General features: G+C 35.5%; 15 non-coding genes across 15 annotated transcripts; 2 read left to right on the forward strand and 13 right to left on the reverse strand.

Annotated features, from left to right (window-relative positions):
• Window positions 1-16,456: 16,456 nt before the first annotated feature.
• On the forward strand, window positions 16,457-16,529 carry TRNAR-ACG (transfer RNA arginine (anticodon ACG)). Its single transcript has one exon. It is a non-coding gene; the product is annotated as a tRNA-Arg (tRNA).
• A 2,283-nt stretch (window positions 16,530-18,812) lies between these two features.
• Window positions 18,813-18,885, reverse strand: TRNAR-ACG (transfer RNA arginine (anticodon ACG)). Its single transcript has one exon. It is a non-coding gene; the product is annotated as a tRNA-Arg (tRNA).
• Window positions 18,886-19,326: 441 nt separating this feature from the next.
• On the reverse strand, window positions 19,327-19,399 carry TRNAR-ACG (transfer RNA arginine (anticodon ACG)). Its single transcript has one exon. It is a non-coding gene; the product is annotated as a tRNA-Arg (tRNA).
• A 224-nt stretch (window positions 19,400-19,623) lies between these two features.
• On the reverse strand, window positions 19,624-19,696 carry TRNAR-ACG (transfer RNA arginine (anticodon ACG)). The gene has a single exon. It is a non-coding gene; the product is annotated as a tRNA-Arg (tRNA).
• Window positions 19,697-20,001: 305 nt separating this feature from the next.
• Window positions 20,002-20,074, reverse strand: TRNAR-ACG (transfer RNA arginine (anticodon ACG)). The gene has a single exon. It is a non-coding gene; the product is annotated as a tRNA-Arg (tRNA).
• A 449-nt stretch (window positions 20,075-20,523) lies between these two features.
• TRNAR-ACG (transfer RNA arginine (anticodon ACG)) lies at window positions 20,524-20,596 on the reverse strand. Its single transcript has one exon. It is a non-coding gene; the product is annotated as a tRNA-Arg (tRNA).
• A 1,959-nt stretch (window positions 20,597-22,555) lies between these two features.
• On the reverse strand, window positions 22,556-22,628 carry TRNAR-ACG (transfer RNA arginine (anticodon ACG)). The gene has a single exon. It is a non-coding gene; the product is annotated as a tRNA-Arg (tRNA).
• A 465-nt stretch (window positions 22,629-23,093) lies between these two features.
• On the reverse strand, window positions 23,094-23,166 carry TRNAR-ACG (transfer RNA arginine (anticodon ACG)). Its single transcript has one exon. It is a non-coding gene; the product is annotated as a tRNA-Arg (tRNA).
• Window positions 23,167-23,587: 421 nt separating this feature from the next.
• On the reverse strand, window positions 23,588-23,660 carry TRNAR-ACG (transfer RNA arginine (anticodon ACG)). Its single transcript has one exon. It is a non-coding gene; the product is annotated as a tRNA-Arg (tRNA).
• A 1,059-nt stretch (window positions 23,661-24,719) lies between these two features.
• Window positions 24,720-24,792, reverse strand: TRNAR-ACG (transfer RNA arginine (anticodon ACG)). Its single transcript has one exon. It is a non-coding gene; the product is annotated as a tRNA-Arg (tRNA).
• A 210-nt stretch (window positions 24,793-25,002) lies between these two features.
• TRNAR-ACG (transfer RNA arginine (anticodon ACG)) lies at window positions 25,003-25,075 on the reverse strand. Its single transcript has one exon. It is a non-coding gene; the product is annotated as a tRNA-Arg (tRNA).
• Window positions 25,076-25,283: 208 nt separating this feature from the next.
• On the reverse strand, window positions 25,284-25,356 carry TRNAR-ACG (transfer RNA arginine (anticodon ACG)). Its single transcript has one exon. It is a non-coding gene; the product is annotated as a tRNA-Arg (tRNA).
• Window positions 25,357-25,544: 188 nt separating this feature from the next.
• TRNAR-ACG (transfer RNA arginine (anticodon ACG)) lies at window positions 25,545-25,617 on the reverse strand. Its single transcript has one exon. It is a non-coding gene; the product is annotated as a tRNA-Arg (tRNA).
• A 1,066-nt stretch (window positions 25,618-26,683) lies between these two features.
• On the reverse strand, window positions 26,684-26,756 carry TRNAR-ACG (transfer RNA arginine (anticodon ACG)). Its single transcript has one exon. It is a non-coding gene; the product is annotated as a tRNA-Arg (tRNA).
• Window positions 26,757-26,949: 193 nt separating this feature from the next.
• TRNAR-ACG (transfer RNA arginine (anticodon ACG)) lies at window positions 26,950-27,022 on the forward strand. The gene has a single exon. It is a non-coding gene; the product is annotated as a tRNA-Arg (tRNA).
• Window positions 27,023-72,089: the final 45,067 nt, after the last annotated feature.

The raw sequence follows: 72,089 nt of genomic DNA on the forward strand, positions 1-72,089 counted from the left end.
ATTTTGTCATTCGGATATTTCGGAACTTTTCTGCGAAATGAACTTGTCTTTCAGGGCAGCATACGTGTTACCTAATTTCTCTATAATTCATCTCTGCCCGTTTAGAAGGTCATTATACCTTCTTTCACCATTTCGTTGAGAATATCTATCAGTCTCCTTCTTTCGGACCTTTTCTGCAAAATTAACTTATCTTTCATATTTGGAATATATCAGACTAAAGACCTCCAAAAATGCTGCCGTCTTCATGAGATATCTGTAGGATTTCTTTAGGGTACACTTTGCATCTTGAAAAGCTACAGAGGATTATTTGAAATTAAGGGTCTTAAGGGTAGAGTTAGGAAGAAATTAAAATAAAAACGAAACAAGGGATATCTTTTGAAGCCTCTGAACTATCACATGTCATTGGTACCATCTGTTGTTGGTACCTGTTGTTGGGGTAGGATATAGTAAGGTTTGAATGGGCTCACGGGAATTTACATAATTCCTTGAATTTCTACTGAGTCAACAGAATCGAAGGCTTTGGAACGGCCTAAAAATATTGGTCTCAAAATTTCATGACAATTCTGAAACCTCTATTGATGCAGTATTTTTTACCAGGCTTACAATTTTGCTATCCTTCGTATTATCCTTAAATCTCCTTCCCCACCCTTCCCCTTCATCACATTTCTTTTTATGTTTGTTTGTTTTTTTTTTTTCGAAATCATCACGTAAACCTCTTCATTTTTTACATCTCCACAAATGAAATTTAGCACAACGCAAGTAGCGGGTGGAGTCTGCTAATATATTTTTCTCTCCCCCTCCAAAAAAAAAAACAACAAGTATGTGTCGAAAGTTAGACAAGTGTCTGCTGAAATGCCTTTTCATAATTCACAATTATGCCCATAATATTTGAGTCGTTGTGCAAATTGACAAGCAGGCAGGCAGGCTGGCAGTCATTCAGGTCGTCACATTCAACCTCTTGTCGACCGCATACATGTCATTTGAACATTTCCTTAATAAAAACACGTTTTACCCCCAAGTTATAGCCGTGATGTCTTCAAATGTCCTTAAAGAGAAACACACGCACACACAAGCTCTCAATTTCTTCCACATCTCACTTTTTGGAAATGGGTACTTATTTTGGGTGTGAGGCTTTCTTTCTGGGCAGTTAATCAAGAATGAGGGGCGGTTTTTTGTTCTATTGTCAATCATTGGCGTGGATAGGACTTCTGAACATGGACTGTATTTCTTTTAATTTTTTTAAAGTCCTAAAATGTTTTCTTTCCTTTAATTCCAGAAGATAATTGTGGATTCACTGGCCAAAAATCCGTTAGTGGCCCTAGCTCTCTTCCTGGAAATATTACTTCCTTGTGTATTACCGGTACATCACCCTACAAGATTTTTTTTCTCTGAGTTGGGAAACTGAAATACTGAGTCGCAAAGAGAAAATAACGGAGAGAAAGAAAGGGAAAATGAGCGAAAAAACCCAGCGGATTTTTTTGCACATACATCTTCCATCTGAGACCACAGACAATGTAGATGCGACCCATCTAAAGCCTGTATACAATTTCTACTTACATTTACACAGCGATGGCCTAGGCCGTCAAACGAGTCCGAAATCTACCGACAATGTAAGCGAATGTTGGATGGGTCCGAAATCTATCAACATTGTAAGCGAAGGTTGGATGGGTCCGAAATCTATCAACATTGTAAGCGAAGGTTGGATGGGTCCGATTCCATCAACATTTTAGATTGTGGAACTTAAATTTCAGCTGTTTTTTTTTTTATTAAAATATTCGCATTATAGAACAGTGTTTTCAACAATAAAATATTCTTATTATAATTAGAAATAATGCATAAAAAAGAAATTTATAAAACTTATACAAAAGACGTGGGAAGAAACAAAAAATTAATTTTTTTCCAGTTTTTTTTTATTGTAGGACATTGTTCGGCCCTTAGGGAATTTGAAACAATTTCTAATTTTTTTGACGTAATCCTGTTCATTGAATCCTTCACATATGACAGCTTCTGAAATAAGGATAGAAAATATAGAACATTTTTATACCCTCCACCTTGGAAAGGAGGGTATATTAACTTTGTCATTCCGTTTGTAACATCCTTAAATATTCGTCTTAGACCCCATAAAGTATATATATTCATAATCAGCATAAAATTCTAAGTCGATTTAACGATGTCCGTCTGTCTGTCTGTCTGTCCGTCTGTTGAAATCACGATACAGCCCACATTATTTGACGTAGAGCGCCAAAATTTAGCAGAGCTATTTACATTGTGTCTAGGATGGTTGGTATTGAAAATGAGATATATCGGTGCACGTTCTGGTATAGTCCCCATATAACGGTACCTCCCGATATTCGGTATTTTGTTGATTTATGCCACATTTGTCCACGGATTTGTCTAAAAATTGGTATTTGTGGGCCATAATGGGTTCCAGCTCCGGTGGCGAAACATTGCATGTATGGGTCCATGATTTGGTATAGCCCCCATATAACAGTAGCTCCCGATATTCGGTATTTTGATGGTTTTTGCCACATTTTTTCATTGATTTGTCTAAAAATTGGTATTTGTGAGTCATAATGGGTCCTAGTTCGTGTGGCGAAACATTGTAATTATAGGTCCACGTTTTGGTGTAGCCCTCATATAACGGTACCTCCCGATATTGGGCATTTTAATGGTTTTTGCCACATTTCTTCTAATGTTTCTTTAACCCTAAGGTGGAGGGTATTAAAAGTTTGGCCCGGCCGAATTTTGGAATGCATGGAATCTGCTAATTTAGTACAATATCATTCCACTTTCTTTAATCGTCTTAAATTTCTCCTACTGAATCCTGACATTTTTTTAACTTATTTAACACACAACACTTAATATATTCTTATTTTATTAATTTATTTTATTAACTTTTTTCAATATTCACAACTTGCACTTTCAAAAACACTTCACAGAATAAAATTTTGCTTTAAAAAAGAAAGAAGCATCAAAACTGAATAACGCTACAACACCGGCTGCAACAACACACACAAAAAACTTTACAAAACAATACAAAGGCATCCGATTCCGGACTGCTGGGAATAATAAGCAAATGATTTAAGCTAAACAACTTTAAAAAGGTTTCTATAGATCGAAAAAAGTTAGAATGTTAACCTCCAATTTCAGACGCATACGATGTGGGCTAGCGATGCAATAAATGCATTTTATTTTGAAGAAGGACCGAGATTAGGAAATGATTTCTGTAGATCGAATAAAATCTTAAAATGCAATGACAAGTTCTGAGCGAACATTCCATCTGGAGCAGTGATTTAAAGAAGGTATTGTATTCGGAAGATGGGACGACAATAGAAAAATGTTTCTGTGTTCTTCCCTCTTTTAAAATATGTTTTCTAACCGGAGAAGAAATTTTTCTCATCTGTCTTCTCTATGCTAAGACTTCTACAGATATTTGCCAATTATTTTAGAAAAATTCTTTAACAAAAACACCTTCTTCAGATTTTTTACTCAGCCTCGGAAAACCAAATTAGGAGCTCTATTAAAATATGTTTTTTTAGCCGGGGAAGAAATTTTTCTTACCCGTCTTCTTTCTGCTAAGACTTCTACAGTTATTTGCCAATTATTTTAGAAAAATTCATTAACAAAAACACCTTCTTCAGATTCTCTACTCAGCCTCCGAAAACCAAATTAGGAGCTCTATTAAAATATGTTTTTTTAGCCGGGGAAGAAATTTTTTTCACCCGTCTTCTCTCTTCTAAGACTTCTATATTTATTAGCCAATTAAATTTAGAAAAATTCTTTAACAAAAACACCTTCTTCAGATTTTTTACTCAGCCTTCGAAAACCAAATCAGGAGCTTCTACACCGTCCTCTGTTTTTGTAGCCCCAAGCCATTTGATTTGCCCATAAAGCGAAGAGCTGATGACGCAGGCGATGACTATGACAAATCTACACAAGAAATTTGGTGGCAAAACAGGAGCAAAAGGAAAAAACTGGTTGTGATGGTGGTGGTAAAATAGGCTAGACATTTGCTGATGCTTATGAAAAACAACACCGCCAACAAGAACAAAACATCAAATCAAGCATCAAAGGCGAGAAACCAAAACCCCAACAAACATCCAGCAAATACGCATTGAGCTTATCCTCGGCTATGCTAACTTGGTGGTGGTGGCGGTGTGACATGTCATCCCCTGTGTGTGTGTCATGGTCCTTAGCCGGAGATATGCGCGTAACAATTACTGACAAATGTGACACGCCAAGACATAAGAATCTTATGTGGCTGAACTGTCAACAAGGCACAAAAAGGATTTTGTTTTCGTTGTTGTTGTTTTTTGCTTGTTCTGCTCAAGAGGTATGAGAATTCATATTCAGATTTGTTTTCGTAGATATCCTTTTTTTTTGGTATCTTGCTCTCTTTCTCGCTCCCCCTCGATTGAGGATGAGTGGGGCCTTATCGTTATGTTTAACAACATTGAAATGACAACATGCTGATTTAGCATTAAATGTTAATAGGGTTAGTCGCTGGCGCAAAGGTTTGGCATTCCTTGGCCCGGCAAAGGCAATAAAAATGTGAATTTGATTTATGAACTTGGCAGACAAATGGAAATTATGCCTAAGTAATTGGGGTTTTTTTGTTTGAGAGGGGCCAACATTTGATAAATGGAATAGTTTGAAGTAGGTCTTTAAGGATAAAGGACCTACAATGGGGACTTAGACTGGAGGAATAGACTGGAGATTTCGTTAAAGAAGAACTTCTTCCCAAGATCTTGGTAACATATTTTTGTAGAAATCTCCAATGCCGCAGACAAAGCGAAATTGTCTTATTCAGGTTTCCTAATCCCTGGAATCCTATTCGAAATCAGTTTTACAGAAAATAAAACAAATTACTTCTTCATGAAAATAAATCCTCCTTAAGGCCTCATTAGCTATGGTATTCTATTCGAATCAAATTCTACAAATAAAATAAAATATTAAGGGCCTACAATGGAGTGTTTAACAGGAGGGAGTTTTTTTTTAAAGATTTCGGTAAAGAGGGAGAGCTTCCAAAGATCGAAAATATTATTGTTGGAGTCTCTTATGTCGCAGACGAAGACGAAATTGTCTTCTTCAGGTTTCCTAATCCATGGAATTCTATTCGAAATAATTTTTAACGGCAAAAATTTACTCCTTCATGATGATAAGTCCTTCTTGAGGTCTCATTAGCTATGGTATCCTATTCGAATCAGTTTCCACAACTAAAATAAAGAATTAGGGGCCTACAATGGGGTATTAAACAGGAGGGAGATCTTTTATAAGATTTCGGTAAAGAAGGAGTTCTTTAGTTCTTTAGTTTAGTTCTTTAGAAGATATGAAAAGATTATTGTAGGAGTTTCCTGTGGCGCACACGAAGGTTTCCTAATCCTTGGAGTTCTAACCGAAATCAATTTTACAGCAAAAATGTGCTTCTTTATGAAGATAAATCCTCATTGAGGCCTCATTAGCTATGGCATTTTATTCGAACCAATTTCTACAACTAAAATTAAAAATGAAGGGCCTACAATGGAGTATTAATCAGGTAGGAGATCTTTTATAAGATTTCGGTAAAGAGGGAGAATTTCCAAAGATCTTTGGAAAATATTATAATGGGAGTCTCTTGTGTCGCAGACGAAATTATCTTCTTCAGGTTCCCTAATCCCTGTAATTCTATTCGAAATCATTTTTACCGAAGAAAAATTTACTTCTTCATGAAGATAAGTCCTTCTTTGGACCTCATTAGCTATGGCATTCTATTCGAATCATCATGTTTCCTAATCCTTGGTATTCTATTCGAAATCATTTTTACAGCAAAAATTTACTTCTTCATGAAGATAAGTCATTAGCTATGGCATTCTATTCGAATCAATTTCTACACGAGGAAAATCTTCTATAAGATTTGTGAAAAGAAGAAGTTCTTTCCGAGATCTTTTTAAAATATTATTGTAGGAGTTTCCTGTGGCGCAGGTCAGGTTTCTTCAGATTTCATAGTCCTTGGAATTCTATTCGATATCATTTTAAACCGGAAAAATTTTCTTCACGACAATAAATCATTATTGAGGCATCCTAATCTCCGGTGTTCTATTCGAATTAATTTTTATACCCTCCATATAGTAGTATGGAGGTTATATTATGTTCGTTATTCCGGTTGTACCTAATCGAAATAATACTTTTAGACCTAACTTGTTCAGCGTAAAATTCTAGGACGATCTAGCCCTATCCGTCCGTCCATATGTTGTAATCAACCTATAGTCAAAACGAAATAACATAGGAAGCCCAAATTTTTCACAGATCAGTCTTTTGTCATCTCTGGATTTCTATTCGAAATAATTTTTACAATAACAAAGGTTCGTAATTCCTAAGTAATGACTCGCAAAATGTGCCGACAAATAGTTGACCATAAATGTTTCCAGGTTTTAATATTATTCTGAAGGAGAAATAACTAGCTTTCAGTTTGAGAAAAATCTTTTTAAAGCCCAAGCGATCTTCCGCTTGAATAATTAATACTATCTGCCATGGAAATAAATTTTCTTTCTTCAAGTTTCCTAATCTTTGGAATTCTATTCGAAATAATTTATAAAAAAAAATAGTTCCTTATAAAGATACATATAAATACTCTGCTCCATGGAAATAACTTATTCTACTTCGGGTTTCCTAATCCCAGGAATTCTATTCGAAATAATTTATAAAAGAAACTAGTTATTTATTTTGATATACGATTCAAAAAGTAGACAGGGTTGAGGCGTATTGTTGAGGTCCTTTGTGGAGATTCTTTTTATACAGATCTGTTGATGATCTCTTATAGATAGAACATCTTCTATAAAATTTCTGGAGGTAGGAGACTAACTTAAGTCATGCTGAACATAAGTCTGGCGTCTTCTAAATGCTGTTGTCATTCTGCAGAAGTTTTTGTTATAGGAAAACTTCTGGAAGTCTTCTATTGGCAGATGAGTAAAGACAATTCCTGTCCGGGAAGAAATCTTATTAGAAATGATTTTTTACCTCTTGTCCTCCCTCTCCCTTTCCTCAATCCTCTCTCAGTTTCCATAATAACTCATCTCCATCAGCTTATGACATATGTCAGCATTAAAAGCTCCTCCGCTCAGTTCAGTAGTTCATTTCGCTGAGTGACAGAGCAAATAAAATCCGACAATCTATATGCCATGGCAATTCTTAACATATTTACTTATCATTTCACAGGGGAATGGCAATAATAAAAAAAGAGTTAAGCAAGGCAAGTCCGGGCCATCGTAAAAAATTGGTGGACCAGCATATACTCGTATATTGTGCTTTGTGTCATATAAATTGTTATGCGGCGAAAATCCAAAGTGAAAACTCATATAAACATCGTCGTCGTCATCATCATCATCATCGTCATGAGAAATGATGGCAATAATCCGGCTGACACCAACAGAGATCTCACCCAGCATCATGGCATCATCAAATGAAACAAAATAGTGGCGAAAAATGGAAAAAAAAAAACAAACAAACGAATTACAACAGATATCCTGATATTATCCTTCGGTGTGTTGCAATATAAATGTGATGTCGTCCGGCAAAATTGAAAAGTTTATACGACATGGCAGCAGCAGCGAGGTAGATGCATGGTGGTGGCCAACAAGGATAAGCATGCCATGAAATTAAGTGCCATAGTGATTGTTGGGTTTGTTGTTGTTGTTGTTGGCATGTTGCTTTAAAATGACAGCAATTCTCGGCACGGATCATACAACGACCATAAATCGGAAATGATTTGCCGGTAAAAAATAAAAATAGAACAAAATGTGATAGCCAAAGATTCTTGCTCCAAGAAAGCAGAATAAGGAATAAGCTTTATTGCAATGCAGGACATGGACATGGTCAGGGGATAGAATTTGAGATTTTCTCTAAAAATATTAAATCAGCTATTCTCTAAAGCTCAAGCATGGCCAAATAAAAAGATATCCATCAAATTAAATTTTACTCTTTTTCAGGTTTCCTAATTTTTGGAATTCTATTCGAAATAGAGGCAGATAGTAGAGAGAAAACTAAATGTATAGACATTAAAAAATACAAAAGTAGACAAAAGTAAAAATAAGTTACAGTGTTCAATTGCCATTTTTCAGGTCTAGAGGCCGAGAGAAGAAGAAAACAAAATATGTCAGGTATCCTAATCCTTGGAATTCTATTCGAAATAAAGTTTACGATAAGATCCAGAGAACAATAAGTATCATGAAAGAAGCAAAAAGAAGTTACAGTATTCAATTGCCATTTTTTAGGTCTAGAGGCAGAGAGAAGAAGAAAACTAAATATGTCAGGTATCCTAACCCTTGGAATTCTATTCGAAATAATGTTTACGACAAGATCCAGAGAGAAAAATAAGTATCACGAAAGAAGCAAAACTAAGTTACAGTATTCAATTGCCATTTTCCAGGTCTAGAGGCAGAGAGAAGAAGAAAACAAAATATGTCAGGTATCCTAATCCTTGGAATTCTATTCGAAATAATGTTTACGAAAAGTTCCAGAGAGAACAATAAGTATCACAATCGATGAACACAAAAGAAGATAAAGATAATACTAAGTTTCAGTATTCAAGTGCAGCTTTTCAGGTTTCCTAATCTTTGGAATTCTATTCGAAATAATCTTTAAGTCAAAAGCCTGGAGGCAGAGAGAAGAATGAGTATCCTAAATGTATGATATAATATTTTTGAAACAATTTAATTATATTTGTTATCTTTTGTTGCAATTTTCTTTGTGGGCATAAAGACAACATGCTGACACATTTGAAAGGCTCTAGCTCTAGCCACCTGCAGCTATGCCATTAATTGGCCTTAAATTAATGAAATTATTTCATTATGTTACAATCACTACCATCCTGTCATCTCCCAGCTTCCAAGCCAAAGATACAGTTTCGCCTAGTCTTGTCTACTTGACGACAATCTCGGGTTGTATATTGTCAGCCTTGCTAGCATTTACATAACCAACCGAAAATACATCCTTAAGGTTAGGACGACTACTACAACACACATCCTTAAGGTGGTAGTCCTTTCTTCGTTATCCTTTGTCGCTCTGCAAATCATTGTCTTTCACATTTTTCGATCAGGCAGCCAGCCATTGAAATTTGTTGGCCATAGTCAAAGTTTTACCTCCATGAAATTTTCTAAACTCGCATTTTAACGAAGTGCTAGTTTTCCCCGGCCCGATTGTGAGTGCAAGAGCTCAAGTGGGTATGTGTGTAAGTGTGGGGTGAAGTTTTCTCAGAGTTTACTATTCTCTCAAATTATGGCAAAGCAAAATGAATTAACAAGCAGCGTTTATCCGCATCATCACCTGAAGACAATATATTTGGAATTTCTACTACGGAGGTGAGTATGATAATTTTCAGGGGTTCCTATTTCATGGGAATCTATTCGAACCATTTTATATTTATAAAATATTCCTAGTACAGATAAATGAAAGTATGTAAGGTCAAAGGTGGGCAAAAATCCAAATGGGCTTCGAACTCTCTGTATGTCAACCAACTCTGTATGTCGACCAAATTATATGCAACATGAAGATCAAATGGCCTTCTTCAGGCTAACTTATCTTTGAGTGGCGATTTTTGCTCGTATCGGCCAAAGACTGCTTGAAAAATTGCTGGAAAAGGATTTTGGCGCCCAAGTATAAAAACTCTACTTTGAAGGTTTATTTCCGCAAAAAGGCAAAAGACTTCTGGCTAAGGGACTACTTCAAAACTCTGACTATATAAAAGGCCTCAACTTGTCCAATAATTCTTTTATTCAAATTTCTGAGATTTTCCAGACTAATTCAATGTTTATCAAATTCCCATCGAAAATCCAAAAACGCACCAAAACACTTGCAGCAGCAACAACAATACAAATATCGCTAGTAGTTCTAAAACTTTATATTTACGAGTTGATTGGTAAATGCCAGGCAGCAATTAACACCACTTTTTGTGGTGGGCACAAAAAAATCGACTAGGTCCCCCATCAACCTCTTGACCTCTTTGTAAATTACTTGACTTTTAATTAATTATTCCGGTGCATTCAGCCATGCATTGCCGCAGCATCTATAACCACGAAAAGCGAACTCTTAACAGAGCAACGAATCGGATTCTTAACGCCCCGCTACCGAGTAGTTTTGACAGCGGTAATGATGGTGTCACAGCGTTCAAGTGTTAGAAATAGGGAGAGAAAGAAAAGGAGTAAAACAACCAACCAAAAAACTAGCTGCAAGGCAATCGGAGGAGAAAAAAATAAATGTTAAAAGTAAAGGCAATTCTGGATGACAAGGACCCTTTGAGGCAATTGTAATAAGGTGGAAATGAGGCAGGGTTTGGGATGCTTTGGGAATGGGCTGAAAGTTGTGTAGCTGTGCCATACTGATTTCGATGTTATTGTAGGCTGGAGATCTAAGAAGACACAGTGGATAAATTGGGGAATAAAAAGGAAAATAAAAATTGGAAAAATTAGGGAGCGGCATATAAATATTCCTGTGAAAAACCCGCTATAGTAAGAGAAGGATACTTTAAAAAATTCTCGAAAATCTACGCTAAGCTTTTTCAAAAAAAAAAAAAAAAAAAAAAAAATCAAGAATTGAAATTAAAGTAGAAATGTTTGAAAAATCTCCCATGGGAAGCGTATTGATTCAGAAGAATGCAGAGGTTGAAGATGTTTCTATTTCCTGAAAAAGCAAAGCCGTAAATTCTTAAAAAAAAATCATGCCACGCTGGGCATTTTTAAAAAATCTTTAAATAAATGTACTCTGAATAGAAAGGTTTAAAAAATCTTACCTAGAAAGCGTATTGATTCAGAAGAATGCAGAGGTTGAAGACGTTTCTATTTCCTGCAAATGAAAAGCCGTCAATTCTTGTTATTTTCAAAAAATCATTAAACAATTGTGCTTCGAATAGAAAGGTTTAAAAAATCTCGAATAGAAAACGTATTGATTCAGAAGAATGCAGAGGTTGAATATGTTCCTATTTTTTGAAATATCAAAACCATAAGTTCTTAAAAAAATCATCGCTGTAGTTGGATGTAGAAGGTATTAAGAAATTCTTGAAGGTATTCGGACCTTAGCGTGTAAAGGAAAATTCTTGAAATTTCACGATGTGGCTTGGGAGAAAAGGTTTCAATAATTCTTTAAAATATCCAAGCTTTACCCGAGGTTAGGAGGTTACAAATATTCCTAGAAAAATCCACGCTGTGCCTCAAATCAAAAGGTCTAAAGGTCTAAAAAATCTTCCATAGGAAGCGTAATGATCCTTAAGAATGCGGTGGTTGAAGACGTTCCTATCGCCTTAATGTCGAAGCAACTCAACAAAGTCCAATGTAACTATTCGGTTACCGAACAAGAAGGCTAAGCAGGAATGCTTTTTATGGAGAAGTAAAAAAGGGCCTTGGAGTCTTTTAAAATCCAAGCCATAGATTGAGAAGTCAGTTTTTAAAATTTTTCGAAAATTCACCTCATAGTCTGGCAAGGAAAATTCTTGAAAAATCCACGATTTGGCTTGGGAAGAAAGATTTAAAGAATACCTTTAAAAGATCCAAGCTGTAGCTGAGTTAATGAAGCTACAAATATTCTTAAACGAATGGAAAGATTTAAAAAATCATCCATAGCAAGCGAATTGATACAGGAGAATGCAGTGTTTGAAGACGTTCCTATCGCCTTTATGTCGAAGAAACTCAACAAAGTCCAATGTAACTATTCGGTTACCGAACAAGGAAGTTTGGAAGCAATACTTAAGAAAAAGAAAATGCCTTGGGATTTTTAAAAAAAAATCCATTCCTTAGTTTAACAAGACAGTTTTAAAAAATTCCGAAAAATCACCCCTTAGCCTGGGAAGAGAAAATCTGTAGAATGGCAATGATGTGGCTTGGGAATAAATGTTTCAAAAATTCCTTAAAACATCCAAGCTGTAACTCAGATAAGGAAGCTACAAATATTTTTAAATAAATCCACGCTGTACCTCGGATAGAAAGGTTTAAAAAAAAAGTTTCCAGCTGAATGCGGTGTTTGAAGATGTTCCTATCGCCTTTATGTCAAAGAAACTCAACAAAGACCAATGTAACTATTCGGTTACCGAACAAGAAAGCTTGGATACAATGCTTAATTTTAAGAAGCCAAAGAAGGCCTTTGGATTTTTAAAAATCCACGCCATAACTTAGGAAGACAATATCTAAAAAATTTCGAAATATTCATGTCCAACCCACTGTCTACGCTTCAAATTTCAAAGATTTCCTCTTTACTTTTTCCGTCTAAACTTATAATTACCAGCCAACACCAACTATTTCCCGACATTTCCCTAAAATAGAAATGCCATTGACTTTGCCTCGTCTATTTTTTTCTTTTTGGCAAATTCCTCTTTGATGATGCTTCAAAGTTTGCCATTTTTCCTCGCCCTCTCTCTCTCTCTCTAGGCTTTGCTTAATGTAAACTCTATTACTTAATTATAGATTTTAATGGACTTAGAACTCAGAGAGAGAAAGGGAGACGAAGAGATGAAATATCAAACATAATTAACACTTTTTTTGTGTTGGGCGCCATTTGGAGTCAATAGCATTAGCAGGAATCATCAGTTGGCAAAGTCGTCAGGACTTCACTGCACTGGTGGCATAACCCATTTTCTCATTCGAATGACACTTTTCATTACCATTTATTGTTGTTGTCAGTCCATCTTCTTACCATAGTTTGGCAAGAATCAGTTGCCCATGTTTCCAAGAAGATTCATGGTCCTGTCATGCAATGTCTCAAAAAAGGCTTGATGTTCGTCCATCCTGTCTGCCTATCTGCCGATGTGCGTAACAACAACAACTCGCATAATTGCTACAATGTTTGTTGGCGTAATAAAACACCAACCTTAGGCACTCCCCCAGCCAAGTCTTGGGGTAATGTTCTTCTCTACTGCTCCTCCTAAAAGTATGCAACATCAGCAAGTCACAACTTTATTACTTACTAATTATGCCTGTAATTGAATGTGAAAATGGCCCAAGACGAAGTCTTGTCTCGCTGCCAAAAACGTAAAAGAGATTTGAGAAAAGTGTTCTGCTTCTTTGCCTTTTTCTTCGGGTAATTAAATTGAGCGCGCATCTTTTCGTCGCCAGTAATTTGATTGACATTCAATATTAATTGGCGTTAATAGAATTACGTTTTGAGTGAATTTTAAATAAGAGAAATTGATTTTTTGTCCGAATGGATTGATTTGACAGGAAATGAGTGGCAAGTTGATTTTTTTGGTCTGGTCACTTAGTGTCGAAGTAGAAAAATTGAGAGGCCAATCGGGTAAATTTGAGTGGCACAAGTGTAACAGGTGAATTAAAAAAAAAACATTTGACAAAAAGACCTCAACAGATCTTCAGAATGCATGTTGCCCTATGGAGGTCTTCATTAGTCTTCTGTCTTTAGAAAACTTCGTATTTCCTCTTAACAAATATAAACAGGTATAATATTAAGAAAACCCAGAAGAATGCCGAGCTTGAAAAATTTCCTATGCCTTCATGTCAAAGGAACTCAACCGAGTCCAATGCAACTATTCAGTTACCGAACAAGACAGCATCAATGCTAATTATCAAACAGTTCAGGGGCTATGTCAAGGAACGTTAGCTAACTATAAAAACGGGTCAGGTGTCATCATTGCAATGTCAAAAAATCAGGAATGGGATGGGTATAGATGCAGACAAATGTGGAGGGTGAGAAAGATCCTATTTTCTATATTTTGAACTCAATAAAGATGAACGTAAAAATTCGGCAACCGAAAAGGAAGCTTAGCAGTCATTCTAATTATAAATCATGTCAGAGGCGAGTAACATCACTCTACCAGGACTTCCAATAACAACACGCAGCGTTTATTCGTATCATCACCTGAGGACAATACATTTGGAATTTCCATTTTGGGAGGTATCGTACTTACCTCCACAATGAAATAAAGTTTCAGGGTTCCTATTCCATGGGATTCTATTCGAATTACTTTATTTTTATAAAATATTCTTAATGCAGATAAATGATGCGAAAAATATGGGGGGCAGAGAAGGAAGCCAAAAGAAAAAAAAAACCAAGTGGGCTTCGAACCATTTAAAGAACTCTGTATAACGACTAAAATACAGGGTGAGATAAAAAAAATTATTTAATTTTTAAATTTTTTTTTTAAATTTTATTGAATGAAAGCAGATGTCGGAAATAGCATCAAATTTTAGAATAAGTTTAGATTTGTTTGAATTGGTCACCTTCGGCATGAATTATGGCCTTCAAAGGGCCAATGAAACCGTCACACGCTGCCCGAATGTTGCTCTGCGGTATATTTGCCCTCCCGGCGAAGCGTTTGCTCGAGGTGATCGACACTTTGGTATTTTTTAGCGACAACCTTGCTTTCCAAAGTACTCAAACGGATTGGTATCCGGAGATTTTGGTGGCGAGGTTTTACTGAAGCGAGGAACCACATTTTGTAACAATTCTTGAGTGCGATGGTGCTTAGTCCAAGGTTTCTGGTTGGGAGAAATATTTAGATATATCAAGTTGTAAAGAATTGTCGAATTGTTTCGCAAGTTATGACAGATGTTTGTATTGGAAATTGTGACCCTTTGTGGGTGAGGTACCAGAAGGGGTGGACAGATGTATATCATCTTCACAACTGATCTTGTGTTAGCTATTTGGATATGTGAAATTTGAAGACAGTTGGATGCTGATTCCGCTTTCTTCTTAAGCGTTTTATTTTTTGAAATATTGAACCCTATGTGGGGGAGGTACCAGAAGAAATGGTTCGATCTTTACCATCTTTATAACAGACCTTGTGTTGATGGAAATATTGAGATTTGCCAAGTCTGAATGGAATCGGATTTTAATTTCGTGTTTAAATCAGGGGAGGTACCGGAAGGAGTTGGCCGATATACCTCATCTTCGCACCAGACTTTGGGTAAATATAAATGTTGTAGTTTGTGTAATTTGAAGAGAACCGGATGCTTATTTAGGATTTTATGATCGTTTTGATCGTTTTTGATTTAAAATGTTAACCCTTAGTAGGAGAGGTACCAGAAAGAAAGGCCCGATCTCTACCATCATTACAGCAGGTTTTGTGTAGATCAAAATATTGAGATGTGCCAAGTCCGAATGGAATCGAATGTTAATTTCGTGTTTTATGAGCTTCATGAATATTCAAAATTTTGACCCTTTGTGGGAGAGGTACCAGAAGGAGTGGACCGATATATTCCATTTTCACATCAGACCATGGATTAATAAAAATATTGTGATGTGTGTAATTTGAAGACAATCAGACACTTACATCACATTTTATAAGAGTTATAATTATTCAAAATTTGTGGGGGAGTTACTTGACGGAGTGAATCGATATTGTCCATTTTCGCACCTGGCCTAGCACTGATGCAAATATTAGGATTTGCAAAGTTGGAGCAAAATCGGATTATCCTTTCTCTCCCTCAGTGCAGTAAATTATTTTCTTTGAAAATTTTGACATTTTGTGGGGGAGGTACCAGAAGGAGAGGACTGATGTTGCCCATCTCCGAAATCGATCTAAGTTTGACAATAATATTACGATGTACCAAGGTTGAATTAAAACGGAAACTCGCTTCGAGAGTTATCGTGCGTATCAGCCAGACGGGCGGACATCGCTAAATCGTCTTCAAATGTCCTGAAACGGTTTTGGTCCAAAGAGATCTGGGGTCTAAAATCATTCTTTCGACTAGACACGGTTTGGTCGTATCAAATGATACCCTCTGTAGACATATGGCTGAGAGTAAAAAAAATCCAAATTTTTATTGTCACTTAACATTGAGTTGAGTGACGTCGACATGGACATCCCTAAAATACAATTTTTTTTTTACCGAAGCACATGTATGATACACATCCACACCTCCATACATACATACCTAATTACCATAGAACTTCAATTTTTAGCCATTAAAAAATTAGTTCCATAAATACAATTTTTTTTTTCAGTCAAGAAAATTTGAATTTATTTTGATTTTCGTATCTATTTTTTACCCTTTCACAAAGTCCCCCTTTCCCTCCAACAGTAATCGAACAACAACAACAACGACAACACACAACCCATCACACTTCTTAGGTCAGCCAGTGTTGTCGTTTTGTTGTTGTGTGGCTAAAAATAGAAATAGTTGCGCTCTTTTGAATGGGGAGACGAGCAAGCAAACGACCGACCATGTGCTCGGTCGCCGCCTCGTCATTGACGATTAGAATGTTTGTGAGCGGCTGCTTGACGACGAACGAAACATTTAAACAAACACCAGCCACGCATTTGTTTTTGTGTAGGGTTGGGGATTTGTTCTATTCGTATGGTTTGAGGTTTGTTGGAGCGATGGGCGAATAGATAAGTGTTTGGGGGAGAGTGAGAGAGGTGCTCTCCAAACGTTAATAGAATAGAACAAACACGTTGTCGCTGGCCGGCCATGTGGTCAGATGATCAAGTCACACAGGTATTGGCTGCAGTGTTGTTGAAGGTATGAGTCGTTTGTCGCATGGTCCTGTGGCGCAATGGATAACGCGTCTGACTACGGATCAGAAGATTCCAGGTTCGACTCCTGGCAGGATCGAATTAATTTTTTTTAAATTTTTGTTTTTTTTTTCATTTTTCTTTTTTAATTTTTATTCTAGGCCGAATATTTTAAATGTGTTTTAAACAGAATATATTTCTCGAGTCATGTTTTTTTTAGTATTTTTTATTGCCGATTTTTCAGTTGTTTTCAACAATGAATTTTAAAAGTATTTATTTTCAGTACAAGATTTTTTTAAAGAATATTTTTGGGTAATTATACCCTCCACCATACTATGGAGGGTATATCAATTTTGTCATTCTGTTTGTAACTCCACGAAATACTCATGTCAGACCCAACAAAGTATATATTCTTGATCAGCGTTAAATTCTAAGTCGATTTTGCCATGTCCGTCTGTCTGTCTGTTGTAATCACGCTATCTTTCGAACAAATTAAGATAGAAGGCTAAAATCTTGCACACATGTATATTTTGCCAGTAGGCAGGTTAAGTTCGTAAATGGGCCATGTAGGTCCAAGTTATCATATAGCCCCCATATAACGGTACCTCCCGATATTCGGTATTTTGATGATTTTAGCGAAATTATTCACCGGAATTGTTTCGAATTTGGCATTTAAAGGTCATAATGGATATTACAGCCTAAGACAACAAATTATCTGTGCAGGCCTACGTCTTCGTATAGCCCCCATATAAAGGTACCTCCCGATATTCGGAATTTTGATGATTTTAGCGACATTATTTACCGGGATTGTTTCAAATTTCGCATCTGAAGTTCGTAATGGATACTACAGCCCATTCCAAAAAATTTTCTATGCAGGTCCAGGTCTTCGTATAGCCCCCATATAACAGTACCTACTTATATTCGGTATTTATCCACGTTGTCATATAGGCATTCGGTATTTTTTAACGGATTTTATTTTGGTGGAGGGTATTAAAAGTTCTGCCCGGCCGAACTTACAGCGTTTTACTCGATTTTTTAATATTTTTATTGTCGATTTTTCAGTTGTTTTCAACGATGAATTTTAAAAGTATTTTCAGTACAAGATTTTTAAAGAATATTTTTGGGTAATTTTTTTTTAGTCTTTTCAGGCTGGATTTTTAAAGGAAAGAATTTTTAAGGCCGGTCTTATCCATAGGCTTGGTTTTGTAAAAAATAAGTTTTCATGGCTGGCATGGCATAGACGCAGATCTGGCCCTTTAATGAAAGTCTGTTAACTGGATTTTCAAGAATTTCTCAAGGCTGGGATTAGTTTTTAAAGGTTTGTCAGACTTGATTTTCTCAAAAAAAAAAAAAAAAAAAAAAAAAAAAATTAAGGCCGGGCATAGACATAAATCTGAATTTTGAATGAAAGCTTTTTAAGCTGGATTTTCCATTGTTTTTTTTTTTAACTGGTCATTTCTAAAGAATTTACTTTTAATATCTCGGTTTTCAAGGGATACATTTTCAAGGTTGGATTTTTCAAATAACATTTTTTCAAGAACAAGATTTCTTGTTTTTTTTTTTAAGAATTATAATCCTGAAATTTTGAGTGATTTTTCTCCGAACCTCTTTTTTAAAGAATTATTTTTAAGGGCAAATTTTCAAAAAAGAAAAAAAAAAAAAAAAAAACAAATAAATAAAAAAATCGAAATTAAAAGTGGATTTTTGAGAAAACATAAATATAATCCGGAACATTTAAGTAATTTTTCCTCAAACATGTTTTTTAAAGAAATATTTCTAAATGCGCATTTTTCAAAAAAAAAAAAAAAAAAAATAATAATAATAATAATAATAATAAAATAAATAAATAAAATAAAAAATAGATAAAAGTAAATTTTTTAAAGACTTCTTTTAACATAAATTTTTCCAAATCGGATTATTTAAAGAATTTTTTTAAAACGTGGATTTTAAAAGGAATTTTTCAAACAGAGGTTCGTGGAAGATTTATTTCACATAGGCTCCTAAATATAATCTTCAAACTCAGAATCTACATTTTTAATTCTTTTTCTAATGTGTAAAGTTTTAAAGAAGTGGTTTAAATATTGCTTCGTGAAAGAATTTTTCCAAACCAGATTCCTGAAATTTTTCTTTCCTTTGAAATTGTTCAAAGATGGAAGTTTGACGGATTTTTTTTTCCAAACGTGGGTTTTGAAAAAAAAAAAAAAAAAAAAAAATGAATTTTTCAAAGAATTTTTTTAAAGGAACTTTTCGAAATAATTTCCTTCAAATGTGGATACTTTAGAGTCATTGGAAACGGAATGTTACGTATTCGTGCTTTTGGCTTTGAAATTTTAATATTTCTCTTGGCAACAAAAAACAATGTTAGACTTTTGAATGTCAGTTACGATCCTGCCAGGAGTCGAACCTGGAATCTTCTGATCCGTAGTCAGACGCGTTATCCATTGCGCCACAGGACCGAGGTGTGAGTATTTTCGATCACTTTCAAAATATGTTTAAGATCGGTCGATCTCCACAAGATTTTACAATTTATTGTGGAGATCGTTCTGAGTATTCTTAGAGGTTGCCTATTTACGTGGCCCGGAATTACAATAACCGAATTACATCGAATCGAAATACACCGATTTCTAACCGAAAGAGAATATAGCCCCTTTGTACTTGAAGGAATCTCAACAGAGAACATCTTCTATTGCAATGTCTTCCCTATCTCTCTATACAAAGTTCTGCAAAAATGATGTTTTTTCTCGTCGTCGCGTTGATTGTGAAAAGTGACACAACAGCTCCCTTATATTTCCATAACTTCTAATTACATGATATCGTCTTGAGTTAGGTAATTCCGTAATTTTTTCTTTTTATTTCATTTTACCTTCTAAAGTAGAAACTATGAAAATATAAATTTTCGATCCTGCCAGGAGTCGAACCTGGAATCTTCTGATCCGTAGTCAGACGCGTTATCCATTGCGCCACAGGACCACACAATAAATCTTGCAATATAATTTGGTTTCCGCTATCTGAAAGTTTTAAAATATAAAAAAATATAGTGGGAATTTGAAGAATAATTTCTAATCTTGGGACTACAAATCTTCACAGCTTTTGGGAAATCCCTTTTGAAAAATTAAATTAAAAACTTGATATCTTGTAAACTCTCATAGTGGACCTATATTTCATATAATTTTTTGTGGGCAAAATATTTTCCTCGATCCTGCCAGGAGTCGAACCTGGAATCTTCTGATCCGTAGTCAGACGCGTTATCCATTGCGCCACAGGACCGTATAAGAAGTTGGTGAACATAATTTGGTCCATTCAAATTTTTTATATGGCACCTTCGACCTAGAAATTCCAAAATCTGGATAGAGTCATGGACAAGGGTCTGGAAAGTCCACAACTATAGACATAGGTTGACTCCAGACTTCTCAACTTAATATTTTGAAATGAATACGTTCGATTGATCTTCTATTGGATACAGGATGAGCCCATCATCACAGAGGTGATATTTTAGAATATTTCCCATGGGAAATTTTTTTCTTTTTATTTCATTTTACTTCTGGGAAATGGAAACTAAAAAAGATAATTCTCGATCCTGCCAGGAGTCGAACCTGGAATCTTCTGATCCGTAGTCAGACGCGTTATCCATTGCGCCACAGGACCACCTGGGATTTGGGGGAGAGAAAGTTTTCAAAAAATCCAATCATAATTTTAAATTGAGTTTAGAAAAATCTGGATAAAAAAAAGAGAAAGGGTCTGACATGTTTACAATTATGTATGCAGATGTTTTCGGATTTTTTCACCATTGTAGAATCATTTTTCAAACCATTTGCACTCAGTATAACAGCTATTAATGGTAAACCTTACAAAAAATGTTGCTGTCATAATTTTAGTCTTGATACTGGATATACCTACAATCACTGAAGACTGAATAACACTGCAATAATCATTTATTGGATACAAGTAGTCAGCGTTTATCAAAAAATGACGACTTAGGGATAGACCATATCCCTGCCTGGCTGAACTTCTTCATATTTAGAGGTCACTTCTTCGAATTTTTTTCTTTTTATTTCATTTTACTTTAAGTAGTAGCTTTAAAAAAGAATTTATTTCGATCCTGCCAGGAGTCGAACCTGGAATCTTCTGATCCGTAGTCAGACGCGTTATCCATTGCGCCACAGGACCATATATTTGTCTCCGATGAGGTCAGTGAGATTTTGGGGCCCAATAGAATAAAAATCTCCAAATGTCTTGTCGGATTTAAAGCTACTAAAAAAGAAGACATCCACAAATACTGGAGAATGTTGAAATCTACTTCGTCATAAAGTATTATAAATTTTCTGCTCCTGAGGGGTAAGTTAATGTCTCTGAAAATAAAACTTATGTTTTACATAAGTTATCCAATTTCTAAATTTCTATATCGGAGCAAAGTAGTAGTGGGCTTTTCTATTCAAAGTCCATCGGAATAGTTTTTTAGATAAGTTATCCATTGCCTTACCAGACCATATTTATGGCCGAAGAGAAAATATAAAGATATTAATGTTTCTGATAAAAAATTATGTATTTAAAGCCTTGAAAACAAAATCCAAAATATGAAGATATTTAAGTTTCTAATAAAATATATTAAAGTTTTAAATACAAAGAGTCTTAGACACAAAGAGAAAATATGAAGATATTAAAAAAATTTGGTAAAAGTAGAATCATTTCGAAAACGACAGAATTCATAAATTTAAGTCAGTGGAATGTCAGTTTCTTTTAAGAAATATTTATAATTAATTGGTTTTTAAGTTAAGAAATCACTTGCCAAGAGTTTTGCCTTTTCTGACTCATATCAATATACCCATCAGAACATATTAACGGAACCTTTATTAAATAAAATTGGAAATACCACCGTTCCAGTTTCTAGAAAGAAAACATAGTGTTAAATTCTAGGAAATATTTATATTGAAATGAATTTTCGGTCTAAGAAATCAACCGGCATTTCTAATAACATCGTCCTTCACTTTTAAACGTCAGTTATTTTAAATATATATTTGTATCGAGGCTAGGAAATACAATATTTGGCTTTTTTCAGACACTTTACAATCATATCATCAGCCTATTTTTTAAAAATATATATAATTATCTCTCGCACCAAACATTTCCCTGCAAAAACATACTGTTCGACTTTCTGAATATCAGTTACTTTTAAGAAATATTTAAAACTAAATTGATTTTCAAGTTAAGAAATTTCCTCCCAACAGTTCTACTTCTTTAGACTCATATCAATAGTCCCATCAGATCATATTGACTGATTCTGTATTAAAAAAAGGATTGGAAATACCACCTTTCTCAGTTTCCCAGCAAAAAAACCTAATGTTCAATTCAACTAGGAAATATTTATATTGAAATCAATTTTATGTCCCAGAATTCGCACAGCAATAACATGGTCTTAGACTTTTTCATGTCAGTTATTTTTAATAAATATTTTTATCTATTGACTTTCGGGCAAAGAAATACCAAACTTGTCTTTTTCAGATGCATTATAATCATATCATTAGTCTATTTTTTTAAAAAATAAAATATATTGATAATTTTCTCCCCCACCAAAAAATTTCCAGCAAAAATATAGTGTTCGATTTTTGAATGTTAGTTTCTTTTAAGAGATATTTAAATAGAAATTGATATTCTAGCAAAGAAATAGCCTTTCAAAATTTCTGCCTTTTCAGACCCATAACAATTGCCCAACAGAAAATATTGACGGACCCTTCAAAATGGAAATACCATAGTGTTCAACTTTTGAATGTCAGTTATATTCATGAAAGTATTTATATTGAAATGGCTTAGACTTTTTAATGGCAGTTATTTTTAATAACAGAAATCAGCCTACAAAGCATGACTTTTTATTAATCAATCATATTGCTTAAAAAAATATTGATACATCTCCCCCACCTAACATTTTCCAAACAATTTTCAAATTAGGTAGTTCAGTTTTTTCTTTTTATTTCATTTTACCTTTACCTAAAAATTCCGACACAAAAAATCACTAAATTATATAAAATTACAATTCAAATTTCCAGAAAGTAAAATTGTGAACTCCATTTTTTAACATACATTCCCTTTTTTAAAGCAAAAACATAGTGTTAGACTTTTGAATGTCAGTTACGATCCTGCCAGGAGTCGAACCTGGAATCTTCTGATCCGTAGTCAGACGCGTTATCCATTGCGCCACAGGACCGGTGTGTGTGTGCTAACCACAACTACCAAAAAATTATTTCAAACACATAATTTATTCATAAAAAAAACCAAATTTTGAATAGAATATCCAATAAATCATTGATAGTTGTAGTGTGTGTGTTTGCTTTTGATACATTCAAATTAGACAATATTTATTTAGGCTAAACAATTGACAGGTGAATGATGCTCTGTTTGATGCCACTTGAGATAAACTTTATTAAAGTATTACAAACTTGTTTGTCTTTTGTTAAAAAAAAAAAAATAAATAAATAAATATCAAGTGGTCTATAAATAAAATAGACATGAGTGTGTGAGTTGTCCCGAAAAAAAAATAATAGAAGAATATGAAGCAATCAAGTCTCTTAATTTTTTTTAAATAAAAATTGAGGTTATTATATTTTTTTCGAAGAAACTCCAAAATAACCCTTAATGAAACATCATCAAGAGGTAACAGCCAAGAAAAAATCGATCCTGCCAGGAGTCGAACCTGGAATCTTCTGATCCGTAGTCAGACGCGTTATCCATTGCGCCACAGGACCATATACCAAAAATATATATCTTTATGAAAATAAAAAAAATATATATTTATTCTGCTTCAAATTCGGAACCTTTAGGAGACCTCAACACAGATATAAAAACGTTCTGCTTGAAAGAGGGGATGTATTATGTTTATAATCAACGATTAGTCCAATAAAACTATTCCGAAAATTGTATGAAAATTCCATCAAATATAGCCTTTCCCAAAAAGGTGCATACTTTTGAATATCTGGAACAATTCCATATCTTGAGCATTTTCGGCAGCTACGATCAATTCCGTAAAATATGTTATAGTTGAGATTTGCAAATAGTTGAGATTTGCATATTGAAATCGGAATATCTTTAATAAATAATTTAAAGCCTTCTTAGATCTTTTCTGAATGAATGTATCACTTATCTTGCCGTGCAAAAAATAATTATCATCGATCCTGCCAGGAGTCGAACCTGGAATCTTCTGATCCGTAGTCAGACGCGTTATCCATTGCGCCACAGGACCATATATAAAAAATAAAAATTATATATTAAAAATAATAATCATTAAAATGGGCTATAAATAAAAAAAGATCAGAGCAGAGCAGATTTTTATCAAAAAGTAAGAATGAATTTCAAAGTAAAGATATTGACAATGATGCTGTGACAAGTCGAGATAAATCAGAAGATTCTAAAGAATCTTAAGTGGTAAAATCCAAACCCCAAACTTAAGATTTATTTGAGATTTTTGAAATAGTAGCCGACTACTCGATCGAAAACTTCACGTATGCCATCTGATCAGCATTCTAGTGCGATGCTAAATAAGAAAACAAATCGAAAATTACCTTCAACTAATAAATTGGGGAAAAATTCTGGATCCTGCCAGTAGTCTAACCTAGAATCTTCTGATCCATAGTCAGATGGGTTAACCATTGCGCCACAGGACCATACATCGAAAAATTATAACATATATTTTTATTTATTTTTTTTTTCATAAAAAATAATCCTCAATAAAAAATTGGACCATAATCTGAATACTTTGTATATTCTCAGCAAGTCTCAGTATCCTTGGACACTTTGAGGACTTGGTCTTTCAGGATTTTCTCGAAATACATATGAGAAATTGCATTAAAACAAACTTTCCATTATCCATACCATTTTGATCTATAATCAGATGAGTTATCCATTGCGCTACAGGACATATGTTACGCATACTTTGATATCTAAATTTGGAATGCAGTCAAATTTGACAAGGTATATTACAGAAAAATTTCAAGGCTGGATAGACCTACTTAAAATAAGGCTACATTCCAAGGGTTATTTTTTCAAGATTTCAATACACTTTTCTAATATTTTCTGATCTTTAGGCAGATGCGCTATCCATTGTGTAACAAGACAATATATTAAGATTGCATGACTATATAGCAATATACTAGGTCGTATTATATAAATATTATAAAAATAACATGGTTCTCTTGTATATTAACTGTGATAGGAATCTTGAATGGATTCGGGATCTCCAAATGGGCACAACGAGATTTTAGAAAACAAAATTGCTACTAATTGAAACTAAAAAATAAATGTTCGATCCTGCCAGGAGTCGAACCTGGAATCTTCTGATCCGTAGTCAGACGCGTTATCCATTGCGCCACAGGACCACATATAAATACGTAGCTTACAAAACTTTTTATCTTTCTGGAAGTCTGGAAAAATATAATAGAAATTTGAAGCCAAATCTCCAAATCAGGGGCTAAATATTGTAACATCTTTTAGATCCACGTTTGAGACTTAAAGGCCTGATATCTTGTAAATCTTCACAATTGCCGCTATGATATTTCATATAATTTTTGAGGGTAAAAATATTTCCTCGATCCTGCCAGGAGTCGAACCTGGAATCTTCTGATCCGTAGTCAGACGCGTTATCCATTGCGCCACAGGACCACATAAAACCATCTCACGTTATATAAAATTGAAAATATTGCCATAAAACTTTAACAAATATATTCGAAAGTTATATATCCCATTCTGGGCTTGTAGTTACATATCATTCCAACTAACTGAAGATCCATTTAATACATTACAGAATCTTGGTATATATAAGACCTCTTACATATCTCTACATCCATTGCGATATAAAAAGTTATTTCTCCGATCCTGCCAGGAGTCGAACCTGGAATCTTCTGATCCGTAGTCAGACGCGTTATCCATTGCGCCACAGGACCATGTACCAAGTCTCGCTTATATATGAAATTGGAATCTGCGTTTGAGACCCTGAAAATTGAAAATTAGAACTTCAATAAATTCTGGACTGGGATCTAATATCAAAATTAAAAATCATGCCATCCATTAGTACTAAGAGGATTCTATCTCATCATACATGGATATTTATTACTGATTCAAAATATTTACTCGATCCTGCCAGGAGTCGAACCTGGAATCTTCTGATCCGTAGTCAGACGCGTTATCCATTGCGCCACAGGACCCATAGATTTAACCGGCTGAGATAAGTTTTAAAAATAGCCGATAACTTTTTTTAAAATGTTGGAAAATATTGGAAAGTTCTATGTTTGGAAAAAATATATTACATTTAGGTATATAAGTAAGACTTGAAAAGACTTTTTTTAAATCATGGTGTTTGAAAAAATATTTTTAAAACATATTTCCAAATTTAGGGTACTTCGAAAAAAAAAATATTTTTAAAAAATCCACGTTCTTAGATGGACTTCGAAAAAAATATATTTAAAAAAAAACCACGTTCTTAGATGGACTTCGAAAAAAATATTTTTAAAACATATTTCCAAATTTAGGGTACTTCGAAAAAAAATATTTTTAAAAAATCCACGTCTATAGATGGACTTCGAAAAAAATATTTTTAAAAAATCCACGTTCTTAGATGGACTTCGAAAAAAATACTTTTAAAAAATCCACGTTCTTAGATGACTTCGAAAAAAATACTTTTAAAAATTCCACGATCTTAGATGACTTCGAAAAAAATACTTTTAAAAAATCCACGTTTTTAGATGTGCTTCAAAAAAAATATTTTTAAAAAATCCACGTTTTTAGATGTACTTCGAAAAAAAACTATTTTTAAAAAATCCATGTTTATATGTGGGTTGAAAAAAATATTTAAAAAAAATCCACGTTTTTAGATGTACTTCGAAGAACATATTTTTAAAAAATCCACGTTCATAGATGAACTTCGAAAAAAATATTTTTAAAACATCCGCGTTTATATGTGGGTTGAAAAAAATATTTCTAAAAAATCCACGATTATATATTGGAGGCTTAATTTTTTTTTTTGGAAAATTCCCTTTTATATATGGACCTTGAAAGAATATTAAAAAAATCGATTATTAAAAATGTAAAAATCGATTTATAAAAATCCACATTTTAGATGGACTTTGGAAAATTTTGAAAAGAAAATCATATCTTTGATAGGGAAAAATATTTTTTAAAAATCTCGCTTTCAGAGATAGAGGGGGGGGGGGGGGATCCTCCGGGTTATGCCCTTTACTCCCCATACAAAAACTGTGAGAAACCACCTAAAAGCGATCCTGCCAGGAGTCGAACCTGGAATCTTCTGATCCGTAGTCAGACGCGTTATCCATTGCGCCACAGGACCATTAATTACCGATTTCGGGTTGTAATTTTTTGGCAACAATTTACAACTTCTTGGCACTGGGCATGTTGTAATTGATTTTCGCAATTACTTGGCACTTGGTCAAAATTGTCACTGTTCGATATGGTCGAATGAAGTTTTCAAATTAGATTACAATTTAAATTTTGAAATGATAGAAAAAAGTTGGGAGACATATGGTCCTGTGGCGCAATGGATAACGCGTCTGACTACGGATCAGAAGATTCCAGGTTCGACTCCTGGCAGGATCGAGATATGATTTTTATAGAGACAATTTTTTTTCAAATTGATTTTTTTATTTCGAGTAAAATGGACGTTTCTTGCCTTCTCTTGAAACAGGAGCAGAATATTGAGCATTTTTATTTTTTTTTTACAAAAAGATGTAAAATATTGCAACCCACCATTGCTGTTTTTTTATTTATTTTTTTTTTTTCATTGCCATTTACCCTTCCTTGCCACCAACCACCATGCCACTCTTCATCAATTGTCGAAATGTGAAAATTCATGCTCCATGAATTTGATATTAGCCCTTTGCCGCTGTGGCATAAAAAATCATAAAGCCAGCCGCCCATCCATCCATCCCTGCCACAGAGGGTTTTCAACGCAACGCGTCTATTAAATGGTAGCCAGGATGAATGGACCGCTGGTTAGCTGGCTGAATGGTTGGATGGATGAATGAATTTTTTAATGGTCAGTTGGTTTGATGGCCCAATGCATATATTCATGGGCTCCTTTAGAGAAGGACAGAAAGAAAAAAATATAAATGAAAGTTAAGGAAATATAAATGTATTTTTAAAAATTCCACGGTAAAAATAAAAAAAAAATAAAAAGTCCACGTTTATAGCTGAGCCCCAAAATAAAAAAAATATTTTTAAAAAATCCACGTTTATAGCTGAGCCCCAAAATAAAAAAAATATTTTTAAAAAATGCACGTTTATAGCTGGGTCTTGGAAAAATATTTTTAAAAATTTCACGTTTATATTGGGGCCTTTCAAAAAAATTTCTAAAAAAATATATGATTATGGCTAGGCCTTGAATATAATATTTTTAAAAAAACCGCGTTTATAGCTGGGCCTTGGAGAAATATTTTTAAAAAATGCACGTTTTTAGTGGGGCCTTGAAAAAATATTTTTAAAAAATCCACGTTTATAGCTGGGTCTTGGAAAAATATTTTTAAAAAATCCACGTGTATAGCTGGGTCTTGGAAAAATATTTTTAAAAAATCCACGTTTATAGCTGGGCCTTGGAAAAATATTTTTAAAAAATCCGCGTTTATAGCTGGGTCTTGGAAAAATATTTTTAAAAAATAGCTGGGTGTTAGAAAAATGTTTTTTAAAAATAGAGGTCCATGTTTATATTGGGGTCTTGGATTTTTTTAACCTACGTTTATATTGGGGCCTTGGAAAAATATGTTTAAAAAATCCACGTTTATAGCTGGGCCCGGGAAAAATATTTTTAAAAATCCACGTTTAGAGAGGGGTCTTTGAAAAATATTTTTAAAAAAATCCACATTAATAGCTGGGCCCGTAAAAAATATTTTTTAAAAAACCACATCAATATCTGGGCCCGTAAAAAATATTTTTTAAAAAAACCACATTAATAGCTGGGCCCGTAAAAAATTTTTTTTAAAATATCCACGTCTATAGCTGGACCTTAAAATAATATTTAAAAAAAAACACGTTTATAGCTGGGCCTTGAAAAATGTTTTTAAAAAATTCACGTTTATAGCTCGGCCTTGGAAAAATGTTTTTAAATAATTCACGTTTATAGCAGAACCTTGGAAAAATATTTTTGAAAAAATCTACGATTATTGCTGGGCCTTGGAAAAATATTTTTAAAAAAACCACGTTTATGGCTGGTCTCTGAGAAAATTATTTTTAAAAAATCTACGTTTATATTGGGGCTTTGGAAAAATATTTTAAAAAAATCCAATCTTATGGCTGGGTATGGGAAAAATGTTTTTAAAAAAATCCACTTTTATAGCTGGGCTTTAGAAAAATATTATTAAAAATCGACGTCCACAGATGAATTCCGACAAAAAATATTTTTAAAAAATCCCCATCCAAGGATGGACTTCGAAAAAATATTTTTAAAAAATGTACGTTTATAACAGGGCCTTCGAAAAATATTTTTAAAATAATCTGTGTTTATAGCTGGGCCTTAGAAAAATATTTCTAGAAAATCCACGTTCATAGCTGGGCCTTGGAAAAATATTTAAAAATTCCACGTTTATAGTGTAGCCTTGCAAAAATGTTTAAAAAAAATCCAAATTTGTGGCTGGGCTTTGGAAAAATATTTTTAAAAAATCCAATTTTATATGTGGGTTTCATTTTTTTTTAATCCACTTTTATAGCAAGGCCTTGGAAAAATATTTTTAAAAAATTTACTTTTATAGCAGGGCCTTGGCAAAATATTTTTAAAAAGTCCATGTTAATAGCTGGGTCCTGAAAAATATTTTTAGAATAATCTACTATTATGGCTGGGCCTTGAAAAATTATTTTTAAAAAATCCATGTTAATAGCTGGGTCCTGAAAAATATTTTTAAAATATCCACGTTTATAGCTGGGCCCAGAAAAAATATTTTTATAAAAACCACGGTTACAGCAGGGCCTTAAAAATATTTCTAAAAAATCAAAGTTTAAATCTGGGACTTGGAAAAATATTTTGAAAAAATCTGGGACAAGGAAAAATATTACAGCTGGGACTAGGAAAAATATTTTTAAAAAATCTATGTTGACAGCTGGGTCTTGGAAATATATTAAAAGTGTCAGGTTTTCAGATGGGCTTTGGAAAAAAATGTTTAAAAAATTCGTGAGATTTGGAAAAAAATACCTTAAAAAATATGTTTAAAAATTCCACCTTTTACATCCGTGAATCTATGTCCTTTGGTTCATCATAAATATTTCCACTTTCCAAAGCACCGCTTCTTCGATCCCTGGAAAAAAATAAAAAAAAAATAATGTCATTAAATTTGATATGCCCCGAGGTATTGATGAGCATGTTACGTTACGTTATATGTTTGTAATTGTGTAACAAATGCTTTCAATTCGATGTCAACCAAAATGAAGTTATCAATTAAATTTACCTCTCAACAGCACACATGTTTGAATCAAACACAAAAAAAAAAAAAAACACCGGGATATGCAACGAAATTGCCAAAACAACAAAACGTCAAAAAATAACAAAAAAAGGTAAAGAATATCTCTCTTTCCAACGGCAATTGTGATATGTGACATATTGAATGTAATTTTTGTGATTGACGACAAAATAAATTAAACATGAAAAAAATAATTATGTGAAATAAAGTTTATTGGCAAACAATTCAATAAATATCGTTAAACATTCTCCACCAATAAACAAACGTTGTTTTTATAAAAACAATAATAAAGGGATAAAGCCTGACCATTTTGCAACAACAAATATCAAAATAAATAAATTTTGATTTTTTTTTTGTTTGGAGTACTTGCCTAAATAAATGAAATCCATAATTTTAAAAAGATAAAATAAATCTGGTAACATTCCACGTGGAATTGAACTGTTATGTGGTGATAGAAAATATTTAGCTCCTCAAAGTATGCTTTGCTTTTTGATAGAGTTAACAGTGCAACTCACTGGAATCATCGAACTGAAAGCCACCGAGCTAAATATAAATAAAATTTTTTAGAAATTTGAATTTCTTAATAAATAAATAGTTTAAAAAATCCACGTTTATATAAGGATATTTTATTAAGCCTCATGTATAAAGGTAATTTTTTAGACATTTTCTAAGGGATTATATATAAACGTTGATTTTTAAAAAAATATTCTCTCTAGGATTTTCTTAAAAATAGGTTTTCAAAACTTTCCTATGAACCCACATTTTTTAAAAATTATTTTTTTCAAGGCTCTCGTATAAATGTGAGTTTTTTTAAATATTTTTTAAAACCCCTCCTATAATACGGAATTTTAAAAATTATTTTATTATGGCCCCTTGAGTTTTAAAAATAACTTTTTCGAGGCCTCCGAAAAAAATGTAGATTTAAAAAAATAATATTCCAAGGTCTTTCAAAATGAACCTAAATTTTTAAAACATATTTTTAGAAAGCTCTCGTTTAAATGTGGATTTTTCAAAAAATAAAAAAATATATTTTTCATGATTCTTCTATAAAAGTTGATTTTTGTAAATATTTTCTGAGAGCTTTTTTATAATCGTTGATTTAAAAAAAATATTTTTTAAGGAGACAGTTATAAACCTGTATTTAAAAAAAATATATTTATAAATATTTTGAAGGCCTTTAACTAACCCTGTATTTTTTAAATTATTTCTCCAAGATATAAATATCGCATTAATGTGGATTTTTTCAAGGTTCTTTTATAAACGCGGATTATTTAAAACTATTTTTGAAGGCTCCGGATATTTTAAAAAATATTTTTGGAAGGATGCGGACCAATGCGGATTTTTTAAAAAATATTTTTTTTATGTCTCTGGTATAAATGTGATATTTTTTTTAAATATTTCAAGTCCCATCGTACATTTTATCTTAAATATTTTTGGAAGCTATCGCTTTAATGTGGATTTAAAAAAATCAAGGCCCTTCCAAAGAAACGTGAAGTTTTTAAAAATATTTTTTTTTCAAGCCTATCGTATAAATGTGGATTTTTTAATATTTTTTTCAATTGTCTTTTATAAACGCGCATTTAAAAAAAATTGTTTTCAATGCCTTTCTATGACCCTGGATTTTTTTAAATTAGTTCTCCAAGGCCCTTGTATAAACGTGCATTAAAAAAAAACAAGGCTGTCGTCTAAAATTGGATTTTTAGGGCCCTTCTATAAACGTGGATTTTTTAAAAAATATTTTTGTGAAGGCTTTTGTCAAGGCCCTTCTATAAAAGTAGATTTTTTTTTTCATTTTCTGAGAGCTTAAAAAATAATCGTTGATTTTCTAAACAAAAATTTTAAGGTCTTCCTATAAACGTGGATTTTTTAAAAAATATAAAAATTATTTCTCCACGACCTTCGTATAAACCTGGTTTTTTAAAAAAATATTTTTGAAGGCCCTCTTATAAACGTGAATTTTTTTAATTTTTTTTAAAAATTGTCAAGACTCTTGTATAAATGTGAATTTTTTAAAAAATGTTTTTGAAGGCAGTAAAGTGGATTTTTTTTAATTTTCTGAGGGCTTATAAATAATCGTTGATTTTCTAAACAAAAATTTTAAGGTCTTCCTTTAAACCTGGATTTTCCTTAAATATAAAAATTATTTCTCCAAAGCCTTCGTATAAACATGGATTTTTAAAAAATATTTTTTCAAGGCCATTTTATAAACGTGATTTTTTTTTATTTTTTTTTAATTTTCAAGACTCTTATATAAATGTGAATTTTTTAAAAAATGTTTTTTTCAAGGCCCTTCTATAAATGTGGCTCTTATAAAAATGTGGATTTTTTTTTTCAAAAATATATTTTTAAGGTTCTTTTATAAACGCGGATTTTTTTAAATATCTGTTTCATGGCTCTCGTATTAATTTGGATTTTTTTAAAAATATTTTTCCAATGCCAAGCTTTAAACGTAGATTTTTTTTCAAGGCCCTCGTATGAACGTGGATTTTTGAAAATATATTTCAAGGCTCTCATATAGATGATTATTTTTTTGTTTTTTTTTGAACTCTTATATAAATGATTAATTTTTCTGTTTTTTTTTGAGGACTGGGATTTTTTGAAAAATATATTTTTCAAGGCCCTTCTATAAACGTGGCTCTTATATATATGTGGATTTTTTTCAAAAATATATTTTTTAATGTTCTTCTATAAACGCGTTTTTTTTTAAATATTCATGGCTCTCGTATAAATGTGGATTTTTTAAAAATATTTTTCCAAAGCCAAGATTTAAACGTGGATATAAAAAAATATATTTTCAAGGCCCTTGTATGAACGTCAATTTTTGAGAAAAATAGTTTTTTTTAAAAAGTTAAACATTTATATGAGGGCCTTGAAATACCCTCATATAAATGATTAATTTTTAAAAAAACTATTTTTTTCAAGGTTCTCTTTTAATTGTGGATTTAAAAAAATTTTTTCACGCCTTTCTATAAACTTGGATTTTTTAAATATATTTTTTGAAGGCTCTCTTATAAAAGTGCTTTTAAAAAATACCTTTTTTAGGGCCCTTTTATAAATATTTTAAAAAAATTTTTTTCAAGGCTCTCTCATTCAAAAAAAAAAAAACATTTTCAAGGCCCTTAAATTTTTTAAAAAATTTTTTTGAAGACTTTCGTTTTTTTATTTTTTTTATTTTAAAAAATATTTTTTCAATTTCGTTCTAAAATTATCGTATAAATGTGGATTATTATTTCAAGGACCTCTTCAAACGTGGATTTTTTAAAAAAATATTATTTCAAAATATACGTCGATTTATTATCAATTGGGCCAATAATGATGGACTTTTTTTATTTTCATGAAACAAAATATCGGCTCTTTTCTTGCAAAAAATTATCCCACCTCTTAATAAAACCAAAAAAAAATATTACTATTTAATATCCGTTATAAATTGCTGAATATATTGTTTGATTTTCTCGTTTTTTTTTTTCGTTTTATGAAAATTCCGCCTCTTTCATAACAAAAGCCTGTTTAACACGCCTCTCTCAATTTTAACAGCGTTTTATGATGTGGCTGTAAATGAATCCGAGAAAGGTAGGGAGTGAGGGGAGGAGGAGGTGCCATGATGATGGGTCTGCTGCTTTTGACGATGATGATGATTGTAAATCATATTAAATTTATGGCAATCCACTATTTTTCCCCAAAGTCGAAGCTGGCGAGCAAAAAAAAAAAAAAAAAAAACGAAACCTACGAAACAGGAAAGTAATCACATTTATTAATAAACTTTTGATCATAAAATATCCACAAGTTATAGAATAAATATGATATGGGATGGAACTCAACAATACAATCAATTTATATACACAAGTAACCATGCATATACATGTATGCATGGGTGTGTGTGTGTTGTTAAATGTTTTCATACTCCATTAAGTTTCATTTAATTAAGAAGTTTTATGTTTGATGATTGGTAACGGGGTGGAATGGTAGTTTGAAACATTTTTCAATCCCATGGCATGAAAAATATTTTTTTGTTAAATTAATTGTTCATTAAATAGGGATATGGATTTCCGAAAAAATCTACTTTTTTAAATGGGCCTTAAAAAATATTTTTAAAATATCTACATTTATGGAAGGGACTTAAAAATATTTTTAAAAAATCACATTTATAGATGAGCCTTTAAAAAAAATTTATAAAAATCCAAATATGTAAGAGAACGTATGAGAAATATTTTTTTAAATAAAATTAATTTTTATAAAATTTCCTTTAAAAATATATTTTTAAAAATCCCCTTTTAAGCTAGGTCTTTAAGAAAATATTTTTTAAAAAATCCACGTTTGTAGGAGGGCATTAAAGAAATATTTTTTGAAAAATCCAATTTTATAGAAGCTCCTTGAGAAAACGTGGATTTTTTTTTAATATTTTTTTTAAAGACCCTATATAGAAGGTCCTTGAAAAAATATTTTTTTAAAATCCAATTTTAAAAAAAGTCCTTTAAAAATATTTTCAAAAATCCACATTTAAAGATGGCCCTTTATTTATTTTTTTAAATCCTCGTTTGTAAGAGGGCATTTGAGAAATAATTTGTTTTTAAAAAATTTGTTTATTTTTTAAAAAGTCCAATTTTATAGAAGGTCCTTGAAAGATTTTTTTAAAAATTCACGTTTAAGATCGGTCTTTAAAAAAAAAATCAACAAAAATCCTTAAAACGTGGATTTTTTTAAAAAAATATTTTTTCAAGGACCTTTTTCAAAATTGGATTTTTTAGAAAATATTTTTCAAGGACCTTTTTCAAAATTGAAATTGTCAGAAAATATTTTTCCAAGGACCTTCTATATATGGTTTTTTTTTAAAACCCACGTTTGTAAGAGGGCCACCTTAAAATGTGGATTTTTGAAAATATTTTTTAAAATACTTTTTTTAGAATTGGATTTTTCAAGGGCCTTCTATAAATGGGCCTTTAAAAAATATTTTTTAAAAAAATCCACGTTTATAAGACGGCATTTAAGAAATATTTTTTGAAAAATCCAATTTTATAGAAGGTCCTTGAGAAAACGCCCTCATACAAACGTGGATTATGTTTTAAAGCGTCCTATTTCATAGAACTTCCTCTCTTACGACCTCTTACAAACGCCCACTTATAAACGTGGTGTTTCTTAAAAATATTTTTTTAAAAACCCATATATAGAAGGTCCTTGAAAATATATTTTTTTTAAAATTCAATTTTAAAAAAGTCCTTAAAAAATATTTTCAAAAATTCAAATTTAAACATGGCCCTTTTTTTAATCCACGTTTGTAAATGGACACTTGAGAAATGATATTTTTAAAAAATCAAATTTTGTATAATGTCCTTGCAAAATTATTTTTTAAAAAGTCCAGTTTTATAGAAAAATTCCATGAAAGGATATTATTTGAAAATTCTAATTTAAGATGGGTCTCTAAAAAAATATCCTAAAATCCTTAAAACGTGGATTTTTTAAAAAAAATATTTTTTCAAAGAACTTTTTCAAAATTGGATTTTTTAGAAAATATTTTTCCAAGGACCTTTTTCAAAATTGGATTTTTTGGAAAATATTTTTCCAAGGACATTCTATAAATGGAGTTTTAAAAAAATGTTTTTAAAAATTCACGTTTGTAGGAGGGCGTTTGAGAATTATTTTTTAAATAATCCAATTTTAAAGGAAGTATTAAAAATGTTTAAAAATTCCACAATTATTTATAGGTCTTAAAAAAATATTTTTAAAAAATCCACGTCGAAAAAAAAATTTCAAAAAATCAACGTCGAAAAAAAGAATTTTAAAAAATTCACGTCAAAAAAAATATTTTTGAAAAATCCACGTCCATAGATGGACTCAAAAAAATATATTTGAAAAATCAAGGTTCATAAATGGAATTCGAAAAAATATCAAGAAAATATATTTTTGAAAAATCAAGGTTCATAGATGGACTTTAGGAAAATATATTTTTAAAAAATCTACTTCCATAGATGGTTCTCGAAAACAATATTTTTAAAAAATCCACGTTCACAGATGGACTTCGAAAAAATATATTTGAAAAATCCACGTCCATAGATGGACTTCGAAAAAATAAAAAATCCACGTTTATAGTTGGGCGTTGAAAAAAATATTTTTAAGGCCCTTTAAAAAATCAAAGCCCAGGGATTTTTTAAAAATATTTTTCCAAAACCCAGCTATAAACGTGGATTTTAAATATTTTTCCAAAACCCAGCTATAAACGTGGATTTTTTAAAAATATTTTTCCAAAGCCCAGCTATAAACGTGGATTTTTTAATATTTTTTCAGGACCTTGCTATAAATGTGGATATTTTAAAAATATTTTTCCAAAGCCCAGATATAAACGTGGATGTATTAAAAATATTTTTTCAAAGTCAAACAAAAAAAGTGGATTTTTTAAAAATATTTTTTTAAAGCCAGCTGTAAACGTGGATTTTTTAAAAATATTTTTCCAAAGCCCAGCTATAAACGTGGACTTTTTAAAAATATTAAAATTAAATATAAACGCAGACTATTTAAAAATATTTTTCCAAAGTCCAGTTAAAAACGTGGATTTTTTTTTAAACATTTTTCAAATGCCCAGCTATAACCGTGGATTTTGTAAAAATATTTTTCCAATGCCCACCTAAAAACGTGGACTTATTTCAAATATTTTTCCAAACCCCAGCTATAAACGTGTTTTTTTTAATATTTTTTCCAATGCCCAGCTATAAACGTGGACTTTTAAAAATATTTTTCCAATGCCCAGCTATAAACGTGGATTTTTTAAAAATATTTTTCCCGGACCCAGCTATAAACGAGGATTTTTTTTTAAATATTTTTCCCGGACACAGATATAAACGAGGATTTTTTTTAAATATTTTTGCCGGGCACAGCTATAAACGTGGATTTTTTAAAAATATTTTTCCATATTAATTTTTAAAAATATTTTTCCAAATATTTTTAAAATATTTTTCCCAGACCCAGCTATAAACGTGGATTTTTTGAAAATATTTTTCCACGTTTAAAGAAGTGCCTTTTCAAATAATGACATTTAAAGAATTAAAAGTTTTTATTTAATTGCAATTGAAACCATTTTATATCTCCTTAAATTGAATTTTCCCAATTTCCAAAACCCAAATCGATTCTTTTTATTTGCCACATTGCTTCCAACTAAGTAATTACAATATAAATTGCTGCATTACACCACTGCAATGATTATTGAGGCAGTTGGTTGGGCCAGCATCAAAGCTGGCCGGGAAGCCGTCGGTCAACTGAATATTGTCGAAATCGGAAAATTCTTTTTTTTTTTGGTCACACTAAGAATTTCAAATTGTTGCGAGTTTGACATTGCCGTAATGGTAGAAAAATGCAGTAATGCATTACGGTTTCATGGAAATCTAAGTTGTCCTTCCTCGCACACTGACCACCCAGCTAGCGATGCCCTGCTCGAATGCCGCTGAAAAACTCATTAGATTTGTGTAGACACCAAATCGCATTAAACAACCATAAAAATGGTTTGTTGAAAGTGCCGTTTTTCCGTCGTCCAAAACAGGTGGATGGATTGACAATAATGACATCACACACACACGCACCCACACTCGCTCTCACACATTCTCAGATGCCAGTCAGCATGACATGCATTTGGGCGCCATGCGTAAGCATCCTGGCAACCAACATCAGCATGGAATAGAATTTTTACCTTGGTGTTGTGACTTAATTTTTGCGAGTACCATCAAGCCCCTCTACCCCCCCCCTCTCCCCCACACAACATCATGTGGCGAAGTTCCATTGCGTTACATTAAAGGTACTCTTTTGTATCCTGAGTGCAATGGCAATATTGACAATGATTTTTACCAAAAGGAATCAATGGGGTAAAATTGCTTTGAGGTTTCTGGGCGCACCAAGGCCTCCGAGAAGATGGAGAGGGGAGCAGGGGGAAAGAGATTGCCTTAAAAGCAACACACGCACACAGAGAATGAACATTTTAATAGAGATAACTTCATTTGTTTGCTGAGGGAGGTAGGTAGGTTGGTTGGTCCAAAAAGAGCAACAAAAAAGGAACTGAAACGGTTTTTTTTCGGGGTAGGCCATTTTATCCGCTGAATGCACTCTCATACATAGATGCATGAGGCAGTGTATCAGGAATTCATTAGATGTTGTGTGACAGTGGTATGTGCGGCGAATTTGTTTAAAGGGTGATCCAACATCTGTCACAGGGCCTTGAAGGGGCCTAGGGAAAAATGACACAACAAAAACATTTTTCTAAGGTTCTTTTACAAGTGTGGATTTTTTAAAAATATATTATCAGGACCCAGCTAAAAACGTGGATTTTTTAAAAATATTTTTCCAAAGCCCAGCTATAAACGCGGATTTTTTCATTAAATTTTTATTTAAGGTTCATTTACAAACGTGGATTTTTTAAAAATATTTTTCCAAAGCCAGCGATAAACGTGGATTTTTATAAAAATATTTTTTCCAGGCCCATTTACAAACGTGGATTTTTTAAAAATATTTTTCCAAGGCACCGCTAAAAACGTGGATTTTTTAAAAATATTTTTCCAAAGCCCAGCTATAAAAGTGGATTTTTTGAAATCAGTTTTTCGGGGCCCAATTATACACAAGGATTTTTTGAACATATTTTTCAGAGGTCATCTATGGTTGTGGATTTGTTAAAAATATTTTTTCAAGGTCCATCCATAAACGTGGATATTTTAAAAAAAAATTTTCAGGGCCCAGGTATAAACGTGGATTTTTAAAAATATTTTTTCAGGGCCCAGCTATAAACGTGGATTTTTGAAAAATATTTTTTTCAGGGTTTACCTATAAACGTGGATTTTTTTAAATATTTTTTTCAGGGCTTAGCTATAAACGTGGATTTTTTAAAATATTTTTCCAAGATCCAGCTATAAACGTAGATTTTTTAAAAATATTTTTCCTAGATCCAGCTATAAACGTAGATTTTTTAAAAATATTAGGGCTTACCTATAAACGTGGATTTTTTTAAAAATATTTTTTCAGAGCTTACCTATAAACGTGGATTTTTTAAAAATATTTTTTTCAAAGCTTACCTATAAACGTGGATTTTTTAAAAATATTTTTTTCAGAGCTAACCTAAAAACGTGAATTTTTTAAAAATATTTTTTCAGGGCTTACCTATAAACGTAGATTGTTTAAAAATATTTTTTTCAGGGCTTACCTATAAACGTGGATTTTTTAAAAATATTTTTCCAAGGTCCATTTACAAACGTGGATTTTTTAAAAATATTTTTTCAGGGCTTATCTATAAACGTAGATTGTTTAAAAATATTTTTTTCAGGGCTTACCTATAAACGTGGATTTTTTAAAAATATTTTTCCAAGGTCCATTTACAAACGTGGATTTTTTAAAAATATTTTTCCAAGGTCCATTTAAAAACGTGGATTTTTTAAAAATATTTTTCCAAAGTCCATTTACAAACGTGGATTTTTTAAAAATATTTTTCCAAGGTCCATTTACAAACGTGGATTTTTTAAAAATATTTTTCCAAGGTCCATTTACAAACGTTGATTTTTTAAAAATATTTTTCCAAGGTCCACTTACAAACGTGGATTTTTTAAAAATATTTTTCCAAGGTCCATTTAAAAACGTGGATTTTTTAAAAATATTTTTCCAAGGTCCATTTACAAACGTGGATTTTTTAAAAATATTTTTCCAAGGTTCATTTACAAACGTGGATTTTTTAAAAATATTTTTCCAAGGTTCATTTAAAAACGTGGATTTTTTAAAAATATTTTTCCAAGGTCCATTTACAAACGTGGATTTTTTAAAAATATTTTTCCAAGGTCCATTTAAAAACGTGGATTTTTTAAAAATATTTTTCCAAGGTCCATTTACAAACGTGGATTTTTTAAAAATATTTTTTTTCAGGGCTTAGCTATAAACGTGGATTTTTTTAAAAATATTTTCCAGGGCCCATTTATAAACGTCTATTTTTAAAAATGTTTTTCCAAGGTCCATTTCTAAACGAGGATTTTTTAAAAAATATTCTTCCAAGGTCCATTTATAAACGTGCATTTTTTTAAATATTTTTCCAAGGTCCATTTATAAACGTGGATTTTTTTAAAAATATTTTTCCAAGGTTCATGTATAAACGTGGATTTTTTAAAAATATTTTTTCAAGGTCCATTTACAAACGTGGATTTTTTAAAAATATTTTTTCAAGGCCCATTTACAAACGTGGATTTTTTAAAAATATTTTTTCGAGGTCCATTTACAAACGTGGATTTTTTAAAAATATTTTTTTTCAGGGCTTAGCTATAAACGTGTATTTTTTTAAAAATATTTTTTTAGGGCTTAGCTATAAACGTGTATTTTTTTAAAAATATTTTTTCAGGGCTTAGCTATAAACGTGTATTTTTTTAAAAATATTTTTTCCAAGTCCATCTTTGACGTCGATTTTTTAAAAATATTTTTTCAAGGTCCATTTACAAAAGTGGATTTTTTTAAAAATATTTTTTCCAAGTCCATCTTTGACGTCGATTTTTTAAAAATATTTTTTCAAGGTCCATTTACAAAAGTGGATTTTTTTAAAAATATTTTTTCCAAGTCCATCTTTGACGTCGATTTTTTAAAAATATTTTTTCAAGGTCCATTTAAAACGTTGATTTTTTAAAAATATTTTTCAAAGGTCCATTTACAAACGTGGATTTTTTAAAAATATTTTCCAAGGTCCATTTACAAACGTGGATTTTTTAAAAATATTTTTTCAAGGTCCATTTACAAACGTGGATTTTTTAAAAATATTTTTCCAAGGTCCATTTACAAACGTGGATTTTTTTTAAATATTTTTTCAAGGTCTATCCACAAACGTAGATTTTTTTAAATTTTTTTTCAAGGTCCATCTACGGACGTGGATTTTTTAAAAATATTTTTCCAAGGTCCATTTACAAACGTGGGTTTGTTAAAAATATTTTCAAGGTCCATTTACAAACGTGGATTTTTTAAGAATATTTTTTCAGGGCCCAGTTATAAACGTGGATTTTGTAAAAATACTTTCAAGGCCCAGCATTAAACGTGGATTTTTTTAAAAATATTTTTTCCAAGTCCATCTTTGACGTCGATTTTTTAAAAATATTTTTTCCAAGTCCATCTTTGACGTCGATTTTTTAAAAATATTTTTTAAGGCCCATTTACTGACGTGGATTTTTTAAAAATATTTTTTTGAAGTTCATCTACGGACGTGGATTTTTTAAAAATATTTTTAAGGTCCATTTACAAACGTGGATCTTTTAAAAATATTTTTTTAAGTCCATCTACGGACGTGGATTTTTCAAAAATATTTTTTTAAGTCCATCTACGGACGTGAATTTTTTAAAAATATTTTTAAGGTCCATTTACAAACGTGGATCTTTTAAAAATATTTTTTTAAGTCCATCTACGGACGTGGATTTTTCAAAAATATTTTTTTAAGTCCATCTACGGACGTGGATTTTTTAAAAATATTTTTTTAAGTCCATCTACGGACGTGGATTTTTTAAAAATAATTTTTCGAGGCCCCGTTATAAACATGAATTTTTTAAAAATATTTTTTCAAGGTCGATTTACAAACGCGGATTTTTTAAAAATATTTTTTCAAGGTCGATTTACAAACTCAGATTTTTTAAAAATATTTTTTCAAGGTCGATTTACAAACGCGGATTTCTTAAAAATATTTTTTTGAAGTCCATCTATGAACGTGGATTGTTTAGAAATATTTTTTCAAGGTCCATTTACAAACGTGGATTTTTTAAAAATATTTTTCCAAGGTCCATTTACAAATGTGGATTTTTTAAAACTATTTTTAATAGGGCTTAGCTATAAACGTAGATTTTTTTAAAATATTTTTTTCAGGGCTTAGCTAGAAACGTGGATTTTTTAAAAATATTTTTCCAAATCCATCTATGAACGTAGATTTTTTAAAAATATTTTTTCAGGTCCCAGCTATAAACGTGGATTTTTTAAAAATATTTTTTCAAGGCCCTGCTATAAACGTGGATTTTTTAAAATTAGTTTTTCAATGCCCAGCTATAAACGTGGATTTTTTAAAAATATTTTTTAATAGGTTATGGGCCCAGCACGCTTCCACTGCGCTGTATCAAAGGAATATTGAAAGGAATAAAATAATCTTGCAAAAATGAGTTATACAAATGTAAAAATTGAGCCGCTTGGTAAAGAGAATTTTGATACGTGGAAGATTCAGGTGGAGGCATTGTTAGTCAAGAATAATGCATGGAAATATGTGAATGGAAGTTTCCCAAAGCCGAGTTCGCCTCCGAACGAAGTTAACGAATGGATTATAGAAGATGGTAAAGCCAAATCTGATTTGATTTTGACAATTTCCCCTGCGGAACTGAAACAAATTAAGAATTGCAATACCTCAAAGGAAGTGTGGGACAAACTGCATAGCATATACCAGTCAAAAGGTCCTGCTTGGAAAGCGATGCTTCTCAAATCATTGATTCTATTAAAAATGAAAAATGGGGAGGATATCAGAGACCATATAAGGAAGTTTTTTGACATTGTCGATAAAATAAATGAAATGGATCTAGAAATAATAGACGATTTGCTTACAATATTGCTATTGTACAGCATTCCAGAAGAATATGAATCATTCAGAATTGCCATAGAAACACAGGAGAAGCTGCCTGATCCGGAAACATTGAAAGTGAAATTGCTAGAAGAATATGAAGCTAGAAAAAGGAATGAAAGTGGTGAGTCTACAGATGCAATGTTTGTGAAAAAGTCTGCAAGGAATTTTAATAGAAAGGAGACTAGGAATACAATTGGATCAAATTTTAAACCAAAATGTTTTTCATGTGGACGGATTGGTCACATGGCGAGAGACTGCAGAATCAAAAATGAAAATAAGAATGCAGATATAAACCGAAAGAAACAGGAATTTACAAGAAATGCGGAAATTTCGATGAGGACTAATGTAGAGAAAGAGCAATGGTGTTTAGATTCAGGTGCCTCATCGCACATGTGTGCAAATAAAGGAAAATTTTACAGCATCGGAGATTCCGATACAGACGTTTTGCATTTGGCAAACAATAATTCAACAAGAATAGAAGGAGCTGGAATTGTGAAATTAAAATCAAAAAGTGGTTGTATCGCAAGACTAGAGAATACTTTGTATGTGCCGGATCTACGGTCAAATTTGTTGTCTGTTGCAAAAATGACGGATAGAGGTTTTCAAGTGACTTTCTTCAAGGATAAGGCTGTAGTAGTAAATCCAAAAACGAAGGAAACCTTGTTAACAGCGGTAAGGAACCAAAACTTATATTATGTTGAGGAGAGGCTTGAAGAAAATTGCAGATCAGTTCAATGGACATGCTTAAAGGAATGGCATGAACGTTTTGGCCATCTTAATGAAAACGATTTGAAAGATATTATTCGGAATAAGAAAGTAACTGGTGTAAATTTCAATACTAATGTGAAATTGCAGGTATGTGAGACTTGCATTGAGGGGAAGCATGCCCAAGCCCCATATAACAGATCAACAACAAACTCGTCAGAATTATTGGAGCTAATACATACCGATGTATGTGGCCCAATGAGGGTAAGTTCTCTTGGAGGAAGTCGTTATTTTTTGACGTTCATTGACGACAAGTCTAGATGGTGCGAAATATATTTTTTGAAGAAGAAGTCCGAAGTGTTGGAAATGTTCAAGGAATACCAGAAAATGGTTGAAAAACGAACAGGGCGAAAGATAAAGGCATTAAGATCGGACAACGGGACAGAATATACCAATAATGAATTCAAGAACTATTTGAAGAAGGAAGGTATAAAACATGAATTTACGGTTGAGTATACTCCGCAGCAAAATGGGGTAGCTGAGCGAAAGAATCGAACATTAGTCGAGATGGCCCGCTGTATGATGATTCAATCTGGTTTAGCTCCTAGTTTCTGGGCAGAAGCTGTGTGTACTGCGAATCATATACGAAATAGATGTGCTTCAAGAAGCCTAGGTGGAGAAGTTCCATTTAAATTGTGGACGAACCGGAAGCCTGTGGTGAGTTATTTTCAAAAATTTGGCCAAACAGCCTATATGTTAGAAAAATCAAAGCGACACGGAAAATTTGAAGCCAAATCAAAGAAATGTGTATTTATTGGTTACTCTGTAAAGTCGAAGGCATACAGATTATGGGATCCTCAATGTCGGAAGGTATTGTGTTCACGAGATGTGAAGTTTACAAATTTGTACGAATCTCAAAACAATTACTGTGATTTTATTGACGATGAGTTGAAACAAGGAGACGATATTTTGATACTTCCGCAAGAATCTCGTTTTGAAGACAAAGCTGAAGAAAAGGTGATTAGTGAAGAAGAAGAGTCACAAGATGAAGTGAATAACGATAGAAATAAACAAGAAAAAGTAGCTGAAGGTGATGACGAAATGTAGGAGTTTCATACGCCAATAGCCACGAAACGAGGACCTGGACGTCCGAAGAAATTTCTTACAGGAAATAGGGGAAGACCAAGAAAAATTTTTCACGATTTTCAAGGAGATGAAACGCCGGAAATAAATATGGCTTATTTGATAAACGAAAATGATCCAATGACAGTAAACGAAGCTATTCAAAGTTATGAATCTGAAGAGTGGAAAAATGCTATGGGAAATGAATATGAAGCACTGCTGAAGAATGGGACATGGAAAGTAGTTGACCGCCCAAAGGGTAAGAAAATCATTGATGCAAAATGGATACTAAGAAACAAGGATCAAATGGAATCGTTGATCGCTACAAAGCGCGTCTCGTAGCAAGAGGTTTTACACAAACACCCGGTGTGGATTTTAATGAAACTTTTGCTCCAGTTGCCAGAATGTCGTCTATTCGCTTAGTGATGGCAATTGCTGCTGAATTAAAACTTGATGTTTTCCAATTAGATTTCGTAACAGCATATTTAAACGGGGATATTGATGAGGAAATCTATATGAAAATACCAGACGATTTAAAGTATATATTGGAAGAATCAGAAATGGAAACATATAGAGTTGAGAAAGTGTTTCTGTTGAACAAGGCTATATATGGCCTGAAGCAATCTGGCCGGCAGTGGTATAAGAAGTTAGATGAAAAACTGAAGCAGTTAAAACTAAAGCCCTTGGATTCAGATCCCTGCATATATTTGTCAAAGGATGGAAAAAATATCACGCTTGTAGCAATTTATGTTGACGATTTAATAGTGGCTACAAATGACAAGAGTAAATGTCATGAATTGAAAACAGAATTGGCGAAATCATTTGAGATAAAAGACTTAGGTCGTTTAAATTTATGTCTTGGAATAGAATTTCAACAAGATCCAGATTCAAAAGAAATAACGATGTCTCAGCAAAAGTACGTGCAGACCATTCTTAAGCGGTTTAAAATGAGCGATTGCAAACCTGTAAGTACCCCATTAAATTGCAGTATTAAACTATCCTTGAACATGAGCCCAAAAACGGAAGAAGAGAAAGCAGAGTTGCAAAACCTACCGTACCAAAATCTTGTAGGTTCTCTAATGTATCTTGCAACATCAACTAGACCAGATATCGCCCATGCAGTTAGCGTTCTTAGCCAATATAATACTAACTATGGGAAACAACATTGGATTGCTGGAAAAAGAGTTCTACGCTACCTAAAGGGAACTGAAAACTATGCGTTGAAATTCAAAAGAGCGAATGAATCACTAGTAGGATACGCGGACGCAGACTGGGGGTCAAATGTAGACGATCGGAGATCATATACTGGCTATGCATTCAAATTAGCAAATGCAGTAATAAGTTGGGATTCGCGCAAACAAAGAACTGTAGCGATGTCAAGCACCGAGGCGGAATATATGTCTCTCTCAGATTGTACAAAAGAAGCAATTCATATTCGAAGATTTTTGGCTGAAATATTTGGTGAACAACAAACAACAACAATTTTCAATGACAATCAAGGTGCCGGAATGTTAAGCAAAAATCCTGTATTTCACAACAGAACTAAGCACATGGACGTCAGACATCATTTTGTTAGGCAGAATGTTATGGAGAACGTTATTGAAGTCAAATATTTACCTACTGAAGAGATGCCTGCGGATGTTTTGACAAAATGTTTAGCTAAACCAAATCACGAAAAATGTATTGATAAATTAGGATTAGTTAATATTGATATTTAAATGTATTAAGTATTTTTTGAGGGAAAGTGTTGTAAATGACAAAATAATACTTTATACATTTCTACTGTATGTGATTGTTTTATATTATAACATAGTAATCTTTGATTTTCTGTATGTTCAAGAAAATATTTTCATACATTTTATTGTCAGTCTCTTAATAAATTTTCATTCATCTACACATAAAAAGTTGGCGTTTACAATTGTATTCCTCGGAGTCATCAATTTACAATACCAGCTATATAAACGTAAATAATTAAAAATATTTTTCCAAGGTCCATTTACAAACGTGGGTTTGTTAACAATGTTTTTCAAGGTACATTTACAAACTATGATTTTTTTAAAATATTTTTCCAAGGTCCATTTACAAACGTGGATTTTTTAAAAATATTTTTTTCAGGGCCCAGCTATTAACGTGGATTTTTTATAAATATTTTTTTCAGGGCTTAGCTATAAACGTGGATTTTTTTTAAAATATTTTTTTCAGGGCTTAGCTATAAACGTGGATTTTTTAAAATTAGTTTTTCAATGCCCAGCTATAAACGTGGATGCTCAGCTGTAAACGTGGATTTTTAAAATTAGTTTTTCGATGCCCAGCTATAAACGTGGATTTTTTAAAATTAGTTTTTCAATGCCCAGCTATAAACGTGGATTTTTACAAGTATTTTTTCAAGGTCCATTTACAAACGAGGATTTTTTACAAGTATTTTTTCAAGGTCCATTTACAAACGTGGATTTTTTTAAGAATATTTTTTTGAAGTCTATCAACGGACGTGGATTTTTTATAAATATATTTTTTGTGGGTCCAGCTATAAACGTGGATTTTTTAAAAATATTTTTTGTGGGTCCAGCTATAAACGTGGATTTTTTAAAAATATTTTTTGTGGGTCCAGCTATAAACGTGGATTTTTTAAAAATATTTTTTTCAGGGCTTAGCTATAAACGTGGATTTTTTTCAGGGCTCAGCTATAAACGTGGACTTTTTCAGGGCTTAGCTATAAACGTAGATTTTTTAAAAATATTTTTTTCAGAGTTCAGCTATAAAATATTAATTCGAAGTCCCTAGCTTACTTCACTTATTGTTCCCTAGCTCATCTATGTTTCCACAGCTCACCTTTGATTCCCTGCCTCACTTAACTTAGGTTCCATAGCTCACCTATGATACCCTAGCTCACCATTGATTCCCTGACTCACATATGGTACCCTCTTACATCTAGGGTTCCCCAGCTCACCTAGGCGACAACTGTTTGTAGGGTTCCCTTCTTCATCAATATTCCCTCACTGACATCAAAACTTCATTTTTAAGGCCCCTCGTGCAATTGGGCGCCATTTCGAATCCCTTCCACTTTCCTCCTTCAAAATCTCCATGGCTAGTTTGCTGGGCAAGTAGCGATTGTTGTTGTTGTTTTTGCTACTTTACATGCTTTTACATTATTGGCGAAATTAAAATTATGCCACTACACAGAAACACACAGAGGAAGAACAACAACAAGCAGCAGCAGCAGCAACAATGGAATGTAATGTTGTCATTGTTGGACTCTACCGTGGCTGGCGATGCCTGAGCTCACAAAGGTTTCTAAATAATGCCAAATTTCCGAAAATGTTGATGCGATTGTTGTCCAAAGTTACGCTCCCTTGATGCATCATTAAAAAGCACAGCACAGCCATTTACACGTACACTCTTTTAAAAACACACGCACACACACACTCGCACACCCAAACTGTCACGGCACTTCATTTACAAGGCATTGGCCGGTCTATGACTCCCCAAGGGCGTTAGGAGAAACAGACTAAGTCATGTTGGAGAAAAAAGGGAAGGCTCTCCAAATGGGAAATCGCAATGAATTTACCTTTTCTGGACTTAATCTCTTTCCCCTTGACAACGGCATACAACAGTCGCTCTCTCTGTGTGTGTGTGTTTGTGCGTGCATTTCAAATCAATACAGCTTCATTTGCCGAACGCTATAGCTCTGTTCGCTTCTATTGCCCTTTTGGCTCGTTAATGAGTTCTGTTTTGGGGATTTGTGAACTTTGTGGTGTTAAAATGTTATTAAACACGGGGGCCAATCGAACGTTACGCCTTGCATAAAATTCGCAAAAATAACCCCACTTCCCTTGAGGCTGCTATCAGAGCGATCAAAAAATACACTGATAATGAGTTGGTAAAAATTAGAGGAAAAAAAAAAAATAACCTTCAATGGGGATTTGAGTGTGGGCCGGTTGGAAGGAAGGGGTTGTTGGGAAACTTTAAAGTTAAGGCGTAGCGAATGGGTGGGAGTTAAATGTGAGGTGGGGTATTGGCATGGCGTGTTGGTGTTTGAATCTAAAATAAATAAAAGTGAGTTGCGTAGATTATTTTGTCCTCGGAACGATTTCTAGAAGACCTATCTGCAGGACCAAAGGTTTCCATCCACGCCAATGACAACTTGACTTACTTCGGCCCAATTTCGACTACATAGCCCCATTACACTTTTTTGAAAAAAAAAGCTATGGAGGTGTTGTTAATAGCCACAGATACTTTATTCGACCGGTAATTGATATTGCGTCTCACACGCTTATATGCTGGTTATTCTGATCGCTTACATTCTATGGCGTCTTAATTGATCATGAACTATCGTTAGGATCTACATGACCTTTTCAGGTGGCGCCAATTGTATGTGCTGCTCAATTCAGTCACAATATCCAACATCCTCCCTCCACACGTCTTTGTTTGTCTCGGTTTAATTGTGGTTCCCAGTATAGCTTTGAAGCTAAGCTAAGGTTCTTATTATTCTCTAGCTCGCCAATAGCTCCCAAGCTGAGCAAGGGCCAAGGGCGAGGCTCCTTTGCCACATACGGTGCATATAGTTTCCATTCTCACTGTAGAAGATGAGAAAAGAAGGAACAATTCAAGATTCAATTCTCTATCCGGCTCGAAGGACCAAATGTAGGAAGGCGAGAAAAGAATACGACCGGTTCGTTTGGGTGTAAATTCAATTCAGATTTTATTTAAAAATATGTTCCTTAAGTGCTACTAAAACTAATCGAACTTAACCTTCTCGTAATCTCAGCCACACAATTATTCTTATCTATTCTAATATTGAATGGAGAACATTGTAGAGCCGCTTGTCCCTTCATTCAAGTGGTCTTGCATATCTACTGAGCGCATCGATATCTGTGTGTGCTTGGGTCACAACCTTTATTATCCTTCGCACTTTCGTATGTGGCAGCTGAATAATTGATAATTTTTCATTCATAACTTTTCTTGCTCCGGCATGCAGATCAAATCTCCTCCAGTTTTTTCAGAAAACCAAAAAAAAAATCCCATTTCCCAGACACCAATGTTCTCCAAGCCTAACCATGCTTCAGAAGATGTTAGATGGTTTACAAGTTGAACACACAATTCACTGACGTTTCCGTAAACGCCTAACACTCAATATGATGCCATAACTCAGCTATGGTTCCGCTGCTTATCTAAGGTTTTCTAAATCGTTGAATAAATTCCTAGCTCAATCAAGCCAACTGCCTCGGCAACATTTCCCCTGCTTGACATTGGTTTTTCAATTCATGTTTGGTATTCCCTCAATTCAATTATGGTTCTCCTGCCTATGTGCGGTTCTCAAACCCTAGCTATGGTTTTCCAGTTTGTCCATGGCTCCCTACCTTCATTATAGCTCATCTTTTCACTACGATTTCCTCAGCTGAATTATGCAGTTTTTTCTTCCGCATTTAAAGTTCGCTCAGAGAGCCAGAGGTTCTCCAGCTCGTCTTTTGTTGTCTCTGGTTATCTATATCACTCTAACGAACACACTATTCCGCGATTCAATGATAGTTCTTTCCTTTTAGCAATTATTCCCTACCTTGTCGATGGCTTTCTAGCTTGCCTATGGCTCCGTATCTTCATAGCTCATCTTTTTCTAAAATAGAGCTCAACACTTAAAGTTGGCCTTCTCATCATGGAATCGATGTGGTTTCCTAGGGTTTAAGAGCTCACATAAAGTTAGTCAGTTCACCTAGAGTTCTACTGCTCAGCGGAAGTTCACCATCTCAGCTAGAATTCGTCAGCTTACCCAGAGTTCTCTTGTTCAACTAGGGCTCGCTAGCGCAAGTAGAGTTAGCTAGCGCAACCAAAGTTCGCTTGCTCAGTAAGAATTCCCTAGCCCAATTGGTGTTAGGGCTTACCACCTGAGGGAGAGTTCGCTAGCTTAACTAGATTTTAGTTTTAACTAGCTCAACTAGAGTTCGGCAGCTAACCAAGAGTTCACCAGCTCACCAAGAGTTCGCTAGGTCAACTAGAGTTCCCCAGCTCACCAAGAGTTCGCTAGCTTAGCTAGAGTTCACTAGCCCAACTAGAGATCGCTTGCTCAACTAGAGCCCCTCTGCGGATAAGAAGTACGCTTACTCACCAAGAGTTGGCCTCCTCATTAAGTGCACCAGGAGTTAGCTAGGTCAACTAGAGTTCTCTAGCTCAAATAGAGTTCGCTAGCTTAACTTGAGTTCACTAGCGCAACTAGAGATCGCTTGCTCAACAAAACTTCATTTACTACCTGGCTGGCTTACCACAAAATACCCTTGCACAACTGGAGTTTGCTTGCGCCACTAGAGGTCGTCTGCTCACCAAGAGTTCATTCGCCAGTTCTCTTTTTAGGATCATCGACTTAATAATATCACAGAAAATGTTCCTTTTTTTTTTACATCGAATTCCTAGCTCACCATTGACTGCCCTTCCTACTTCAGATTATCTTCCTAGATTCTTTAGGTTTCTAAAGACCGGCTTTGGTTCCCTAATTTATTTATGGTTTCCTAACTCGTATAGGTTTTTATAATTCTCTAATTGGCATATGTCTCCATAGATAGCTTGGCTGAAATCCCTAATGTCCTCTGGCTAGTATGATGTTATATAGCCATGCTTTGGCTTCCCAACTTATACTTCATCCACTACCTCACATAGGTTTCTATAGATAGCCCTGGCTTGTATAGGCTTCTATAGCTCTACTTTAGTTCTCCAGATCACACTTGTGGCTACCTAATAGGTTTTTTAGATTGCCTTTGCTCCCTTGATCCTTCAATAACTGCACTTAAAGTTCATTGCCTTATGTCCTTGTAATCATTGTAGTTTTCCTTGAATCCCTAAGGTTCCCTGGCTTGTATAGGGTTCTGTAGTGCTGCTTTGGTTTCTCAGCTTATCATTGATCCACTACCTCACATAGGTTTCTATAGATAGGTCTGGCTTTTTATCATTGTAGCTTCCCTGGAATTCCTAAGGTTCCTTGGCTTGTATAGGGTTATATAGCTCTGCTGCCCTGCTCATCTTTGATCTGCTACCTCACATAGTTTTCTGTAGATCGCCCTGGTTTGTATAGTCTTCTATAGCTCTACTTTAGTTCTCCAGCTCAGCTGTGGCTACCTAACTCGCAGAGGTTTTCATAGATAGCCTTTCTAAGGTTCATTGCCTTAAATCCTTTTAATCATTGTAGCTTCCCTTAAATCCCTAAGCTTTGCTGGCTTGTATGGGGCTCATATAACCCTGCTTAGGTTTCCCAGCTCATCTTTGATCTGCTACCTCACATAGTTTTCTATAGATTGCCCTGGTTTGTAGAGGTTTCTATACCTCTACTTTAGTTTTTCAGCTGACCTATGGGTACCTAACTCGCATATGTTTTTTTAGATCGGCTTTGGTTTCCTGGCTCTAAATGATTGCCTTAAGTCCTTCTAATCATTGTAGCTTCCCTTGCATTCCTAAGGTTCCTTGGATTGTGTAGGGTTCTATATCACTGCTTTGGTTTCCCAGATTATCTTTGCTACGCTACCTCACATAGGTTTCTGTAGATAGTTCTGGCTTGTATAGGCGTCTATAGCTCAAATTGTTTCCAGCTCATCTATGGCTACCTAGCTCACATAGGTTTTTTTAGATCGCCTTTGGTTTCCTGACTCAAACCTTGATTACCTTATATCATTCTTATCATTGTAGCTTCCCTGGAATCCCTAAGGTTCCCTGGCTTGTATAGGGTTCTGTAGTGCTGCTTTGGTTTCTCAGCTCATCATTGATCCACTACCTCATATAGGTTTCTATAGATCGAATCTGTTTTTACTGCTCTTAGGCTAAGTTGCCTTTTAAAAAATATTTCTTAAAATATTCTCATCGACGTATCCTGCCTTTAATCTCCATTCCTTCTTGTCGACAATTGCGATACAAAGCCAGCTGCGATTACATTACTTTGTAATGACAATACCACCACTCATTGCATTGGCGTATAATTTTCTAGTTTCTATTTAAAATCCCAATACGCTTAAGCGGTTGTGTTTTTGTTTTTTTTCTGCGCGAATTTCTAAAGCTGTGGCAGCTACCACTTTCAGCTCAGGGGAAAATCGGAAAATAGGTTACGCATTTTCTTCGTTTGCTCTGCGAAGCCAAAAAAAAAAAAGAAAAAACAGACACAGATTAACAGTACTCAACAGAGCAATCATGATGAAAGTTTCGAGGGCCCTGCGGAATAACAATAGCAATAACAACAAGAGCGAGCGAGCGAGCGAAGAAAAAAAAAAACACCACAGCAAACTACCCAGAAGACAAGACACCAGCTATAAAAGTCAGTAACGTAAACATATCGTTGCCGCTAAGGCCCAAACGAAAATTTTTAAGAGGATAAGAGGAGAAAAAATACAGAACCAAGAAGCTCTGCCACTGTTTAAAAGAGGAAGAAAAAAATTGAAATAATATTAAACAAGCGGATGGTGCAAAGTATTTTGGCACAAGCCAAAAATAAAAAATAAGAAGAAGATGCTCTCCTCCAAACCACAACACAAAGTTAAGGAAGTCCTGACTCCAGCAAGAGAAGGAAAATAGTGCTTGCGATTGAAGATAAACCACTGCAGTTTAGGCAGTCTCACTTGCCACAAAAAAAAAAAAAAAAAAAAAAAAAAAAAAAAAAAAAAATAACACCAAAAAAAGAAAGGCAAACGGAAGTAATTGCAAAAGAATTACTCGTACATGACAAGCACAGGATACAAGGACAAAAGGAACAACAATCGCAACAACCACATCGGAAAATGCAACCCAAAATCAGCTTACGAAAAAAAAAAAATGAAAAAAAGAAGCGATAAAATGCCCTGCAGTTGTTTTCCGCCTTGCCCTTAACCAGCAATTGATGGAAGCGACTGCTCCACTGCTATGCCATCTCACGTATCGGAGACCATTCTCTGTGGAATTTGAATATTCTTTTTGTGGAAGGACAGCAGCTTAATTTTTAGCACTGCTGCTGCTGTCATAAACATGTGAATTGTTTTGTCACGACTTGATTTTAGCCTTTGGAGACTTTAGACGACTCCTTTCTTTCTTCGGTTTTTTTTGTTGTTTGGGACAATGCGATGATATTGAGTCCAGGAAAATGACATGCATAACAATTAGCAAAAATGGCATCCTGGATTGGCTTGCGGATGTCACTGTAAATTCGAACATTGTTGGCTAATGAGGCATAGCAGAGAAGGCTGGGAGAAGGAAGGAGAAGAGGAGACGAGAGAGAGAAGACAACAAATGGCATATGCCTTGGTATTTAGCACTAAAGGCAGAAAAATGACTTGGGATAGCATTGGGGTTAACCGGATAGCATTTGGAAGCATTCAAGTACTAATTAATCCTAGGGGCTTAGGAGCATACCAACTTTTTACGAGGTTCCAGATGATTTCAAGGACGCTGACATTTTTTCAGGATATTGTTTATCCGCTGATCAAGGGATAGTCAGTTCGAAAAATGATTCCGAGGATGTTGAGATTTTTTCAGGCTATTGTTGTTTAGCTGATCATGCAGGTGATTAAATAGCGATCCAAACATTTTCACAAGACTTCTGATGATTTCGAGGAAGTTGAAATTTCCTCAGACCTTTGATTATCAGCTGAAGAAGATTTGAAAAAGATTTGCTGGAAAAACAGATGATTCAATAGCGACCCAACAATTTTCAACAGATTCCTGACGTTGATATTTCCTCAAGGCTTTGTTTATCAGCTGATCAAGGGATCACCAGATCGAAGAAGATTTGCTGATGATTTCGAAGAAGTTGAAATTTTGTCAGGCCGTTGATTATCAGCTGATCAAGGGATCACCAGATCGAAGAAGATTTTCTGACGCAACAATTGCTGAGCAGGTCGATAGTGACCCAACAATTTTCACAAGATTCCTGACGTTGAGATTTTCTCAGGGCTTTTTTTATCAGCTGATCAAGGGATCAACAGATCGAAGAAGATTTGCTGACGCAACAATTTCTCAGCAGGTGATTCAATAGCGACACAATAGTTTTCACCAGATTCCTGACGTTGAGATTATCTCAGGCTATTGTTTATCAGCTGATCAAGGGATCACCAGATCGAAGAAGATTTGCTGACGCAACAATTGCTCAGCAGGTGATTCAATAACGACCCAAAAATTTTCACCAGATTCCTGGCGTTGAGATTTTCTCAGGCCCTTGATTATCAGCTGATCAAGCGATCACCAGATCGAAGAAGATTTGCTGACGCAACAATTGCTCAGCAGGTGATTCAATAGTGCCTCAACAATTTTTACCAGATTCCTGACGTTGAGATTTCCTCAGGGCTTTGTTTATCAGCTGATCAAGGGATCTGCAGTTCGACAAAGATTTGCTGACGCAACAATTGCTCAGCAGGGGATTCAATAGCGACCCAAAAATTTTCTCAAGATTCCTGACGTTGAGATTTTCTCAGGACTTTTATTATCAGCTGATCAAGTGATCACCAGATCGAAGAAGATTTGCTGACGCAAAAATTGTTCAGCAGGTGATTCAATAGCGACCCATAAATTTTCACCAAATTCCAGACGTTGAGATTTTCTTAGGCTATTGTTTATCAGCTGATCAAGGGATCACGAGTTTGTCGGATCACCAGATCGTAGAAGATATTTCCACAAAGCTTTGTTTATCAGCTGATCAAGGAATCACCAGATCGAGAAATATTTGCTGGCGCAACAGTTGCTCTGCAGGTGATTCGATAGCGATCTAAACATTTTCACAAGACTTCTGATGATTTCGAGGAAGTTGAGATTTTCTTAGGCCTTTGATTATCAGCTGATAAAGGTATCTCCTGTTCGACAAAGATTTGCTGACGCAACAATTGCTCTGCAGGTGATTCAATAGCGATCCAAACATTTTCGCAAGATTTCTGATGATTTCCAGGAAGTTGAGATTTCCTCAGGCCTTTGATTATCAGCTGATCAGGGGATCACCAGATCGAAGAAGATTTTCTGGCGCAACAATTGCTCAGTAGGTGATTCGATAGCGATTTTCGATAGCGATTTTCACAAGATTCCTGATGAGTTCGAGGACGTTGAGATCTTTTCTAATTATTGTTTATCAGCTGATCAAGGGATCGCCAGTTCGACGAAGTAGATGATGTTATGGGTGAGCTAGCGAACTCTTTGTGAGTAGACAAACTTTTGATGAGCAGGCAACTCTTGCCGAACTTGCCAACTCTGGCTTAATTCTGATGATCATGCGAACTGTAGCTCACCTGGCGAAGTTGAGCTAGTGAAATTTAGTTAAGCTAGCGAACTCTACTTCAGCTGGCAAGCTCTAACTGAGCTGGAGAACTCTATTTAAGCAGACAAAATCTAGGCGTGTAAACGAACTCTGAATGAATCAAAGAACTAAAGTTGATCCAGCGGACTCTAGTTGGTTCACCGAACTCCAGTTGGATTAGAGAATTCTTACTAAACTACCGAAGTCTAGCTGAGCTGGTGAACTCTAGTTGCTGTAGCCAACTCTAGTTGTGCTAGCGAACTCTAATTGCCCTAGCGAACTCTACTTGAGCTAGCGAACTCTAGTTGCCCTTGCGAGCTCTAGTTGCGTTAACGAACTCTAGTTGCACCAGCGAACTCTACTTCATTTATAAGCTCTAGCTGAGTTGGCGAAATCTATTTAAACAGACGAACGTGAACACCGAATGAATAAAAGAATTAAAGTTGATCTAGCGGACTCTAGTTGGTCCATCGAACCCCTAACTCATCAATGGCTCCCTTTCTTAGAGATTCACTAACTTATCAAAGGCTCACAAATTCTCTCGAGGGTTCACAAATTCTCTCGAAGTTCAATTGATTATGAAGACTCAGTAAGTCATTCAGAACTCCAAAGGATATAAATTGTTTTCTCTTTATTTACGAACTCAGGAAACTATCAACGGTTTCCTATTTAGGTATGGGTTCCATGCCACAAATTGGTTTTCTTGCTGTGGACTGGTTCACGAGTTCACTAAAGGTTCCTTAGTTCAACAATGGCTCCCCGGCTATCCCACCATTTTTAAACTGTGAATTGTTTTCCTTTTTATAAAAACTTTGGAGATTACTAACGGTTTCCTATTTAGATATGGGTTCCATGCGAAAAACTGGTTCCCATGCCATAAACTGGTTCAGGGGTTCACTAAAGGTTCCATATTTCTCTCATGGTAGCTGGGTTATGCTGGGATTTTTCATCCTATGAATTATTCCCCAATTTTTAAGAACACAGGAGAGTATCAACGGTCACCCTATTTAGATATGGATCTTATATTATAAACGGAGATCGGTGCCATAAACTGGTTCACGAGTTCACTAAAGGTTCCATAGTTCACCTATGTTAGTATGTTTTTTTCTCAGAATTTTTTGGGCTCCCCAGGCAACAAATGGCGCCCTAGCTCATCGAATGCTACCACTCAACACCAATTTCCCCCAATGGTGGGCAAATGGTGAAGTAGGGAATCAATGGCGAGTTATGGAATCATTCCGACAATAGTTCACCTCCTATCCCTTGATTCATCATCCAAACAATCTGCATATTATTTCATTAGAATATCCAACAATGCCATTATTTAATATTTACCAACTTCTTCGAATTATGTTAATTAAACATTACAAGTCTCTGCAGTAATCCGGTATTTTATTTTGCTTTCCTAAATTATTCCATTTCCCCCCCAAGGCAATTGAACTTTAAATGTAACTCATTCAGTTCCCAATCGTGAAGCATTTGCCATCCATTGTGTGTGTTCGTATGAATGAGTGAACCATACCATTTCATACATTTTGCGCGGCATACTAACCTCAAAACAGCTTGTCGACCACAATCCAATCCTCGCATCAATAATTTAAACAGTTCAACAACATACAAATCTTTTGTGAACTTTTTTTCCGTTCGTTTTATTTGGTTTGTAGTCTATTTTTGAAGAGGGTTTTCTTTTTGGAGTTGCGACATGTAGAAGGTAGCAAAGTAATGGCTTGTCTCAATCACCATAGGCAGGAGAAGGGGCTTTGGGTGATGGAAAAAATTATTGGGTATATTAAGTTTCCGGATGAATTGATTCCAGGATCGGAAATTAAGAGAGTTAAGGAACTGCTTGTGAACTAGTGAACCTAGGGAACCACTGTTGAACTAGGGAACCAATGGTGAGCTTAGAAACCAATGATGAGATAGGGAACCACCGGAGAGCTAAGGAACCAATGGTGAGCAAATACTGAGGTAGAGATTCAATGGTGAGTTATGGAATCTATGGTGAACTAGGGAATCAATCGTGAGCCACTGGTGAACTAAGGAACTATTGGTGAGCCAGTTAACCACGGGTGAGCCATAGAACCATTGGTGAGCTAGAGAACCCACTGGTGAACCAGCGAACCATTGGTGAGCCAGTGAACCATTGGTGAACTAGTGAACCTTTGGTGAACTAGTGAACCTTTGGTGAGCCAGGGAATCCCTAGTGAGCTAGTGAGTCCCTTACGAGCTATTGAACCACTGATGAGCCAAGGAACCACCGATGAGCTAATGAACAACCGGTGACCTACTGATCATCTGGAGAGCTATTGAACTACTGTTGAGTTAGTGAACCACTGCTGAGCTAGTGTACCACTGCTGATCTAGTGAACCGTTGGTGAGCTAATGAACCACTGCTCAGCTAGTGAACCAATGATGAGCCAGGGAACCATCGATGACCTAATTAACAACCGGTGACCTACTGAGCATCTGGAGAGCTATTGAACTACTGTTGAGTTAGTGAACCATGGCTGAGCTATTGAACCACTGCTGAGCTAGTGAACCGTTGGTGAGCTAATGAACCATTGCTCAGCTAGTGAGCCATTGGTGAGCTAGTGAACCAATGAAGAGCTAGTGAACCAATGGTGAGTCAGGGAACCACTGGTTAGCTCTTGAAGAACTGGTGAGCTAGTGAACCACTGGTGAGCTGGTGAACTAGGGAACCAAAGATGAGAAAAGGAACCAATGGCAGGTAAATGGTGAGGTAGAGCATCAATGTTAAGTTAGGGAACCATTCGTGAGCTAGTTCGCTACTGGTGAACTAGGGAACTACTGGTGAGCCCTTGAACCACTGGTGAGCTATTGAACAACTGAAGTGCTCGAGAACAACTTGTGAGCTAGTGAACGATAGAATCATCGGTGAGCCAGGGAAACCACTGGTGATCTAGTGAATCACTGGTGAGCTAGTGAACATCTGAAGAGCTAGAGAAACACTGGCGAACTAGTGAACCATTGGTGAACTAATGAACCACTGGGGAGCCAGGGAACCACTGGTGAGCTCTTGAACCACTGGTGAGCTATTGAACAACTGAAGTGCTCGAGAACAAATTGTGAGCTAGTGAACCAACTGGTGAGCCAAAGAACCATCGGTGAGCCAGGGACACCACTGGTGATCTAGTGAGCCTCTGGTGAGCTATCAAACAACTGAAGAGCTAGAGAAACACTGGTGAGCTAGTGAACCATTGGTGAACTAATTAACCACTGGGGAGCCAGGGAATCACTGGTGAGCTCTTGAACCACTGGTGAGCTATTGAACAACTAAATAGCTAGAGAGCCACTGGTGAGCTAGTGAACCAACAGGTTAGCCATAGAACTATCGGTGAGCCAGGGAACCCACTGATGAGCTAGAGAACCACTGGTGAGCTAGTGAATCACTGTAAAGCTAGTGAGCGACTGGTGGACTAGTGAACAACTGGTGAAGTAGTGAAGCACTGGTGAGAAATGGAATCACTAGTGAGCCAGTGATCCATTGTTGATCCTTAAACCACCGGTGAGCCAAGGAACCCACTGGTAAGCTAGTGAACCAACAGGTGAGCCATAGAACTATCGGTGAGCCAGGAAACTCACTGGTAAGCCAGAGAACCACTGGTAAAGCTAGTGAACCACTGGTGAGTTAGGGAACCACTACTGAGCTAGTGAACCACTGGTGAGCTCGTGAACTGCTGGTGAGCTAGTGAACCACTGATGATCTAGTGAACCACTGATGAGCTAGTGAACCACCGATGATCTACTGAACCACTGGTGAGCTAGTGAACCACTGATGAGCTACTAGTGAACTAGGGAACCACTAGTGAACTAGTGAGCCACTGGTTAGCTAGTAGTCCGGTGAGAGAGTGACCAAGTTAATCTCCCCTAAAAAGTTAGAAATTTAACCTGAGCGTGTAAATCCTCATTGGGCATCCCAAACTTTTCCTATGACCCATTTTGAACTAGTCATCTCCGTTTTTACGACCCTTTGCTGTGGTCACAGTTCATCTCGTTTATTGCCTGGCATATTCTCGTAACTCCTTAAGTGAATGCATGGCAAAGCCTTAGCAATTCCATTGACCACACAATTTAACCGCCGTTGTTGGTATTGGTGGAGACAAACCATAGCAGCTTTGCTGATGGTTTAGTTGAAAGCGAGCAGTTGTTGGTTGAAAGTTGTACTAAAGCATCACCAAAATTAAATGCTCTTTCTCAGGACGGCAATGATGGTTAGCAATTGGTTAGTCTGTTTGTCTTTGTTTCTTTTTCTTCTTCTTCTTTCACTCTCTGACTTCTTTGTTGGCCAGAAGAAAGAAACTATAAAAATTCCATGGCAAATAAGTCGAACAACTAAAACACAAGCAGCCATTTAAACTAACCATGAACCAGGAGAAGAAGAAGCCGATGAAGATATCCACAACAACTCCAAAAGATAAACTTCTAGACTTTGTGGAAAACAAACCCATAGAAGAAAACTGAGTTCTGGTTTTTTGGTCTGGTCGGGAAAAAAATTGGAAGTCAACATCTTTTTTTTTGTTGGAGGTTAGGTTGGCTTGCTTTGAGATCTCCATTAATAGGATGTGGGAGGTCAAACTGTTCACGAAATTCCTCACAACTTGAAATCTTGTATCTCCTTGGGATTCAATTCGATTTGTGTTTGTCTTTAGCTTTTACTTCTTCGTTACATGTTTTTTTTTTCTCTCTCCAAAAACTGTAACCAATTCCTTCAAATTGCAAGAGCATAAGTAAATATGTATGGGAGAGACAAGGAGGAGGAGTTTAACACAAACCTAAGCCAATTTCTGACTTTAAGGTTTCCTTTTATGGTCACTGGGAATGTTACTGTGCGCCGTGTGTGTCCTCGGCTATCATAGATGCTCCACTTACTTTCCTATAAACCTAAGTGAATGGCATCCACGATATACATAGATTTCTTCATCCATGGCCATTTCACTGATGATATTTGCTCAGAATCATTGATGCAATATAAAATTTGAAAGGAGGAAGCGAGGGAGAGAGGAAGTGAAGAAAGAGAGGAAAGAGAGCGTAACTGTTTATTTTTATTAGCGAAATTTATTGGCTCAGGCCAGTAGTTTTCAAATATTGAAACATATTTTATGATAATTATATTGGTTGGGGGGAAATTTGAAGAAACTGGAGGACTAGCTTACTATTGGTAATCTAATAAGGTTTGAGAAGGTCCACGAAGACTTGATGGAGAGTAAACTTATGAGAGAGCTTAAGAAGTCTTGGGAAACCATGCGTAAGTTGATAAACTATGGGTCTATAAATCGTTGGCTAGTTCGGTAAGGGTTCAACCGTTCAATAAATAGTAGAATAGTTATTAAGGAACCGGTGAGCCCCGTAGAACTAGCAATCATTTAGGGAACTATTAGCGCACTGGGAAACTAGTAAGCCTCTGGGAAACTTGAAAACTTCCTGGGAACTAGAAAACTTCTGGGAAAATTGTCAGACTCTGGGGAGCTAGTCAGCAACTGGGGAACTAGAGGGCCCTTAGAGAACTATTGATCCACTTCTGAACTGTTGAATCACTGGCGAGCTGGCTAACAGCTGAACAATTGCACAACTATATTTACGGTTCTTCAGTGGCTCACTAGTTCCATTGTGCGTCAATAGTTCCCCAGTGTCTCACTAGTTCCTTAGTGGCTCACAAGTTCCACAAGGGATCACTACTCCCACAGTGGCTCACTTGTTCCCCAGTGTCTCACTAGTTCCTTAGTGGCTCACAAGTTCCACAAGGGATCACTACTCCCACAGTGGCTCACTTGTTCCCCAGTGGCTCACTAGTTCCCCAGTGGTCTACTTGCTCCCAGGGTTTCAATAGCGCACGAGTGGCTCACTAGCTCACCATTGGTTCACAAGTGGATCACCAATGGTTCACCAGCTCACTAGCTCACCAACGGTTCACTAGCTCACCAAAAGTTCACTAGCTCACCAACGGTCCACTAGCTCACCAAAGGTTCACTAGCTCACCAACGGTCCACTAGCTCAGCAGCAGTTCACTATCTCTCCAGCAGTTCACTAGCTCACCAGCAGTTCACTAGCTCACCAGCAGTTCACTAGCTCACCAACGGTTCGCGAAGTCAACAATGGTGCACTGTCTCACCAACGGTTCGCTAGCTCACCAGTGGATCACTAGCTCACCAGTGAATCATTAGCTCACCCGTGGTTCACTAGCTCACCAGTGGATCACTAGCTCATCAGTGGATCACTAGCTCACCAGTGGTTCACTAGCTCACCAGTGGATCACTAGCTCACCAGTGGTTCACTAGCTCACCAACGGTTCACCAATGGTTCACTAGCTTACCAGGGGATCACTAGCTCACCAGTGGTTCACCAGCTCCCCAATAGTTCCCCAGAGTTTCCCTAGCTCACCAGAGTTTTACTAGCTTACGAGAGGTTCATTAGCTCGCCAGAGGTTCCCTTGCTCACCAGCCGTTCAATTGCTCGCCAGTGGTTCACAAGCTCGCCAGTGGTTCACTAGCTCACCAACGGTTCACCACTGGTTCACAGGCTCCCTAGTGGTTCACTAGCTCAACTGCTGTTCACTAGCTCACCAGTGGTTCACTATTTCCGCAATGGTTCATTAGTTCCCCAGTGGCTCACTAGCTCACCAGTTGTTCACTAGGTCACTAGTGGTTCACTAGCTCAGCAGTGGTTCACTAGCTCGGCAGTGGTTCACTAGCTCGGCAGTGGTTCACTAGCTCACCAGTGGTTCACTAGTTCCCCAGTGGTTCACTAGTCCCCAGTGTCTCACTAGTTTCCCAGAGGTTCCCTAGCTCACCAGAGTTTTACTAGCTAACGAAAGGTTCATTAGCTCACCAGCGGTTCACTAGCTCACCAGCAGTTTACTAGCTCACCAGTGGTTCACTAGCTCACCAGTTCTTCACTAGTTCTCCAGTGCCTCACTAGTTCCCTAGAGGTTCACTAGCTCACCAGTGGTTCGCTACCTCGCCAATGGCTCACTAGTCCCCAGTGGCTCACTAGTTCCCCAGTGTCTCACTAGTTTCTCAGAGTTTCCTTAGCTCACCAGAGTTTTACTAGCTTACGAGAGGTTCATTAGCTCACCAGAGGTTCCCTTGCTCACCAGCGGTTCAATTGCTCGCCAGTGGTTTACTAGCTCACCAACGGTTCACCAATGGTTCACAGGCTCCCTAGTGGTTCACTAGCTCAACTGCTGTTCACTAGCTCACCAGTGGTTCATTTGTTCCCCAATGGTTCACTAGTTCCCCAATGGTTCACTAGTTCCCCAATGGTTCAATAGTTCCCCATTGTCTCACTAGTTCCCCAGTGGTTAACTAGCCCACCAGTGGTTTACTAGCTCACCAATGGATCACTAGCTCATCAGTGCTTCACTAGCACACCAACGGTTCACCAGTCGTCTAGGGTCTTAAAAAAGCCTATATGTTCTCAAGGCTTCATAAAATACCTAAAAACCTTCTAGGTTTCGAGAAGGACCTGGAGGTCTGGAAATAACCACAAAAAACCAGAAAGTCCCTACGATTCCAGAGTAGACCTTGAGGAGTTATGGTGTTTACAGCAGACCTAGAAGCCCTCTATGTTCCAAGGAGCACCTGGAGATCTGTTAATAACAACACAAGACCTGACGGTGGTTAAGAGTCCATAGTAGACCTTGAGGAGTTATGGTGTTAATAGCAGAACCGATTCTGCTTTCTAGTGTTTATAGAAGATCTTGAGGTCATTAAGAAGCCACAGCAGGTCCTAATCCTGTCTTATGTCCATAGAAGATTTTGTGGTATCCTGGTGTCCCCAAAAGGGCCATTCCAAAGATCTGTGTTAGTCTAGAGTTCATAAAAGGCGTTGTGGCTTTCTTCCTTCTTCTAGATCTTGCAGGCAGCATATAAGGTCTTCAGTTCAGACTCGAAGATTTTGAGTTGTCCTGGCGACCTTCAAGGTCATTCAAATGATCTGCGTCAGTGTAGTGTGAATAAAAGTTATTGCGTTTTTCTTCCAGGGTCCAGTTGTTCCAGGGTCCATATGGGATCTTCAGACCTTATAGAGGCTGTGGCGCCTTTAGATCTTGTGGTCGTCTGGTGTCTCTAAAAGACCTTAAAAATTTTTATAATCCTTGTAAGTTCTTAAGTTTTCCTGGTACCCAAAGAAGACCTTGAGGTCTTCAAGTGTCTATAGGTGACATAGAGGTCTTCTAGTGGCCATAGGTGTCCTAGGGACTTTTAAGGTTTCAGGAAGACCCCCGAGGACTTCTAGGGTTCATATAAGTCCTTGAGGTCACCTAGTGTCTGTAGTGACCATATAAGACTTATAGGCATGTGAGGTCCATATATGACCTGGTTGTGTCCCAGTGTCCGCAGAAGGACACAAATAACAGCTTAAGATCTTCTAGTGTCCAAAAAACGTCCTTCTAGTCTTAAGGTGACTTTGAAAGGGCTGAAGTCTTCTAGTGTCCTTAGATGACCCTCACACCATCCACTGTTCATAGAAAGTCTTGGTTTTTTCAGATTGCATTGTGTCCCTACAAGACCCTGATGTCTTTTGCCGTTCATACCAGCCCTGGAGATCTTCCAGTGCCCATGGAGGTTCCATAGGTCTTCCGAGATCCATTGCAGTCCTTAAGATTTTACATCATCCAGAGCTCTTCTCTTGCCTTCCTCCGGTCTTCCAAACGACCGCCAATCAATGGCTTGCTGCTGTTGTTAACCACATAAATGTGGTTAAGAACAAAGTGGCTTTTTGGTATGCTACACCCCCCCCCCCCTCCGTTTATGTATGAGTGGACATGTACACATGTAAGTGGGTATGTATATGTGTGTGTGTGCCTCGGTCTCAATATGCAACATGCATTAAGGCAAGAGTTAAAACACAGAGAGAGATATTGCGCTACCTAGCCATTTGGGTGTTTGTCCTACACTTATGGAAAAGGGCATATGTGTGTCTGTGTGTATGTGAGAGGGTTTGCTTGCTTAGTATATCCTCGTATAACAGTTCAAAAGCAATAACACCACTCATCAAGTTTCAAAAAGGATACAGCAAACATCGATTAACATTTTAGACACACACGCACATACAGGGAAGCTATGTTCATGCACTGACTAACCGGGGTCTTATGGAAGGATAGCCATGTAAGAATATCAGACACACACACATGGACACATGTAGGTACATACATGATTTAAACATACATCAACATGCATTTTGGTCATACACTGATGATGAGGGGATGTCCCCTTCTCCCAACCCCCTTCAAAGGATGAGCAGCATCAGAAGACCAAACGGAAGAAGAAAAAGCAAAAAACGGATACTGGAGCAACTCTTTCACCGAAGTAAACTTTGTGAACGTGGACTCGCTACAAATGATGCTACTCGAAAATTGCATCATGGAGTAACGAAAAGTAAAGTTAGGTTATGCTACCTTCATTGCATCAGTAAGTGAGTCAGTGACTGAGTGAGTCACAGTAACGAAATGGAGAAAAAAAAAAACGAATGCGACTCAAACCAAATATCACCGGCAGGAGCAACGATGAAGTAACCTTCGTCTTTGTTGCAATACTTGAAAAGCAAATAGGAAAATCTAAAATCTAGTGGTGTGAAATGGATGTTGTTTTTTGCAGAGGCAGGGGGAGATGGAGTGGGGGATGTGGAATGGAAAACAGAATGAGGCCACAGTGGATGCAAGGGCCTTTGATAGGGCTGGCTGAGGCAAAGGAAGCCTTGAAGAGACATAGAGATCTTTTAGGGTACATAGAAGTCCTGGGGATATTTTAGGGTCAATAGAACACAAAGATATCGTCTAGGGTCTATAGATGATCTAGAAGACATCTAGGTTCCATAGAAGCTCAAGAGGTCCTCTGGACTTAATAGAAGATCTAGATGTCTGCTTGGGTCCATAAAAACTTAGAGGTTGGGTAATAGAAGGATATCCAGAGTGGGTTTTGGTGCTCTTGGATGGGGTGGCCGGGACAAAGGGAGCCCTTAAACTACCTTCACGTTTTTCATGGACCATAGAAAACCTGAAGGTCTTTTAAAGTTAATATTAAACCAAAAACTCGCCTGGGTTCCATAAAAGGCTTATAGGTCTTCTAGAGTAAATAAAAGGAAAAACGTCTTCTGGGGTTAAAAGAAGACTTAGGGTTCTTCAGGACCATAGGAGAATTAGGAGTCCAGAGAAGACTAAGAAGAATGTACAGTGGTCTGCTTGAGACTTTGAAAGACACAGAGGTCATCTAGGGTTAATCGAAAACTTAAAGGTCCTTAGAAGACCTCGAGGGGTTTTCTAGTGTCCCCAGAAGCCTTAGAGACCTTCCATAGGTGGTCTCCTAAAGTTAATTGAAGAGCTAGAGGTCTACAAGAAGATCATAGAAAATCTACAAGTTTTCCGTAGAAAAACTGGTTCATTTTTGCAGTCCGTAGAGGACACACAGATCTTATGGTGTCAATAGAAGCTCTTAAGGTCTTTTGGGTTCCAAAAAAGCCGTACAGATTTTTCAGGACTCCAGAAAAGCCAGGACTCATCTACGTCCATAGAAGACTAAGAAGAAGATCCACATGGCTTCTAGAGACTATGGAAGACACAGAGGTTCACAAGGGTCTATCAAAGGTCCATAGAAGATCTCGAGATCTTTGTGTGTCCATTGAAGACCTAGAGGTCTCAAGACAAGTCAAATGTCTTGCAGTGGTCTTCTAGTTATCTTTTAGGTTTCATGGAATACCCAGCTGAAATTCTATAGAAAACATAAAAGTTTTCTTGGATCCAAAGAAGTCCATAGAAGCTCTAGGAGTCACCTAGAGTACATAGAAGCCTTAGGAGACCATTAGGTCATCTCGGATTAGTTGAAGACCTAAAGGTCTTCTAGAAGGCTATAGAAAAATGAGAGGTCTTCTAGGGTCCATTGAAAAACTGGTTCTCTTTTGCAGTCCATAGAGGAAATTTTCCCTTTTTAGTGTCCATAGAAGCTCTAGAGGACTTCTTATGTCCAAAGAAGTCCTACATATTTTCTGAGGCACATATAAGTCTCACAGGTCTTCAAGGGTTCCTAAAAGACATAGAGGTCATCTAGGATCAATAAAAGAGTTAAAGGTCCATAGAGGACCTAAAGGTCTATAGAAGCCCTAGTGTTTTTTTAGGATTTTAGAAGACGTCTAGAGTCTGCAGAATATCTATAGATCTTCTAGAGACCATGGAAGGGGTAGAGGTCTTCTAGGGTCCATTGGAGACCTAGGGGCTTCCAGGATCCATTGTAGCTCCATAGGTGTTCTTGGGTCAAGATAACGTCTCGAGGTCTTCAAGACCTAGAGGTCTTTTAGGGACCATAAGGAACTCAGGGGACTTCTTAAGCCTCAAAAAGACTTACCGGATTTCTAGGGTCCCTGGAAAACCTAGAGCTTTTCTGGAGTTCATAGAAGCCCTGAGGGTCTTCTAGAGTCCAAAGGAGGTGTAGAGGACTTCTTCTTCTAGACTAAGAGGTCTTCAGGACCTGGAGGTCTTCCGGGGTCTAAAGAAGATCTAGATGTCCCCTAGAGTTCAAAGAAGAGCCATGTGTCTTCTAGAGTGCATAGGACTGCTAGGGGTTTAATAGGGACCACTGAAATCCAGAGGTCACATTCGGTACATAGAAGGCCAAGATACCTTCTAGAGGAAAAAGAGGTTTTCTAGGGTCTATCAAAGACCTATGGTTCTTCTAGTGTCCATAGGAGTCCTATAGTTTTTCTATGGTCCATTAAAGACCTATAGTTTTCCTATGGACTCTTACAGACCTCCAGGCTTTCTATGAACCTTAGAAGACATGTAGGTCTTCTATGGAATCTACAGGACCTGTTGATCGTCTATGGGCCCCAGAAGACCTCTGGGTCCTGAAGACCTCTTAGTCTAGAAGAAGAAGACCTCTATATCTTATTTGGACTGTAGAAGACCCTTAGGTCTTCTATGAACTCCAGATAAGCTCTAGGACTCTAGAAAGCCCTTTTGGGGCTTAAGTAACCCGCCAGGCCCCTTATGGACCCAAGATGTCCCCTATATCTTGGAGACCTCAATGGACCTGGAAGACTTCTACGTCTTCAATGGACCCTAAAAGACCTCGAATAGATCTGTGGGGCCTTGTAGGACCCTACAAGGTCTATGTGTGTTCTATGGATTCTAAAAGATTTATTGGTCTTTCGTGGACTTAAGAAGACAACCAAGTCATCGGTGGACCCTTGAATATGTTTAGGCCATCTATGGTCTCCAGAAGACTTTTATCTTTTCAATAGGTACTAGAAAACCTTTTGGACTTTTATTGACCTTAGAAGACCGCTAGGCCTTCTCTAGGTTGTCTAAAGTCAATGGAATCATCCTCCGTCTATGATCCGTTTTCATGGACTTTTGGTCCTCTTAATAACCAAAAAAAGTATAAAGGCCCCTTAAGAGCCCTCCGTCATTACCTGAACCTCTTCCTTTCTTCGATCCGGGGCCCCTCCTCGTCCATTTAAAGTGTTTAAGATGCAAGAAATGGTATTTTGAAAACAAACATACAAGTGAAGGTAAATATGTACACATCCAACTGCAACACATATCCATATCTGCGCCATGGCGCTCTGGCCATAGTCGTGCTTACACATGGCTTCGCATGGTGCACACCAGAAACAACAACAACAACATCAATTTGGAAAAGTGTACTCAATGTTATTTACAAGCAGGCAGGCAAGCAAGGAAGGCAGCTTCTTTGCAAAAAGGTAATGTGTTATTGATGAACTCGAATTTAAGGCATTCGAAGGTTTTTTTTTTTTGCATACTTTTCCGGGGGCTGGGGCTGGGCCGACCCAATCCAAACCCACAACCTCAAATAGATCCATGGCAATTCCTGTAATGGTTCGATGTTCATTCGTTGGTTCGTTCTGCCTGGTTTCGTGCAAATATGATGCAGTGCGAACAAGGCATAAATTATCACAAGTTAAGATCCTTTCCTGCACACACATACACCAAGAGATTCACTCTCACACACTCATGCAATCATTCACAAAGAAAACGAAACGAAATTTCTGGAAAAATAATTCGAAATATATAACCATAAATATATTTCGGCCAAGTCCTTGATCCCAACTGCAATGGTCGTCGAAGAAGTTGTTGGAGGGGATAGCGTCGAAGCAGAGGGGAGGGGGTGGTACTGCCATCTCTGGCCCGCCTTGTTTCAATTATTTTTTGTTAACTTCATTAACGTTAAATGCGAATGATGAGTGCATGAAATTGAAAGAAATTGCTGGGCTATTAAGGCTCGGAGGCAGGAGGGCAAAGTGCAAGGTTATTTGGTAAATTACAAGGAATTTTTCTTCGTTTTCTTTGGAAGTTTTCCTGTTTTTTTACATGACTCTTAATCGGGAAAAAGGGAAGGAGAGGAAAAGGGGGGAGGGAGTGATAAGAGGAGTTGTAGTTGTAATTTACTTGAGTGGATGTTATGTTGTTCGATAGAGGGCAACTAGGTCACAAGGTTTCCAATAATTGAAAGGAAGTTCACATGGAGAACTAAGACTTCAGAGGGTGTCTAGAGGTCCATGGGGTCACCAAGGACTCCAAACGAATTATCCGTAAAATCCCAAGGCTTGAAATAAGTTATCCATGTTACCCAAACGCCATTAATTCATTATCCACGTTATCCGAAATTAAAAAGGGATTTATCCATTTTATCCACAGTGCTTTATCCACATTATCCAAGGACAGAAATTGCTTTGCAACCGCTATCCAAACCGCTGATATGCATTATCCATATTATCCAAATGATAGGAAATGATTATCCACATTATCCAAATACTTAAAATTCATTTTGGATATGAATCAGGTATTATCCACGTTATCCGAAGTGAGGATATAGGTTTATCCACGTTATCCAAATTCGAATAATGAATTATCCACATTATCCAAACTGGGATTATGATTTATCCAGGTTATTCAAAGTCAAAAAAAAAAAAAAAAAAAATGTTTTATCCACATTATCCAAATGACAAAAAAAAAAAAATAATTGTCCACATCATCCAAATACTACAAATGCTTTATCCACATTATCCAAAATGAGATTTTGTTTTATCCACGTTATCCAAATGACAAAAAAAAAATATTATCCAGGTTATCCAAATACTTAATATACTTTATCCGCATTATCCAAAGTTGAATTGTGCTCAATCCGCGTTATTCAAATAGGAAAAAAGTATTATCCGCCTTATCCAAATGCTTTATCCGTGTTATCCAAAGTCGAATAATGCATTACCCTCAATTTCCAAGGCTGCATTATGCTTTATCCGCGTTATCCGAATAACAAAAAATTATTATCCACGTTATCCAAAGTTGAATAATGGGTTGCCTACTTTATCCAAAGTTGGATTATGCTCCATATGCGTTATCCAAAGTTAAATAATGGGTGATCCACTTTATCCAAAGTTGGATTATACTTTATCCGCGTAGTCAACAGTCGAAGAATGAATTATCCACATTGTCTAAAGTTGTATTTTGCTTTATCCGCGTTATCCAAATGACAAAAAAGAATTATTCGACTTATCCAAAGTTGGATTAGTCGTTATCCGCGTTATCCAAATGGCAAAAAAGTATTATCCGCCTTATCCAAATGCTTTATCCGTGTTATCCACATTATCCACAGTTGGACTATGCTTTATCCGCGTTATCCGAATGACAAAAAATTATTATCCAAGTTATCCAAAGTCGAATAAAGAATTATCCGAAGTTGGATTATGTTTTATCCGCGTTATCCAAATGACCAAAAAGTATTATCCAAGTTATCCAAAGTCGAATATAGAATTATCCAAGGTTGAATTATGCTTTATCCGCGTTATACTAATATAACAAATGCTTTATCTACATTATCCAAAGTTGGATTAAATTTTATCCTCGTTATCCAAATGACAAACAATTTATTATCCACCTTATCCAACTGCTTAAAATGCTTTATCCACGTTATCCAAACACTAGAAATGCATTCAAAACCGTACCTATTTGTAGAAAATGGTTTATCCGTGTTATCCAAATGCTAGAGCCCATTGAAAAGGTTTCTAGGGTCTATGGAAAAGCTAGAGGTTTTCCGGAGTTCATAGAAGACCAGGGGGTCTTCTAGAGTCCAAAGGAGATATAGAGGTCTTCTTCTATTAGACTAAGAGGTCGTCCGGGGTCTAAAAAAGATCTAGATGTCCTCTAGAGTCCAAAGAAGAGCCATGTGTCTTCTAGAGTGCATAGGACTCCTAGGGGTTTAATAGGGTCCATTGAAATCCCAGAGGTCACACTCGGTACATACAAGACCAAGATGTCTTCTAGAGGCCAAAAAGGTTATCTAGGGCCCATAGAAGACCTAGGGGTCTCCTAGTGTTCTTAAGAGTTTTATGGGGTTCTATTGTCTATTAAAGACATATAGAGTTACCTTGGACCTTATAGGACCTCCAGACTTTCTATGGATACTAGAAGACTTGTAGGTCTTCTTTGGACTCTACAAGATCTCTTGATCGTCTATGGACCCTAGAAGACCTCTAGGTCTTCTATGGAAAGCAATAGACTTCTGGGGCATTATACTGACCCTAGAAGCCGGTAGTACTTCTAAGGGCTCTATAACGTCATACCTATTTGTAGAAAATGGTTTATCCGTGTTATCCAAATGCTAAGAATTGTTTATGCACATTATTCGAGTTCCAAAAATTCGTTATCCACATTATCCAAAACTGAAACTGCCACACAAAAATTATCCTATGACAGGAATATGTTTATCCGTCATAAAATAAAGGCGAAAAAAAATTGTATCCGCATCATCCAAATGCTGGAAATGAATTATCCGCATTATCCAAAGACATGAAGTGCCTTATAAATATTATCCAAAGGTCGAACATGAATCCAAATGCTTTTAATGCTTTATCCGCGTTATCCAAATGCTGGAAATGAATTATCCGCGTTATCCTAAAACTAAAAATGACTTAAAAAAATTATTCAAATAAGAAAATTGTTTATCCTCGATATCCAAATACAGAAAAGAGTTTTATCCGCTTTATCCGAATTCCAAAAATTCGTTATCCACATTATCCAAAACTGAAAATGTCATATAAAAATTATCGTACATCAGGAAATTGTTTATCCGCCAAAAAAAAGGTGAACAATTGTTTATCCATGTCATCCGAATGCTAGAAATAGATTATCCGTGTTATCCAATGACATGAAGTGCCTTATAATGATTATCCAAAGGCAGAGAATGAAATATCCGTCATAACCAAATGCTTTTAAAACTTTATCCGCGTTATCCGAATGCTGAAAATCGATTATCCGCGTTATCCAGAAACCAGAAATTTCTTGTAATACTTATCCAAATGCAGAAAATGGTTTATCCGTCATATCGAAATGCTGTTAATGCTTTATCCGGACTATCCGAATGCTGAACATGGATTATCCGCGTTATTCAAAATCTTATTATGCCTTATAATAGTTATATAAAAGCAGAAAACGGATTATCCGTCATATCCAAATGCTTTTAATGCTTTATCCGGGTTATTCAAATGCTGGAAATGAATAATCTGAGTTATCCAAAAACTAGAAATGTCTTAGAAAACTTATCCAAATGCAGAAACGTATCGAAATAC

This window comes from Musca domestica, unplaced genomic scaffold, assembly GCF_030504385.1.
Source record: "Musca domestica strain aabys unplaced genomic scaffold, Musca_domestica.polishedcontigs.V.1.1 37, whole genome shotgun sequence".
NCBI classification, from domain to species: domain Eukaryota; kingdom Metazoa; phylum Arthropoda; class Insecta; order Diptera; family Muscidae; genus Musca; species Musca domestica.